The 72,089-nt window shown below is 43.2% G+C and overlaps 3 protein-coding genes across 4 annotated transcripts; all 3 read left to right on the forward strand.

The window, feature by feature from the left end:
• The first annotated feature begins 5,980 nt into the window (after positions 1–5,980).
• megf8 (multiple EGF-like-domains 8) lies at positions 5,981–36,171 on the forward strand. Of its 2 annotated transcripts, none has more exons than XM_083760439.1 (44): positions 5,981–6,391; positions 7,852–8,041; positions 8,343–8,506; positions 8,819–9,031; positions 9,417–9,597; positions 9,839–9,927; positions 10,276–10,489; positions 10,591–10,774; positions 11,544–11,689; positions 12,554–12,664; positions 13,155–13,306; positions 13,497–13,598; positions 13,944–14,091; positions 14,526–14,689; positions 15,264–15,467; positions 16,150–16,350; positions 16,633–16,878; positions 17,139–17,257; positions 17,679–17,810; positions 18,001–18,114; positions 18,734–18,817; positions 19,797–20,051; positions 20,491–20,675; positions 20,896–21,109; positions 21,394–21,634; positions 21,914–22,046; positions 22,176–22,426; positions 22,532–22,642; positions 23,117–23,235; positions 23,639–23,876; positions 24,046–24,217; positions 24,714–24,877; positions 25,050–25,185; positions 25,521–25,752; positions 27,286–27,412; positions 27,763–27,973; positions 28,090–28,304; positions 28,571–28,766; positions 28,844–29,012; positions 29,775–29,967; positions 30,330–30,500; positions 31,138–31,268; positions 32,248–32,380; positions 32,735–36,171. In XM_083760439.1, exons 1-44 carry the CDS (start codon positions 6,368–6,370, stop codon positions 34,238–34,240), a joined length of 8,685 nt encoding a protein of 2,894 aa, XP_083616565.1. In that variant the 5' UTR covers positions 5,981–6,367; the 3' UTR covers positions 34,241–36,171. The 2 variants fall into 2 exon arrangements, with proteins under 2 accessions (XP_083616565.1, XP_083616566.1); XM_083760440.1 differs by having other exon boundaries at positions 16,636–16,878.
• A 19,724-nt stretch (positions 36,172–55,895) lies between these two features.
• LOC310855846 (uncharacterized protein) lies at positions 55,896–62,214 on the forward strand. The gene is made up of 3 exons (XM_083761009.1): positions 55,896–56,004; positions 59,125–59,606; positions 60,143–62,214. The coding sequence occupies exons 2-3, from the start codon at positions 59,153–59,155 to the stop codon at positions 61,525–61,527; spliced, it is 1,839 nt and encodes a 612-aa protein (XP_083617135.1). The 5' UTR covers positions 55,896–56,004; positions 59,125–59,152; the 3' UTR covers positions 61,528–62,214.
• A 2,912-nt stretch (positions 62,215–65,126) lies between these two features.
• On the forward strand, positions 65,127–70,555 carry LOC310856369 (uncharacterized protein). The gene is made up of 4 exons (XM_083761750.1): positions 65,127–65,606; positions 65,692–65,916; positions 67,173–67,262; positions 68,676–70,555. The coding sequence occupies exons 1-4, from the start codon at positions 65,285–65,287 to the stop codon at positions 70,124–70,126; spliced, it is 2,088 nt and encodes a 695-aa protein (XP_083617876.1). The 5' UTR covers positions 65,127–65,284; the 3' UTR covers positions 70,127–70,555.
• The last annotated feature ends 1,534 nt before the right edge of the window (positions 70,556–72,089 follow it).

Below are 72,089 nucleotides of genomic sequence, written 5' to 3' on the forward strand. Positions count from 1 at the left end.
GTGGTAGAGGACATCTCCCCGAACGTGTGGGTATGTCCAGATAGTTGCCTCGCGGAGGCCTCTTTGTCCAGTGTCCATTCTGGGTCCGGAAACGGTACTTTTTTCAGCGTTGACCACAGTAGAAGGTCTGCTGCTGTGAATTTTACACCTCTCCCGCTTAGCGGAGAGTGGGGTGTGGTACAGGACATCTCCCCGAACGCGTGGGTATGTCCAGATAGTTGCCTCGCGGAGCCGTCTTTTGTCCAGTGTCCATTCTGGGTCCGGAAACGGTACTTTTTGTCAGCCTTGACCTCAGTAGAAGGTCTGCTACTGTGAATTTTACACCTCTCCCGCTTAGCGGAGAGTGGGGTGTGGTATAGGACATCTCCCCGAACGCGTGGGTATGTCCAGATAGTTGCCTTGCGGAGCCGTCTTTTGTCCAGTGTCCACTTTATAAAGTCCATGCACTCCAGTGAATAGCATTTATCCATTTAGATAACTTTATTATTATTATTATAAGGATTTAATTACTTATTCTTACACAGAAACATAATGTGTGTCTTATAGCATCATATAGCATCATTTAAATGCTTAATTTGTAGTTTTAATGTGCAAATTAAACTTTTTTTCAATACTCTAGAGGGTACTCTTATTTTGAAGAGATCGTCCACCGGAAGTCTTAAATTAGCTCACTAGATTAGCTCACTAGACGCTGCCCCCTGTTTGCAGGTGCAGTGGTAGCCCTGGGGCAGCGCCCCAGGTGATGACAGTCCTGTGTGCTGTTGCAGTGGTGGTGGCCGTTGGCACACTCGTCTTCCTCTGGACAGTGGAGGAAAGACCAGCTGCTCTTCCTCAGAGGACACACTCCATCGCTCACACCTGGAAATGAGAACAACAGCTTTTTCTATTCCTCAACCTGCACTTCAGTCAACTCAAAACTCAGGAGGACTCGTGGCTTATTTTACCCACCGTCAAGTCCTCCCTGTAGGCAGCGGCCGGCCTGTTGCCTCCACGGGAGGTGCACCAGCCATACTGGGGCCTGGCGATGCAGTGGGAGCACTGGGTGAGCTGGGAGCACTGCGGTGAGCAGGAGTAGCTGCCAGAGAGAAGGCGCCCACACTGGCCTGCCTCACAGCGCAGTGGCACGAAGGACGGACTCATACACTATAACACACAGGAGAGATTCCAAACATGTCATGTAATTGAACCTAATCTTACATCACTAAACCTTACCCCAAATGCTCTTACGATGGGTTAAATGCTGAGGACACCTGTCATCGTGTGTGGAAATACAGTGACCCATACCAAATAATTAGTATTATTAAATAGAAATGGAAATGAAGAGTTGTGTACAAATGAGAAAATAGCCAGTCACACCTGCTACAAAGCCATGCTTCACATGCTCCAGTGTTGTAGAGACACAAGTAGAACCCGATATGTTGAAAGTTATTTTTGTGACTACACTGTTGAAAATAAGTGGCTGCAACATTGGCTTGGCTTGCTATGACAGACAGTATAGAAAATCAAATTCAGGCCAATCCGTCCAGCTGAAACTAGCCAACAAAAAGCATGGCAACTAGTTTGGAGCACAGCTGGGCTAGAAGAAGAAAATGAAAGAGAAACACTCTGTTTAGACTCTCCGCAGCTCTGTGCACACTGAGGACACATTGGTGAGCTTTATCAGTGAGATGTAAATTAATTCTGTGTCTCCTCCTGTTAATGTTAGGAGCATTATGCTATGCTTACACTGGCAGGGACTTGATCATTGCACATAGTTATTTTGCCCACTGTCTCTCAGAACTCACTAGAAAATGAATGACTCCAGACACTTTGTCTAGTTATTGCTGCTGGTGTGTATGCACAGCTCATTCAAATAAAGATGTTCATTTGGCCAATGTTCACAGCCCCACTTATATGCCAATATAAGACCTCTAGCCCAGGACCATGCTACTGCAGGTATTCAGATTGTTCAAATGTCATACCTTTCAGCAGTATCTGAGGAGGCACACACACCCCTACACCAGATACAGCTGCCTGTGGTGGAGTTACAGGCCTCTGGCGTGGGCAGCAGGGAACAGGGATCGAGGGCACGGTCAGTGTGCGCAGGCGGCCCAGCGTGACGAGGTACTTAAACTCTAAACTGACACAGATAATTAATATGGCAAATCAATAATACCGGAGACAATGGATCTTTATTAAATAAGATGCCATTGTTCACCTGTAGACGTTTCCCAGGATTCCCTCTGAGAGAGAGAGTCCCCCGTACATCCAGAGGTTGCCCTGGGGCCCAGAGAGCAGAGAGTGTCCCATCCTACCTACTGTAGGCTGTGAGCTTGGTTCTGTGGGCCAGGAGACAAACACACAACTGGAATGTTACCCGTGTCAGTTTAGGAAGTTTAATACATAGTTGTGTTTAGTGACTGTGATTACATTGTGCTTGCTATGTATTTTAGATATACTGTAATATGTTGGAGAACACATTTTTTTAATTAAACTAATATTTAGGCCATTTTAATTTACTGGCGGTATCAGTTAATTGTTCTTATCATTACCTCAAATCAAGCCTTCCCCTCTGAAATAAATACTATAATTATTCGTAAGACACAATTGCCCCTGGAAATAATAATGTTGTATTGTATTATACTGTAGATGTGATAACATGTTTTGAAATAGTGTATCTACCGTACAGAAAGGCTTATAGGGAAAGAGAGCAAGGGAGATTAAGAATAGAAAACTAGACTAGAGAGGTGAATGCAATAGAGAGACGCTTCAATTAATTGTGTAGTTTGAGTGCACATCACCATATTAAGTCGCTTACCACTGTGAATTGTGTGTTCAATAGTGTTTCCCACACCAAGCTGGAGTCCATGGGAACAGAGCAATCGGAGCCACCCCAGCCATCGGCACACACACACTCCCAGCGACTGAGACGAGCAAAGATATCAATCAGCAATCAATTAGCTCTTCACAAGGAACTTGGCTACACATGTAGACTGAATATAACTCAGCAGTCACAGCGCTTACTGTATTACAAGATCCTCTTCCCTCTGCGAGTCCACATTCCTGGGGACAGACTGGCTGGTCACAGTGAGGCCCGCCGTGGCCCTGGGGACACTGGCAGAGGCCTCCTTGGCACTGGGCGTCTCCCTGGCACACCGGTGACCCGTCCTCACCGCCGTCGGCACTCTGGCCACAGCGCCGCACCCAGTAGGAAGCGTTGAAGCCCTGGGGTTTGTCTGAGGACACGTTGGCCGCAAAGTAGACTGAGATCACACCTGGTGGTAAAACAAAAGATTAGAAGTGTTTATTCTGTTCTGTGCTATTATTATTATTATGGTTATATCTAACCATTCGATTTTCCAATTAAAGCTATAAAATAAACAAATCTGTGCAATAAATACAAGGAGAAGGTTGCAGTTATTACCTGAGGTGGCCTCCACTGTGATTGGCATGGGTCCTGGCGGTCCCACAAAACGCCCCAATCAGATTGTGGTCTGAGTGCACCACTCCGTTGCCCAGGAAGCGAGGAAGGCCATCAAAAACATAGCTAGGTTTTGCTGGTCTATGCTGGTAGCTGGTATACTATTCATGAAGGTTGGTTTTGATGGTCACCAGCTTATGCTGGTATAGGTTTTGCTGGCCTGGTCTATGCTGGTTTGAGCTTGGGCTATATAAAAGTTAACCCTAACTCATTCACATTCATGGAAAGAGGAAACCATGCAAGGCATGCATCTTGCTCTTCAACACTTGTCTTCAACACTAACTCTGGGGAGCCCGGGATTGAACTGGGAAACTTGTAGTTCCTTTCTAGGTCGTCCTCAAACGAGCAGTCATCCCAGTTCTCCATACATCTGGCCAGCTCGTTGGTGCTTTGTGCTCCTGCAGCTTTCATGATTACATCCACATAATGTTAGTATGGGACGTCCTAGTGACCGATGCCCATATGTTGGTTCCCACAGCACCAGTTTGCTGGCTGGGAGCTCCTGGTGTCTTTGGCAGTGTTCTGTGAGTCTCATTCTCCTGGCTGCTATTTTGTCACTCACCCTGAATATTCCGGCATACAGATTCTCATTGGTTCCCATCCAGCTGTTCTACCGGCCACTCTACTTACCCCTGAACCACTGCCACTCCTGAGCCACTGTGGGATCACCAAAAGCAGTGGTTTTATCAGCCGTTTCATGGCAACCCAGCCTGTAGTTTTCAAGATATCTTGTGTGAGACCAAAGTGTTGGACAGAGTTTTGTCAGTGCTCTTACGCAATGGTCTAGGAAAAACAAGTCATGGGCCTGTTTCTAGATATTCATTCATTCATGACACACACCAGTAGCAGCATGTTTACAACATCATTGCATCATTTGCTATAAGAACTAGAAGCCTAATATTAAATGCTGTTTGAAATAGCCAATACTCACATACCTATACAATTAATTATTTTGCCTTGTCCTCCTCTTCCATTTTATATTCATGACAGCATTTATACTGTACCTCCATTTCAGAAAAGTTTTCCTTCTGACAATCATACATGGAAATTGCATCTTTAACCTCTGGTAATGGCCCGCAACATTTTTCAATGGCTGCAAGAGATGAAAATACATTTTAAGATCACACTTACGCAACAGCATCATTTAAAATATTATTAGAACTTTTACATTTGAATGTCCCATTTTCCATTCTTACAAGTTATTTCACTTAAACTGTTGTTCCCAACTCACAAACAAATGTGTTGGCCTTCTGTATAGTCATCATTTTGAGGTTTCTTTATTTCTGCATGAGGAATTTGAGGTAATGCACCACATTTATTCTTACCTAAAAACATACATTCAGTTGTCAAATCATGGTGAAAAAGCTCAATATTAACAAATATAGTTTGAAATCTGCTTCTGTAGAGAAATACTCCAGTTGCTCTGTTTTCTAATTATGGTCCCCATTAGCCATATCAGAAAGATGAACAGAAAGTACTATGTGTGATAGCCTAACTAAGACCCAAATATGGAGTCAACAAACAAATTGAGATGGAAGATTATATAAAAATAGAGTAAACTAAACTAGTAATACCATGAAAATAGAATTATGTAGATCTCGGGAAACACATAGGAATGGTGTGGTGTGGATGCATTGTGGATCTTAGACTAGGCCAGGCTGTGTAACATCAGTCATCTATGATGTCAGTAACATGTCTATGACTATGACTCCAAAATTAGACAAGGTTCCAAAGAGCACCTACAATGTTGATAATGGAAATGTGCACGTCATATAGCATCCAAAGTAGAAGTACGGTAATTCTCTACATTAGATGTACCTTCAAATAATACTGCTGTGTTTAAAGTGAAAAATGAAAAGATAATTTGACAAGATTTACGGCAACAGAAGTACAGGAGTGTTTCATATCGGATGTATGTTTTTGCACCAACATAAAATTTGTACGTACAAATTATATTGAAGTCAGAACAGAAGCATGCTTGTATCCAGATTATAGACACCAGCATATTTGGGATGTTGGTATTTAGCTGTCATCATTGAGGAATGCAGTAGTAAGGTTCCGTCAACATTAAGTGCCCGTTCACATGAGGAAATAATGGATGATGATAATAATAATAATAATAATGTGGCAAACACTTTCCCTTATGTAATACAGTTAAAGGTCCACGTCTAATTCAGCAAACATGATATGAGTGTATAGTGAATTGTGTCTGTAACCTCGCATCACCACACATAACTTGGTAACACTTAATTGCAGATAAGGTTCATGAAATAATTATTAACTAATGCTTAACTAATGTATTAGTTAAGCATTAGTTAAGCATTTTTCATGAACCTTATCTGCAAGTGTTACCCGCCATAACGGTATACTGTCTGTACCACTTGTGTGTGTAGTAAACGGTGTACTACACAGGTCAGGATTGCGACCAGATGTGGAAAACAAGGTCAGAGATGTCCGGTAGATGGCAGTGTAGAACCACAACAGTTAAAGGTCTGCCTTTTGTGTTGGCAACGACTGGACTGCATCACCAAAACAAGAGGCATCTATAATAATATCCCCGAGATGGACCGCAGGGGTTGTGGTGCTACTGTACTGACTTCATAGCGCATAATGCCGTGGCACACGATTGAATCGTTACATTATTAACAATTCATCAATAAGAAGACATATAAGTTATCACATTATGGCGTTTGCTGCTGCCTGCTTAACGTTGGTACTGCGCATCTGGATCTAGCCAAGCTGGCTAACGACGGTGGCTAACTGGCTAGCAATAACAGGCTGCTGTGTAGTCAGTGTTTGTGAACCCAGTTGACTCCCACCACCGTCGCCTAGCAGCATTAGCTGCTAACCAGCGAACGAATTGTTGGCTTCTGTGGTGAAGCTCTTCGTCGAAAATGTAAATCTGCAATGAGCCCGAAGAGACGGGGACTGGTGAGTAATGTGGCCGTTATTACCGTTAGCTATAGCCTCTCTCCAAGTCTCCCTGGTCTGTTGTGATATCCTGCGGCTATCTATCTTCTGCTAGGTGTTTTTAGCCCCCTCGCTTCACTGTAGCAGCGACGTGCAGAATTGCAATATCTTACAACCCCTATTTCTATGTATGTATGCAGTATGCGTATGTCGTTGTTTGCACAGTAGGCTACATGGACCGTGTAGTTGGCTAGAAAGCTACCCATGCAAGATAATCGATGTCCAAGTCGATATGCATTATGCATTGGCAGTGGATGAGGTTACTTGCAGTTGCTACTATTAACTAGGTGAATAAACGGTCAAGGGGGTTGTGGCATTTGTTTTCTGTTGATGCTAGTATGTTGCACTGCAGCACGTATCTCTGTAGCAACAGAATAGCTTGTTAATTGTTATCACCATCCTAGCTTTCATTAATGCAAGAAGAGACAGCAGCATTGCAGCTTGCAGGCATCCATTTTTCTTCCAACATTATTATACACATCATTTATTAGTAAATTAAATTGAACGTGCCTGCAGAAGCAAGCATGTATGTTTTGTTGTCCCAGGTGTACTTGCTATAATGGTATTAATGAGACTGAGGACTGTTAACCTGCAAATGTCAGAATGTTCCATTTAGTTCCATAAAGCTGGCATCAGCCTTCCTGGCAACCAGGCCTGTAGTGAAAACCCTGCTGTGTTCCCTGATGCGACCCTGCTGTTCGCATCACATATTCACATTGGCTCTTGGATCAGTATGAAACATGAAATTCACTGTCACGGGTCCAAAATAATGTTATCCCAGAATCAGATCCCACTCTACTGGTGCTGATAACATAACTAGACATAATCGGACCTGCCATACCCTCTGATGGCTTTGCACACACCAGGCCCCATTTTTCGACCTGTAAACAATTTTGGTTACAGTGTCTATATTATAATTTATTTGCTGCATGTTATTACTGCCTTGTAGTTGCTGAACAGAATGTTTGATTTGAATTCTCAGAACATTTATTATTCGGCTGCCGTCACGTCATAACAACTGCAAACTCATCTATAGTTTTTTTTTTTTTTTTGCGGCTTACGCCTTTTATTGGTTTTTTTGAAGGGACAGACAGTAGGCTGACAGGAAACGGGAGAGAGATGGGGGAAGACATGCAGTAAAGGCCGTGTCGGGCTCGGGAGTCGAACCCGCGGCACACTGCGACTGGATTACCAGTCGGGTGCCAAGACGGTTACGCCACCGCCTGGGCCAACTCATCTATAGTTGATAGTAATTGTTTAGGTTCTTGGTTTACTCGTGATCCTAGTTTACTGAGGCACTACACTGTCTCTCTGCATTTGGGATGTATGTGTTTACCTTGCTTAATATGCTTATTGTAAGTTGCTCTGGTTAAGAGCGCCTGCTAAATGCCTAACTTGTAGTTATTGCTTGCTTCCAAAAGGTGGTGGTGAGGATGGCCTCCCTCCTTCCTGTGTCCCTGCTGCCACTGGTGCTGCTGCTAGCCGGGGGCCCTGGATGCTGGGCAGGGGACTGTAAGGGCCACAGGCAGGTGCTGAGGGGACCCCCAGGCTACGTCACAGATGGGCCAGGGAACTACTCTGTCAATGGGAACTGCGAGTGGCTCATCAAAGGTAAATTAATAAGCAACCCATTTTATATAGAGTGATATATAGCAGTGGTTCTCAAAGTGGGATCCACTTTGAGAACCCCAGGGTGTTAGTATCTATATATATTTATAATATCAAAATCTGTTTAACCCTATTTTAAGCTTTGGCAATTCAAAAATAGCAGATTGATCTCATTTTAATCCACAAAGTATTCCTTTAATTCACTGGGAATACACTTCTATTTTATAGATCTATGTAATATAATTACTTTGTTTATAATATATTTAGTTAGTTTGAGACTCACACCTATTGTTTGTATTGCTAGCTCCAACCAACAATCACCGCATCGTCCTGAACTTCACCTTCATGGACACAGAGTGTACCTATGACTACCTATTTGTGTACGATGGAGACTCATACCAAAGCCCTCTTCTGGCCAGTCTGAGTGGCAACACTCTGCCGCAGACCATGGAAGCCAAGTCTGGCAAGGTGATAACAACCATTTAAATCTCTCGATTTTTGTCTTTTCCCTGTCTTCGAATGGTTTAGACTAGAGACTTTCTTTATGTCAGAAGGCATACAGCGTCATTGATGAAATGAGTTAACAGGCTTGCATTTTTATTCTTTGGACTTTGCCTTATTCTGTCAGCATTGGGCTATCTGAGCAATGAGCATAGCCTAGTTACTAATAGATTGTAGTTGTTTGATTATTTGAGTAAATTAAGAACATGTGTGAATAAAGTTTTTTGTCCTCATGAATGCATGTTGAATAACGCTATTCCCTTTCCTTCTCCTTATCAGATGCTGCTCCACCTCTTCAGTGATGCTAATTACAACCTCTTGGGCTTCAATGCCACCTACACCTTCTCTTTGTGTCCCGGAGCCTGTGGGGGCCATGGTCGTTGTGATTCAGCCACTTCCCAGTGCCAGTGCCACCAGAGCTGGGGAGGTGTGGACTGTACCAGCCCTCTCTGTTTCTCCCAGGCTTGCGCCCAGCACGGCCAGTGTGACAAGGTCAGAGGAGATAATTGTACAGAAATGTACATCAAGTACATAATGTGTTTAATGTTATTTTGTGATGCATAATGTAATAGGCTTATTTTGGTTGTAAATACAGACTTACTTGTGTTGTTTATGTTTATTAAAGTAATGCCTTTATGAAATGGACTCTTGGTAGAATTGCTTAAATGGACAAAAATACAGTTTTCGACATATTTCATTTCCAGTGGTTGCATGTGGACATAATCGACACCACAGATATACCTGAATGAGGCCTCTGTGAGCCTCTTAGGGCACAAGTTTTGTTTGAAACCCTGCATCTTCTGGTTCTGTCAAAATGCTTTTGAAAACGGGCTTGGGTTTTGCCACTCAGCTGTTACTCATGCTCTTTGTCTTTCAGAAAGGAGAGCGCTGTTTGTGTAGCTCAGGCTTCCTGGGCCAGAGCTGCCAACTTGGCCTCCGTGAGGACAGCGGAGGGGGGCAGTGGTGGAGCGTTAGTGAAGGTGACCCCTACATGCCCCCCAGGACAGGGTCTGCTGGAGTCTACCTGTCCTCTACTGGAGCAATGTATATGTTTGGAGGTGAGAAGCCTACAGTGCTTACTCGAGGAATCTATTTTTTATTGACTTTGTTTCGTTTATAATTTGGTGGTGAACAAGAGTCTTTTTACAGACTCCAATGTATTCGCATAACATAATTTGTTCAGCATAAGAATGTGGTGTATTATATTCAAGGTCAAGTTTTTTATTTTGATTTTTGTCCTTTTTGAATAAAACATGTATCCTGTTTTAATAATAATCTTGCTTATGCGATATGTTTCAGGCTTTGACCTGAACAGAGCTCTAGGCGACCTGGTCAAATACAACTTCACCTCCAACCAGTGGGAGAACAGGTCCTACGGTCACTCCCCTGTAAGTACAGTCGTATGCTGAAAATAAATACGCCTCTTCAACTATTGGTTGTATGTAGAATAGCAGGAACAGAAGTGATAATGATGAATGATAATGCCAAAACATCATAATTTAACATACTGTGCTAATTGTTTAGGAAACAGAGCACTAGTGTGACAGGCTCCTTTCACGCTGTTTTCACAAATTGCAGTTTGGGACTTGGCCTAACAAAACCTTTCAGTTGTGAGACTTGTTTTTAAACCCTGCAGTGCACTGCACTCTGAACACAATTGCACTCATTCATCATGATCACCATAATGTACTTCTCATTCTCCTCCTGGCTTTCTGCCCGCCCCTCCTCTGCTTCAGGCTGCTCGTCACTCCCACACGGCAGTGGAGTGGAAGGGTAATATGGTCATCTTCGGGGGCGAGCTAGCCGACGGCACTCTAGCCAGCGATGTCTGGATGTACCGCCCTGCCCAGGATGACTGGCAGCAGCTCGGCCTGTCAAATTCGCCTGGAGCTCCTAAGCTGGCTAATCACGCGGCAGCTGTGGTGGACTACCATCTCTATGTTTTTGGAGGTATTGTCACGTGTGTGTGTGTGACTGCGTGTGCGTGCACGTGCGTGCGTGAGAACACTTGGGAGAGTAAAACATTTACTTAGAATTTGTACATTTCGCAGGGCGCACTGAGGAGGACATGTTCTCGTCCTCTCTCTGCCGCTTCAATCTGTTGGGCTCGGGGCTGTGGGAGACGGTTCAGTTCACAGGGGGGAAGCCCCCCGCCACCGCCGGACACTCCATGGTGTTCCACAGCCCCTCCAGAACTCTGCTGGTCTACGGGGGCCACAGGCCCACCACTGCCAGGTACACATACACACAGGTGGTGCACAGGCGCGTAGTTAGTTAAAGTCTAGACAACAGGTTGCTGTTTGTGTGTGTGTGTGTGTGTGTGTGTGTGTGTGTGTGTGTATGTGTGAGAGAGTGTGAGTGTGACATGCGCTGTTGGAGTGTACCACTGTGTATGTATAGCTATGGATGAAAGTAATTACGAACGAGGGTATATCACAGTTTGCTTTCCATAATGAGTTGGCATATTGGTAATTTGTAGTTGAAAATAGTCAACGTTGTCGTTAGTCAATGTTCACATAAGATGAAAAAGTGCAATACAATTAGTAAGCTCCTCTAGTCACTGATACTTAAATATTTATCATTGTCATAGTTTATAACATAATTAACCCATTAAACCCGGGAAAGCACCTGTGTCATTATATTCGATTTCTGAGTTGGTTATTCAAAAATAGCAGATATACAAGCTAACAGCGCAACACGTTGTACCGTGCTGCGAGCTTGTACACCTGATATTTTTAATTTATAAGTAGAGTAAAGTAAAGTAAAACAAATCTTGATAGAGTTTGAAAGACTTTGAATAATCTTCAATTTGAACTACTGATTTAATTTGAACTACTGATTTAATTTTGAAGGAATTTGTTGAACTACTGATTTGATTTTGAAGGTATTTGTTGATTCAGCCTCTGATCTTAGTGGGTTAAAGTTGCCTTACCACTGCTTGACTGAGACTGCACAGGTACAGTGAAGTATGAAAACCCTCTGTTCTTCCTGTGCCCTATCCAAGGTTCAGCGTGAGGGTGAACAACACTGACGCGTTCCACGTCGACCAGCGCTTCTGGACGGCATTTCGTTCGCGTTTCCCGGCCACAGGTCCCAGAGAGAGGGCCTTCCACTCGGCCACCGTCATCGGCAACTACATGGTGGTCTACGGTGAGTGTGTGTGGTGTACAGAGTTTTCCATAAATATAACATACCGACCGATCTGCATGTACCTTCATATGTGTTCCCTGCTGGCTCGATGCTGCTGTTCATTATTATCACATTATGCATGCTTGTATTGCTTGTTTGCTTTTGTTTAGTTTTTTTGCCTAATAACATGGTCTTATTGTGCAAAGGGTATATATTTTTCCCCATATGAACTCTGCTATTTAGGGTTGAAATAGTGGGGTGGGAGCTATCTTTGGGAGAGCTTTTGTTTTGTCTTGTTTTGTTTTGTCCTTTCTGTGTGTATGGTTGTACTGTTGTATTGCTTTGTGAACTGTATTGTACAATGTATCTGTGTTGAGGACCCCCTCTAAAATGAGATGCGACATCTCAAGGGGCTTATCCTTTCAATAAAGGTATGTTATTAGAGACTCAGGGGTACTGTGCAGGCAGGCTGGCGTTTGGAGGACGGACAGATATCTAATATCTTGTGGTTGGATCCAGTGTGTCGACGACAGGACAGTATTTCCCTGTTTTGACTGCCGGGTGGGTGCTGCAGGGTTGCATGTACACAGCATCCACTAATTTCTGGTCGATAATTAAATGCATCGCATCGTTTTAGTGATTTTGGTAATTGACCGTTTAACCATTACTCGGCAATAAGATTTGTGGCCCATTAATACTGGCAATTAAATGCTTTTCTTTCTTTCGTTTGTTTTTACATTTTCTTCTGGGAAAGTTTTCTTTCACAAACCTGATGCATCGAGGCAGGTGTCACGTAATGAAGCTAGAAATGCAACATTTTAAACTTCACAGCACCCTGGGGCTTATTGTATTATCCTTTCTTTCCATGCAACCTGTACTTCTCAGGGGGGAATGTGCATATTCATTACCAAGAGGAGAAGTGCTACGATGAGGAAATCTTCTTTTACCACCTGGGATGTCACCAGTGGGTTTCTGCTGGGGACAGTCTGCTGAACAGTGAGTCCCAGTAGAGCCATGTTTCAATGTACTGTACACTCTCTCACACATGAACATGTACAATCACAAACGCTGCACATCTTATACAGTGGTTTGAACCACTTTCAACCTGGCATTGAGAATGTCATTATCATCTATTTCAGTTAATATTTATTGATAAAAAGACAACAAAACACAAACAAAAAAACAGACAATAAAAAAAGAAGAAAAAAGCAAGGGACAAAAAAAGGAAACACGACAAAAACAAGGCTGTATTTTTTTGTATTACAGGATACATTCATTGAAATCCTCATACATTATCGATAGGCTGAAAGAAGAGATCCCACTTTTCCCACTTTTTATAGAACTTATCCTCTATGAATGTTAGTTTTTCCAATGTCATTATCTTAAAAGAAAACTGCTATTTTCACTACTCATACGAAAAGTATCAATAATGGCTTAAATGGTCAACACTACATACAGTATAATCGTGTGTCTCACTTTCCCATAGGAGGGGAGGCCGTGAGAGGGCGTTACTCTCATGTCGCTGCGGTGATGGAGGGCCAGGTACTGCTGGTTGCCGGGGGTTACAGCGGCGTCGCCCGCGGAGACCTTGTGGCTTACAAAGTTCCGCTGTTCATCAGCAGTGATCCACGACGCAGGGTGAGTGCAGAGAGCACTAGGGAGTGAACGCACTGGGAGTTGGACTCATGAGGAGACTGGTGAACTGGTTGGCACTGTATAAGGAGTCATGGCAGAAGGGGGTGTGGTAGACTGGTAGTGATGACGAATAATTCAGATGTAGGTCGGTATTTGGTAGTGCACTTTGTGATGCTGTGCCTTGTGCATTCAGGATGCTGTATGTGCTGAGGCACCCGACGAGAGCATGTGTTTGAAGAATCCCGAATGCAGCTGGTGTGAAGGTCGCTGTCGGGAGTACCAGCCGTCCAACCCAGTAAGACCCCCCCCCCCCCCCTATTGCACCCCATCTTTAATTAATGTGGAATGAACTTCAATTTTGTCTGTGTTTCTTTTTCTTCTAATACTGATGTGCAAGCTGTAAATCAATGCATTGCGTTGACTATAGACAGAATCTCAGAACTCTCGTAAAATCGTTTGGCGCTGCTATTTCGCAATTAATCCCATATGATTGTGTATCCATATTTTCCAAATTATTAAGATAACCTCAACATTTGTACAATGCTTACAGTTATGATTACAGGTTATCATGATTTTAGCAGCATTAACATCTGTCATTAGAGTCTCTGTCATATGTAACCACCACTTGTGTGGTCCACAGTGCGGCAGCACCGGTTGCCTGGGTCTAGCACGCTTCCTGTCCGACTGCCAGTCCTGCCTGGTGTTCAGTGGCACCCCGCCCTCCCTGGCTCACGCTCCCGGAGACTTCGGCTGGTGTGTCCAGAACGAGTCTTGCCTACCGGTGTCAGGTGAGATGCAGAGAGGGAGGAAGGAGGGCTGAAAAGGAAAGAGGGAGGGGTTTATTGTGCTTTGACGGGAAAATAAATTGGGAGGTGAAATAGGATAGACTCCTTTTTTGGGGGGGCGCTCGTCAATAGATGAAGCGAGATGACCCGACTGCGCTCGATTGACCGGCAATGGGCATGTCCGACTGCAATCTGCAAGTTGCCTCTCCTGTTGAAAACGTGCTTGGGTACAGTCGGGTCACCTCTTTTCTCGCCCTTTTCTTTTTGAGAACGCACCACCCAAATAAGATGCATTGACGGCACTGGTTTCAGTCCATTGACCAGTAAATGCATTGTATGTCTTTGTTTTTCTTTTCAAACGAAATACATTATATAATCTCAAAAGAGGTCAAGTGTGTCTTCTGCTGTGTGCTGACCTCTCCCTCTCGGTCTCGCAGAGCGAAGTGCGTGCCGCGTGGACCAGATCTCTGGGGCGTACGGCTGGTGGGGGGAGCGTACCCGTTTCTTAACCTCCCTCCACTCCTGTCGCACCGAGAACTATGTCCCGGGACTGCACCTGCTCACCTTCCAGCACCCCCGCAACGACTCCCAGCCTGATAAGGTACGGAGTCCCGAATCCTAAATCCTGTTGTAACTACAGCACTAACCCCCCCTCCCCACACACTCATCCTCCTTCCTCTGCTGCTACTCAACCTTCCAAGTCGTCTGCTTTGACACTGTAACCCCTGAATTTAACCACATGAACCTTTAGCATCCCTCATCTGGGCATGTCATAGGTGAACATTCAGCAAAAATAGGTGAACATTCAGTGGAAATAACATATCTACAACATTCAGTGGAAATAACATATCTACAAGCTTAGTCGTTTGTTTGTTAATCGTAATCAAGGCAAAAGCTTGTTAAATGGCTATTTTTGTGTTTTGATATATGTCACAAATCACACTTTTTACTGTTTCTTTTCTGCCATGTGTATTTCAAGTGACTTCATTGCTCAGTTCTAATGCTGTTTTATTTCCATTCTCCCCTGCTGCTTTTTACCACATCCTCATAGAGAGGCTTACTTTGTCATAAGTAGTGCAGCAGCCGGTAGAGAGTAATGCTTCTGTTGATGGGTGTACACCTCCATCTATCTATCCTCCACCTCCCTCCATCCATTCTCACCCCACTTCCCCCAGGTATCCATCCTCCGAAGCACCAACATTATCCTGAGCCCCACCACGGAGATGGATGTCGCTCTGCAGTTCCGCGGCTTCATCCACCCTCTGTGGGGAGCTCCTCCGCCCGCTCCCCCTCCTATCGAGACCGTCGCCATGTGGGCTCGCATCCAGAGGCTCCACTTTGAGGCCCGCATGGCACCGGGGTCCAACTCCAACCAACTGGTAAGAGACGATTGTTTCGAAATTACACTTATTCGAAATCTGGAATTTATTTGAATGAATACAAGTTTATTTTAATCTTTATGGTATGACTAGTACATCTGCAGTGGTTGCAGGTGCTCTCCCTGAAGAAGATACTCGTTTACATACCCTGAAAAAGGCAGTATATCTGTCGGAAACTTTGTTTTTTCCTCTGTGTCCCCAATAAACAGCTATGAGTGTGCGCCTGCGGCTATTATATATATATATATATATATATATATATATAAATATTTCTTTTTTTACCATTGAGAAATGTAGACCTGGTGTCGGTACGACACCTAGTGGTTGAAGTGGTACTCAGTGAAGCTCCTGATGCCTTATTGGCAGAGTGGTATAAAGTTGGTCTCATATGGGGGGACCTGGACTCAAATCCCAGTAGAACGATCATGGAAGTTATGGATTACAGCTTTTACTCCTGTTTGGACAAATCGACAAAAGACTTAGAACCTGGCTTTTGATATGTTTTATTTATCAAATTTTTTTATTTTTATGAGATTGTTAATGGATGGCTGGAAATAATGACACATTACGGTAACAGAGATGCATTTCTATTTATTTTTTCACTTTGCTAATTCGTTTTTACATTGCTGTTTTCTGAAGTCCTTCTCCACTCTTCCTTCTGTCCCTGCGTTGTGGTGAGAAGGAGGTGGTCGGTCGCTGGGCAGCTCAGCAGGAGAAGGAGCTGAAGCTGCTGACCCGTCCAGACGGGACTCGTCTTTTCCCCAACCTCACCCGGGGGAACCGCTACCTGGTCCAGGCTGAGGGCTACCTCAACAACTCTGGCTCGGGACAGACCAGCGAGATGGCCCTCATCTGGAACAGGACGGCACTGCCGGGAGGAAGTGTGAGTGCCAAGTCCGAATGACATGGGGCAGTTGGACAGGAGGTTGTCTTAGTTTTCGCAGTGACATTAATATCAACCAATTTCAACCAGGCGTTCCTATTTTGGGCATGTCTTGGGCACAAAAAAACTGATTTCACCAGACATGCAACAGACATTATTTGAGTGATTAACACAGAATTAAATTGAGTGAATTGAAGTGTCCTTGTTAGGTGCCCATGCAATGTGTAGAATCTGATATTGTCCCGCTTCCCTAGTCACTTAGTCTGGTTAATTTCATTCTAGGAGATCTCCTTCCTGTTCTTGGAGCCGTACCGCTCGGGGTTCTGCTCGGGGTACACGTCCTGCCTGGCCTGCCTGTCGGACCAGTCTTGCGGCTGGTGTCCGTCCCTGGCCCGCTGCCTCCTGAGGGCCAACCAAGAAGAAGAGCCCTGCCCTGAGGAGCAAGGAGCCACCCAGCGCCATCTGCTGCTGGCTCCACAGCACTGCACGCTGTGCGAGGAATACAGGGACTGCTCAGCATGCACTCAGGTAACCAGGTTGCTATGGGAGATATATGATGGCTGGCTGTTTGTTTGTCTCTGTGCTGCTGACGTAGCCTTTGTGTGATGGGTTCCGTTGTAAAATGACATATCGGCCTAAATGTAAGACAAAATGAATGTTTATGTGATGAGTTAAACTTACAATGTTATGTTATTTAACATGTTATATTATCAGAACTCAAGGCATCAGAATGTTATGACTGAATGTCGACAGAATGAGTACAATGATTGAAAGAGTCTAACCTGCAGGACCCATACTGCGAGTGGCAAATCAACTTCAGCAAGAAAGGCGACTACCAGTGCAGCCGGCGGGGAAGGCTAGAGGGTTCCATCCGTGACCCAGGGGGGTGTCCAAAAGTCTGCAATCAGTGAGTAATATCTCTGAATCCTCTGACCCAGTTGGCTTCCACCCACCTACTTTTTGCCCTCAAACTCGCATAACAATGACATTTTGCCTCAAGTGAAAAGTTGGCAAGCAACCATGCTACCACAGAGAATCTCACCTCAGCAATCTGAGTTGACCTCTCGGTGGAATGTTACACACTTTCACTTAAAATGCTCACTCAATCATTACAGGTGCGAGCTACGAAAGCAAACAAACATTGAAAGTGGAAATTATACTTAGTGACTTGTATGTTTTCGCAATATTAACACATCATAACTAAATATAATTGCATACAGTGGTAAAATGATGAAAGCAAACAAACGGTGTATGGAAGTAACCATAAGTAACCAGTTGAAATCGAATAAATCTTCAAAGGAAGGAGATTAAATGACTGTCTATCCTAGGCGGAAGACGTGCGGGGAGTGTCTGTCTAACTCTAGCCAGTGTGCGTGGTGTGAGTCTGCCCAGGCCTGCTTCTACTTTGCTGCCTACCTCACTAAGTATCCGTATGGAGAATGCAGAGACTGGTATGACAGGTAAGCACTGCAATGAGGTCCATGTTTGAGTTTTCTTTCTAACTCTCCTTACCTTCATGGCAACAGTAAACACAAAATATTGTTATAGCTATGTCCTAATTGTGTAAATATTCTATTTTCATTCTATGTAAATATTAGTCAGTCGGTCAGTGGTGTATAATTCACATTTTGTATTCCATCTACGGCCCAGTGTCCACTCAGTGCCCCAGTGTAAGCAGTGCTCGGCTTTGAATACTTGCACAGACTGCCTGCGGACGTTCCAGTGTGGCTGGTGTGGTGACTTCAACAACCCTACGATTGGAAAGTAAGAAATGTGATTTAATGTGAATAAATGGGCAGACATTCTCAAAAATAGCTTAGTCTTATATGCTTAATTTACATGGTGTAGATCGGCGAAAATTGCCAATCTACAAACTCACAACGCGTCGCAGACTCTCATACTCGCATTGTGAGCTTGCATTGTCAGCTTGTAGATTGGCTATTTTGACCACAGGACAACGTCATAATGTTGTCTTCTGTACCAATGTGTGCTCTACTGTGCCATTAGTTTTATTGTTATTATTCAGCATTGTTGGCAGTTTGGCACCTATAAATGGTAAATGGTCCACGGTGCATTTATATAGCGCCTTTATCCAAGGCGCTTTACAGAGATTATGCATTACATTCACCCATTCTCACACACCGATGCCAGAGGAAACCATGCAAGGCACCAACCTGCACATCGGGAGCATTTGGGGTTCAGCGTCTTGCTCAAGGACACTTCGACACTAACTCTGGGGGGGCCCGGGGTTCGAACTGGGAACCTTGCGGTTGCCATCCGGTGATCTACCCCTGACTGCCGCCTATCTAATGATTGTACGGATGCTCTTGAGTGATTGCTGTGTTTTTGCCAGTCCTTACCTGTATTCCACCCATTTACACAGATGTCTGAGAGGAGATTGGGCAGGGATGGATGACTCCTCTGTCTACAACTGCAGTGTGGCTGTGGCTGAAGCCAGGGCTGCCAAGTAAGAAACCTGAACCCCTATTACATTGTGCACCAGCTTTCCTACTAGTGTCACAGTGTGTTGGCAATTAATGTCAGTTTACATTTTTCAGCAGTCAGTGGAATATAGCTTGCTATATATACTGTACATACTGAGCTCTATTATCAATATTATATATATATATTGATCATATTTAACTTTTTAAATATTGTGAATCATGATACACAATCTTGTCTTCTAAATTAACATTACTAAACCATTACTAAGTCAGATAATTGGACTTTCTGGTACCATGCAAAATTAGTCTAATATCAATGTGCTCAGCCTGCTTGGAACTTGGGTGTCTGTCCCGTGTACAAAAAGAAGTACCTCCAATTATCTAGTACGAGGTAGTAATGGAAAGGAAAAAGACGAGGGTAGAACCTTGACCATTCAATGGAAACACACAAAGTGTAGCTGTGATTGCCTGCTGAGTAGAAATAAGAACAATACTGTAGATATCTCATTTGCTCTTTTCATCGTGATATAATTGTCTTGAACGGTAACATCAAAGGGACATTGATGACCAGAATAGCAATCATTCAGAGTCAGTAATTACAGTTTCAGTAACCTCTTGAACCCCAGCACCTATTATTATTATTATTATTTATTTTTTAACTTCGTATTAAGATGGTTAAAGGTATATTCAGTGATTTCACTCAAAAAACCTTAGGTTTCGTTTTTGGCTGTGAGACCCAGCCTTTCGTCCAATCAGGATAGAGAGTCAAAAACGAAACCTAAGGTTTTTTGACCCCCAGGGGTTAACTGGGGACAGGGAGGAACTCCTTATATGGCCCGCACACTCTATAGTAGGGAGGATTATCACAACAAAACAAAAAAATAAGTGATATTTGAATTAAGTGAAATCACTGAATATACCTTTAATATCCAGGCGTAATCTAAACGGGTTATCATGTGCTTCCTGTGTGATCTCTCACATTTCCCATGTCTCATCCTTCAGCCCGGAGCCCCAGACGCTGGCCCCGCCACGGCCCATTGAAATGGACATGGACATCGAACTGGAACGGCTGGAGCTCCTGGACGAGGGCGAGTGGGACGCCGTCTGGTCCTATCCCTCCTGTCCCGACGTGGAGGAGTGCAGGCTGGGGCTCCACAATTGCCACCCCTTCGCCACATGCGTCAACACCCCCACGTCCTACGAGTGCCACTGTGAGAGGGGATACACGGGGGATGGCACTCTGCACTGCAACCAGACGTAAGGAGAAACCATTTCACTTAATTATGCTCTTCGATCGCATGAAGGCATCGATAATGTTTCTCCACCTATCACGGTCTCTGGCAACCAAAGACCCACCATCTCACATATATTAACATTGAGTTATCTCCCCCACCAGACTTTGTAAGTTCTTGTAAATTAATTAAGTTTAAGGAACCCATAAGGGTCCATTTGGATCCATTTACACTCTTGTGTTTAATGTGACATGACATTTTGAACTGGCATGATTTACACTTTTCACACTATTTTTATCACTGATTCATATCACTGTTCATGTGTATAATGGTGTTTATTTTGTCTACTGTAGTGCTTATTGTTCCATTGTATTCAATAAATGTATAAATTGTCATGTTTATCAACATTGATACTTGGCAAATAAAATGCATCTAAATTCTGACATTTTATTCTCTTCCCCCAGTTGTTATAATGAGTGTCGCAAGGGCCAGTGCAGCGGCAGCCCACGGTTCGAGTGTGAATGCTCCCTTGGCTGGACATCCGACCCTGCTACCCTGGTGCTAAGCGGGGTAGAGTGTGACGTTGACTGTGGCTGCAACTTCCACTCCACTTGCATCACTGCCCCAGGGATCTGCGACCAGTGTCAGGGTGAGACATAAAAGATTGCTGGGCTTTGCTCTTTCTGGTGTCTGTCCTGTGTGTGTGTGTATATATCAATTTCTTTGTTTGCTTTGTCTCTTGTTCATCCTATCTTTCTTTGCCTTGGGATTTCTGTTTACATCTTTCTTTCTTTCACATTTGTGCTGTCTTTTGCTTTCTTTTCTTCGCTCTCTTTCTTTTATTTTTCTTCTCTGGCCCCTGTTTTTAGACTGGACCACGGGCCCCCACTGTGAGCACTGTCGTCCAGGTGGTTTTGGTTCGGCTCTGGCTGGTGGTGGCGGCTGTGTGCCATGTGAGTGTAACGGCCATGGTGACCCACTTCAGGGCTACTGCCACAACCAGACGGGCCAGTGCTACTGCACACACAACACCCAGGGAACACACTGCGAGTCCTGCCTGCCTGGATACTACGGTGACCCCAGGTGAGAAAACACCTCACAGGCTCCTACATCAATTCTGTTGTCGATTGTCAGTGTGAATATATTATTTTTATTGTATTATTCTTAGTTTTGAAGCAACACGATAATAAAGGCTGTACAAATGAGAAGTCTTTATGTGTTTTCCAAGTTTTATCACTGTCTCATAATGCCCCGGGCCCTGTGCTTTATCGTAGTAAAAACCTCATGGCTGAGCAAGTCTGAGCATACATTTCTCTCCATCAATGCTGACTTTTGTTTTGCTTAAATAATAAGTCTCTCTCCCTCAGCAACAACGGCACATGCTTCCGCCAATGTCAAGGACGGTCCATACTGCTCTCCACCACCTCTACCTCCCCCCTGCCACTCTCCTCTTCTCTGGGATGGCGAGGAGGCATCGGGGGAAAGGGAGGCCTGTCTCACTGTTTGTGGGTTCTGTCTGTGACCGAGAACCTGGCTCCATGTCTCCCTGGCCAGCTGTGTCCGCCTGTGGCTCTCACGCTGCACCCAGACTCCCACACGCAATGTGCTGTGAGTACTGACTGGACCATGTGCGCATGCAATTTCACTCAATCATTAAATATTGATATCAACTTCTACAAAATGATTGCACATTATGGACGAGTAATTGACTCATTGAGCCATATCAACTAAGACCTCTTCTTTAAAACAAACTGCTACTGTATGTTGCTTTTGAATTGTTGACAGTAGAGCATTTCATGCACGCACGGCACGCACACAAATGCTTGTAGGACACAAGTAATATAATGCATGATAATCCCCATGACACGTTCCCCGTTTGTCTCTCAGAGCTCCTACATCTATGTTTTTGATGGCCTTCCTCGCTTCCTGGGCAACGGAGTGGTGCACTCAGACCACAATCTGATTGGGGCGTTTTGTGGGACCACCAGGACACAGCCAATCACAGTGGAGGCCACCTCGGGTAATAACTGCAACCTTCTCCTTGTATTTATTGCACAGATTTGTTCATTTCATAGTTTTAATTGGAAAGTCGAATGGTTGGATAACGCAGAACAGAATAAACACTTCTAATCTCTTGTTTTACCACCAGGTGTGATCTCGGTCTACTTTGAGGCCAACGTGTCCTCAGACAAACCCCAGGGCTTCAACGCTTCCTACTGGGTGCGGCGCTGTGGCCAGAGTGCCGACGGCGGTGAGGACGGGTCACCGGTGTGCCAGGGAGACGCCCAGTGCCAAGGAGGCCTCTGCCAGTGTCCCCAGGGCCACGGCGGGCCTCACTGTGACCAGCCAGTCTGTCCCCAGGAATGTGGACTCGCAGAGGGAAGAGGATCTTGTAATATAGTAAGCGCTGTGATGCTTTTTGAGACTGCTGAGTTATATTCAGTCTACCAATGTGTACTTGTGAAGAGCTAATTGATTGCTGATTGATATCTTTGCTCGTCTCAGTCGCTGGGAGTGTGTGTGTGCGCCGATGGCTGGGGTGGCTCCGATTGCTCTGTTCCCGTGGACTCCAGTAGCTTGGTGTGGGAAACACTATTGAACACACAATTCACAGTGGTAAGCGACTTAATATGGTGACGTGCACTCAAACCTTAGTCTCCCTTGCTCTCATTTCCTATTAGCCTTTCTGTACGGTAGGCACAAGACAGGGTCACATAGTAAATTAATCCCTTTATTTAAATTTTCCTTATAATGGCATAGCAGCTATATTGAAACATGTTGTCACATCTACAGTATCATACAATACAACATAATTATTTCCAGGGGCAATTGTGGGTTACCATGTAAATAAATAAATAATGATAGTATTTATTTCAGAGGGGAAATCTTTATTTGGGGTAATGATTAAAAACACATAACTGATACCACCAGTAAACTAAAATGGCCTCGGTGTTCTCCAACTTATTATATCATCTAAAATACATAGCAGCAAGCACAATGTAATCACAGTCACTAAACACAACTATGTATTAAACTTCCTAAAGTGACACGGGTAACATTCCAGCTGTGCGTTTGTCTCCTGGCCCACAGAACCAAGCTCACAGGTTCCTCCAGAGGATGGGACACTCTCTGCTCTCTGGGCCCCAGGGCAACCTCTGGATGTACGGGGGACTCTCTCTCTCAGAGGGAATCCTGGGAAACGTCTACAGGTGAACAATGGCATCTTATATCATAAAGATCCTCATATTAACCGCATCTGTGATTTTTTTTAACCATTATTTTCTACCGTGGCTATTCAAAAATAGCAAAAATACAAGCTCATAGTCCGTCACGTCGCGCTATGAACTTGCAGATATGCTATTTCTCTTTTCTTTTCTTTTTTCTATTTAAAAAACATTGTGGAACATTGAAAACAAAATATTTTCACATGGGGTTTGGTGGCTTTTGAACACTGATATAGCAACATGAGTTTTTCAGAAAACTGATTTAGAACACATTTCTAGAATCGGCCTCAGGTCTAACTGGGTTAAAGCTACAATTTGAGGCTGTAAAGTAAAGACTATGTATGTCCATCATTGAATGAGTGACATACATGCTTGCTGCCCCGTTCAGATATTCAGTGTCAGAGCACCGCTGGACCCAAATGTTGACGAGCTCAGCAGAAGAAGGCTCCACCCCCATCCCTCGCTACCACCACGCCTCTGTCCTGCTGACCAATCATGAGCCTCTCCCTGGTGGCAAGGGTGCCAGTCACACCTTTATGATGGTGGTGGGCGGGGTCACAGAGAAGGGTGTTGCCATGGACACCTGGAGTCTCAACCTCAGTAGTTTAGTCTGGAGAGAGTACAAGGTGAGATAGTGATACAGAATGGCGTTTCATTCTGGAATGAGATACACATATACATGTGTTATACTACATTATGTCTAAAATCGATATAGAGCATTTTGAAATGAAACGGTTTCTGGATCGTGGTAATAAATGCCCGTGGACTGACCGCGATCTCCTCTCCCACCCTTAGAGCTCATTGCTGCCCCCGGTGGCAGGCCACACTCTAACGGTGCGCCGAGACACCTCTGCGCTGCTGATCGGAGGTTACTCGCCTGAGAACGGCTTCAACCACCACCTGCTGGAGTTTAGTCTCCTGTCTGGGAACTGGACCATCGCCGCTCATACCGGGACGCCTCCCACAGGTCTGGAGGAGCTCTAATAGTCTGCTGTTTTTTAATATTGTTGAACTGAATTGCCCTATCCTGTGACTTTTATATGAACCAAATGGGCGTTGTGTTTTACAGCACTCTTGTGCAACTGCATGGCTCTTTGGCCCCTTTTCCACACAACATAACTTTGGTTCCTGAACAGGTGGCCATTTCTTCCTGAACCAACTTTTAGGGTTCTGATTCTGAACCAATTCATTTTCAGCAGAAACAGTCTGAACTGGTTCAATATTATTATTAGGCGGGGGAAAAAGAACCATACCGGTTCAACCCTGTTGGAAAAAGGGGCTTTGTGTGTTGAAAGCTGTAATATAGTGTTATATACTACTATATATAGTGTTTACATAGCTTATAATTAACTGGCATATAATCACTTCCACTGTACATGACAGCGTTTTGTATGATAAAGTCTCGTTCAGAGATTATGTTTCACTCTGACTGACCACTGAATTGTCTTTGCATCTTCCTTCAGGTCTGTATGGCCATTCAGCAGTGTATCATGAGCAGACTGATGCCATCTATGTGTTCGGAGGCTACCGCTTCCACGTGGAGACCGTGGAGCCTTCCGGAGAACTCTACAGCCTGTACTACCCCAACCTCACCTGGTCTCTGCTGGTCCCCTCACAGGGAAACAAGGTACTGTAGCGTAGGCACTAGTTTTTATTGTTATGTTTGTTGTGGACCCCAGGAAGAGTAGCTTAGCTGCTATTGATGAAAAATCTATCCTTTACATTTTAATGTGAGCATGTGTTGTATTTTATGAGACACAGAGAAGAGTCCTTAATGTGATATGTTCTTCCCCATACAGCCCCTGTCTCGTTTCTTCCATGCGGCAGACCTGATCAAAGACACCATGGTTATTGTTGGAGGGAGGACAGAAGCAGAGGACTATAGTAACTCTGTGTCTCTCTACCAGATCAACTGTAACACCTGGATACAGCCAGGTAATTTCACTTGACTTTGTTTACTTATTATTATAAATTATGAACAAAGTGAGTAAAACTCATCATTGTAAAATAGTAACTAATTTGGTCCAGATCAGATAAGAAAACGTATAGACTTATAAAAACATCTCCGTAAACTATTGGCTAAGTACTATTCCTTGGCCTTCATTATAGCCAGGGCAGGTCTTTTTTAAAGATTTCTAATACATGTTCTAAACATGCTATGGCCATCTTAATTATTTCATTCTCTGTGGCTGCTTTTTTAAATCAAACCACTCTTACTTCCAAACCACTGTATCTTCCACTGTATCTTCTTCCCTCTCTCCCTCTATCAGCTTCGGCGGTGGGCGAGCCAGTCAACCGCTCAGTGTCTCTGGCCATGACAAGCTGGGACGGCCGCCTCTTCCTGTCGGGAGGTTTCAACGGCGTCACGCTGGGCCGCCTGCTCACACTGACCGTGCCCTCTGATCCCTGTTCCCTGCTGCCCACGCCAGAGGCCTGTAACTCCACCACAGGCAGCTGTATCTGGTGTAGGGGTGTGTGTGCCTCCTCGGATACTGCCGAAAGGTATGACATTCGAACAATCTGAATACCTGCGTAGTAGCATTGCTAGTTAGAGGTCTTACATTATTCCACTCACAGTGGAGCTTTGGCCAAATGAACATCTTTGTTTGAATGATGTGCATACACACCAGCAGCAATAACTAGACAAAGTGTCTGGAGTCTTTTAGTTCTGATCAAGTCCCTGCCAGTGTAAGCATAGCATAATGCTCCTAACAAACAGGAGGAGACAGAGAAGTCATTTACATCTCACTGATAAAGCTCAACAATGCTTTCTGTCCTCAGTGTGCACGGAGTCTAAACAGAGCCTGTCTATCTTTCATTTTCTTCTTCTAGGAAACAAAGCAACTCACACAGCCCAGCTGTGCTCCAAACTAGTTGCCATGCTTTTAATTGGTGGCTCTTTTCAGCTGGATGGATTGGCCTGAATTTGATTTTCAATAGTCTAGTGTCTGTCAAGTTAAAGCTATAGAAAGCCAAGCCAATGTTGCAGCCACTAATTTTCAAAAGTGGAGGCACAAAAATAGCTTTCAACATTCATTATGTTGAAATGTCTAAGGAGCTGCTACAAAAATATGCCACTTTTGGGTTTTTTTGTGTAGTCTCTCAAGCCACACTATCTCTTCCACAGTTGTTGAATGCTACAGCTACATAATCTGTAATGTACACTGTACAAATATAGAACAGAAAGCTGTCATCTGCTCTTCAGACTGGACTTTCTTTTTATCCATTCTGCTGAACAGCGAGATAGATGGGCTTTGGCTAATTTGGTTTTCTGTGGGAATTATTTGCGCGACTGCACAGGCTAAACGGAAGTTTTCTACTCATTTAATTTCAGACGTGTAAAACCCTGAGGATAATGGTTTAACCCAGGGAATGTTTCTTCCCTAGACTAATTATGTATGTGGCAGTGCAATGCACCATATTTGTGTATGCGATCCTGTGCTAAAGTAAACTGAACGCTAAGTACAAGTCTTGACACTTGACACTGTTGGCTGGAAGCATTTAAAATTTGTGGGAGTCTAAACGTCTGTTGCAAGAAACTCATCATCATTTATTTAACTCACGACCATGATCACATGGTATGGAGCACAGATTCATAAAAGTATAGAATAAAAAGTATACATTACAATACACAATATACATATAGACATATCGAAAGGCTTTCACTATTTGAACAGTGGAAGAACATTTTTCAGAAAAGCACCCAATTTATAGATGTCATACTATTGAGTTCACTTTGCCACTTTTGCAAAAACTGGTCTTTCAACCTTTGTTCGACAGTTCGCTTCAACCAGTCACTAGTACGTAGCTGTTCATTTGTTGCTGGTCATCTTGTACTATTTGCCAGTTTTGCATAAGATTGGGATGTCTGTCCAGTTTCTTTTATTTGCAATTCATTTATCTGAATCCATGTGTACAGTATATAGTGAATCTATTTATTAACATCATACTGTTATGAAGTCAATTTCAGCTGGCCTTGATTAATAAAGATAAAATAGAATAAGACTATTCTAAAATCTCCTCCTTCTCTGGCAGAATGGGTTGTTCTACCGGTCTCTCTCCATGCTCCCCGACACCTCGACAACCAGACCAGTGTCGCAGATTGAAAACCTGCAGTGAATGTCTGGCCAGACACCCCAGGACCTTCTCCAGTCCAGCTCAGGTAGCACAGTCACACCGTGCCACTGGGACCAGAGTTCTCTATATATAGCCTTTTTTAACTTGTAACAAGTTACAGGGGAAGGCCAATGCTTTTAGATCAAATGTTAATTCTGACTTGCAAATTGGTTTGTCATATTTTGCACCGTTTGTGGTAGTCAGGCATTGGCTTGTACAGCTGTTTTCAAAATGAAAACGTTTTTATTTAAATGAATATTTAACCAATGAAAAGTTTAAACATGAGCATGTTACTAAATAACATTGTGTCCATACACAGCAATGAGGAGTAAAGACAGACGACTATAAACTGAAAACTAAAGTGTTGCGGTTGTTTTTTCTGTCTTGGCTCTCCAGCCTGCCTTGCAGTGCAAGTGGTGCACCAACTGTCCAGAGGGGGCCTGTATCAGCAGTTCAGTCAGCTGTACATCAGAGCACGACTGTCGCATCAACCAGAGAGAGATCTTCCTGTCCAGCAACTGTACTGAGACCAGCTGTGAAGCCTCCGACTGCCCCAAATGCACCGCCTCAGGCAAATGCATGTGGACTCGCCAGTTCAAACGTACAGGTACCCTATCAAATGTACCCTTTGTTACCATAACACAAATTTCCTGAACGACTATCAACGTTCTTATGGCCAGAGCTGCTTACAATGACTCCTCGACTGTACTTGCATACATCCAGGCGAGACCAGGCGCATCCTGAGTGTGAACCCCACCTACGACTGGACGTGTTTCAGCTACGCCTTGCTCAACGTTTCCCCAATGCAGGTGGAATCCTCCCCACCTCTGCCATGCCCTCCACCCTGCCACAGCCTCCACAACTGCACCCTCTGCCTGGGCTCCCGAGGCTCTGATGGGGGCTGGCAGCACTGTGTGTGGAGCATGGCTTTGCAGCAGGTATATAAATTTTCTAATTTGTACACAACTCTTCACTTCCTTTTCTATTTGATAATACTAATAATTTGGTATTTATCACTGTGTATTTCCACACACGATGAAAGATGTCCTCTGCAATTAACCAAGTGTCAAGAGCATTTGGGGTATTCAGTCGATGCCGTTGTAGGGCTTGATAATGAGTGCAACAGCAAAATAACCATATGTCAAAGTGATAATTGAAGGTTTAGTGATGTAAGATTACATGACATGTCTCCTGTGTGTTGTAGTGTATGAGTCCGTCCTTCGTGCCACTGCGCTGTGAGGCAGGCCAGTGTGGGCGCCTTCTCTCTGGCGGCGACTCCTGCTCACCGCAGTGCTCCCAGCTCACCCAGTGCTCCCACTGCATCGCCAGGCCCCAGTGCGGCTGGTGCGCCTCCCGTGGAGGCAACGGGGCCGGCCGCTGCCTGCAGGGAGGACTTGACGGTGCGTGAAATAAGCCACGAGTCCTCCTGAGTTTTGAGATTTGAAAGGGACACTGTAATTGACATTCTCATTTCCAGGTGTGAGCGATGGAGTGTGTCCTCTGAGGAACAGCAGCTGGTCTTTCCTCCACTGTCCAGAGGAAGACGAGTGTGCCAACGGCCACCACCACTGCAACAGCACACAGGACTGTCATGACCTGCCCCAGGGCTACCACTGCACCTGCAAACAGGGCTACATACTCAGCAGGTAAGCTCACGCCTTAATGTCACAATCGCTTTATTCACCAAATACAATGGAACCCCAGCTCTCTTGTCATTATAATCAGTGAACATTCCTTCTATAATAGGACTCGTCATTCTTACTCTTAATCCTGACATGCTAAATCTGGCCCATATTCACATGACTTTCTGCCGGTTCTATTCTTACTAGGCCTTTTTATAGTTGGAGACGGAAGATTGTCTGGTGGTGATGTCTGGAATTAATTGTTGAGAGAGAACGGGAACAAACCTATTGACTCACCCGTTGCTTTGTTTCTGCAATGCCATTTCTTTTCTAATTTATGAATTGTTTCCACCCAGTTCTAGCAACTACATTGCATTTCAATATCATCAGTAGGCATTTCAATATCATCAGCAGGCAGAGATCTCCGATCGTCTGGCTATGTGAGACTATAATTCGTAATTATTCATAGGAAATTATAATATTTATTTCAAATTATTGAGGGGCGCTAGCCCCTCCTACATCCAGCTTTTGGTTACCGTCCCCAAACTTCGCCTTAAACAAACAAATTCCCATTGATAATGAATGGAGAATTTCACGTCATAGTGTCTGAGAAGTGTCTATTTTGCGTCATGATGATGTACGATGATAAGATGCACGTTAGGGTCTGACATCACTCCTGTTAGGATTTATTTTGAAATGACGATCGACTTAACCCTGTGAAACAATGTTGACCCTAGATACCTTTGTGTTTGTCCTTTTTGTTTCCCCCCACTTCCCTCCGCTCAGTGTGCTGGGACAGTGTGAGCCGGTGTGCGCCCAGGGCTGTGTGAACGGCACGTGTGTCTCCCCGGGGGTGTGCCAGTGTCACTTTGGCTTCGTCGGGGAGAACTGTTCCTCTCAGTGCAGCTGCAACAAACACAGCAACTGTGCCGGGGTCAACAAACCAGACGTCTGCCTGGAGTGCCACAACAACACTATTGTGAGTAGACAGAGGGATCTATTGATTTCACACAGTGCAGTGCGTTTGTTGTGGACTCACGTATCAGTTCTATTTTCACTTATTGTATTGTCATTACTCATTATCAGTCAGTTGCCTATTGTGTTGTATTTGGATCAGGATGTCAGCCCTGTTTTTCTTCGTCTTTTCTGCCTTCCTTTTTAGTTTGTTTTGAAATTAAATGTCTTTGAGCCACATTGTTATTACTGGTACTTTGAATCTGGGTCTATCATTATAGGAAAACATGAACTTGGAACTAATATGGACACACAAAAACAGCTAGACAATATATTAACTAACTGGCCCCTAGTCTGACTGAATCTGTCCTTCTCTTTCTGTTCCAGGGTAAACACTGTGAGAAATGTAAGCCTCTATTTGTGGGCTCTGCCAAGGGCGGGGGCACATGTCGTCCCTGTCGGGAGTTTTGCAGGGGGAACAGTGGCATATGTCTGTCACGGGACGAGCACAAGAAAGCCGTGGATAACCTACACCTCTACCCCCTGGACCCCATAAGTGTGAGTGTCTTGCATCTTCGTGGTTACTAAAGTCTACCCTCTGTCTCTTGGACCACAGTTTGACATACAAGAACCTCCTGCTTCTAATACAGTGGTTCTCAAACATGTGTGGCTCAGATCTCCCCTGGAAATAACCTTTTCATCTACGGCACCCCTGAATTGTATTGTATTATGTTATGTTATGTATTATGTATTATATTACATTCAACAAAGATAGCAGATCTACAAGCTCACTATGCGTCACAGCTTGTAGAGCTGCCGTTTCCTAGTGAAAAGACTTGTTGGTGTACTATTAGCCTCGGTACCAGGCTTTCATTTTTGTTGGTGCAAAAATTGAAAGCCTGGAGGAACGCATTGGCCGCTCTGGTCTAAAAGTGGGAGTCAACCCTTCCTTGATGTGACGTAGCGCTGCACTAGGGGGAGAGGAGGGGCCGGGGGTGACGGACAGATCGATGAGATCCAATCAGGGCGTGCGCAAATCTGAGCCGCGACCCGCCCCTCTAGACCAGAAACCTAACACGTTAGCTCAGGCTAGTGTACTATAGGCTCAGGTGTACTATAATGCACAGCATGCAGAAAACCGACACTTGAGAATATTGATTGCTTATGGTTGTGCGTTTCTCTATATGTTTATAAGATCCAAAACTGGGTGTCAGAGGGTCCCACGGAAGAAAACGCTGTGTGTGTGAGTTGCCAGAACAACAGTGTGGGAGACAAGTGTGAGAGCTGCCTCAGCGGCTACTTCCTGCTGCAGGGGAAATGTGACAAGTGAGTGTTGTTTTCTGCTTGGGAAGAATGAGACATTAGATAGCTTTGTTATGGAAAAACAAAAAGAGGTGAATGGCTGCCGCCAGGACTCCTACTCCAATTCAGTACAGAAAGTCTCAACAGTAGCTTCATTAAAAGAAAAACTATTGTTGATAATCATTGTATAGCTGTAGCAAGTATTCCAAATCTGTATCCACATTAAAAAGTGGGTTTAAGCTTACCTTTTTACTTCAGGACAATATTGGATCACTTACAGTTTTATTAAGTTTCAGTGAAGTAAGAGAAAACTGTCTCTGAGGAAAATCTCTAGCTAGGATATCCACATTTATCCACTTTTATAAATAGAAGCGCTCTTGAGATATTGTGTACCCATCATTGTACACTATGGGAACGCAGGCTTGTCCTCTCTGTCTGAGAGGTGGGACAAGCACTGGTATCTGTCTATTTTCCAAAGCCATCTCAGGAATGGTCACCTCTTACATTTATACTTTATGTTGGATCAGAATCCAAGTCCCTATCAGTTCCATTTGCTAACTCAGAGCTAGGCAAAGCAGCTTTCTCTGTCAGTGCTCCATTTGATTGGAGCGAGCTCCAGAAGTCCCTAAAAATCTGATCACTGCCTTCCTTAGGTCAATTCAGGGAAATTATTTCTAGCACTTTTGTTCAACAATGTAACTGTTTTAATTAATTCTGTTATAGTTCTGAGTACTTTCTGTCTTCCGATTCATATATTTGCTATTGTTGTATTTAAATGTATATTGCTGATTTTGGGTTTTGTATTTCGACTACATTGAAAATGAGGACCTGCCCCTCAATTGTACTTAGTTGTAGTTTAAATAAAGGTTATGATGATGATGATGTATCGTTTTGACAGATATTATGCACAAATAACAAATATATGGTCATGTATTGTGCATTTCTGTCAATCAAATATGAAAGTGATTCCATTTAAATGTTTCTTTGGTCCCCCTGCCGCCAGGTGTCAGTGTAACGGCCATGCAGACACATGTAATGAACATGACGGTACTGGCTGTCCCTGTCAGAACAACACAGAGACCTCCTCCTGCCTTAGTAGCCCTCAGAGTGACAGGAAAGACTGCTACAGACAACAGGTAGGCACTTCCTGTCATCCACTTACATTACAACAAACATCAGTGCACTCTTTATGTCCTCATAATTACATTTAAATGTTATATAAAGGTATTGGCCATCGTCATTTTAACTGTATTCCTTAGTTATTATTCCTTATTCATATTTTATTGGTTCCTTGCATGAGGAAAAATAAAGGGAAGCTCCGCACACTCAGATCTGCGCACAATCAGTTTATTTTTGGCAAGCTTTCGGTCTACTGACCTTCTTCCTTGCATGAAAGTAGTCTTTCAAAACCTTAAATTGGGAGCATGTATTTCTTTCTTTACCAACTACAGTCATATAAATACTTTGCTCCATCTCATTTGCAAATCTAGTGCGCCAAGTGCAAAGACTCCTTCAACGGCACACCGGTTAACGGGCGCCAGTGCTACCGGCAGTTCAACGTGGACAACGAGTGCTGCTTCGACCCGACGTCCCAGACCAACTGCTTCCATGACCCGACCATCCGCAACCTGCCCAGAGGACGCACCGTCTTCTTCTCTGCCCAGCCCAAGTTCACCAACGTGGACATCCGTGTCACGATCGATGTGACTTTCGGGGAAGTGGAGGTGTACGTGTCCAACTCTCACGACACCTTCATCGTGGAGGTCGACCGCCAGTCGGGCGTTCACACCATCAAGATCGAAGACGAGTCCGCGGCCCGCGGAGCGGCGGGCGGGGTGGACAAGGAAACGCCTCCCTCCCCCATGAAGGTGTACGCCAACGCCTCAACCTCCAACCTCGGGAGTCCCATGCTCGCCAGCAACTCCATGCTGCTGCAGGCCAAGCCTCCGGGAGTGGAGAGGAAGGTGCGGGAGGAGCGAGCCGAGGGTCTCATCTCCTACATCACGGTGTGGAAACCCCAGACGGTGCTGATTGTCCGTGGTGTCATGGACCGTGTGGTCATCACCTTTCCCCATGAGGTCCACTCACTCAAGTCCAGTCGCTTCTACATCGCCTTGAGAGGAGTGGGCACCGACGAGGCACAGGGAGAGTCCCAGGGTCTACTGTTCCTGCGCCAGGACCAGGCCCACATCGACCTCTTTGTCTTCTTCTCTGTCTTTTTCTCCTGTTTCTTTCTCTTCCTCTCGGTCTGCGTCCTCCTCTGGAAGGTCAAGCAGTTCCTGGACTTCCGCCGGGAGCAGCGGCGTCACATCCAGGAGATGACCAAGATGGCTTCCAGGCCCTTCGCCAAGCTCACGGTCTACTTGGAGCCCGAGGAGCTGCAGCTCATCTACCTGCCCTCAACGGGCGGAGGGGTAGGGGGCAGCACTGTGTCACTCGCCCACGCCCGCACCGGCAAGCTGGGGGGCATGGTGGTGGGCCAGAGGGGCAGGGCGGGCCAGGTCTCCTACAAACATGACCCGGGCTCCGGCCCCAATGCCGGCCACCACCTCCACCACCTCACCCTGGGCGGAGGGGGCAACAGCGGGCAGCACCTTCCTCTGCACTACCTGAACACCCACCACTACGCCAGCACTGCCACCGGAGCCCCAGCCTCACACCACCACCACCCGTCCACACACAGCGGCTACCAGCACTTCTGCCGCTCCGACCCTTTCCTCTCTCAGCTCATGGGCTTCTCCTACTCCTCCTTCAAGGTGGGACCCATCACTCTTGAGCCCACAGATGACGGCATGGCCGGGGTAGCTACCGTCCTCATCCAGCTACCCGGAGGCATTCTGGCACCAAACCGGGCCTGTCTGGGCTCTGCGCTGGTCACCTTGCGGCAGAATCTGCAGGAATACTGCGGTCACGGGAACGGAGGAGGGCATCCAGGGGCAGGCGCCGGGCGTAAGGGCCTGCTGGGCCACCAACACCTCACCACTATGGCCATGTAGGGGGACAAAGGAGGGACATAAAGAGAATGACAAAAATAATCAGTGGTAAAGGAATCACAGAACAAGTTTGAGAGAAGCACTGGTGCACGTCACAGGAAAAAAAAAAGGCCAAAAGAATAAAGTAATTTAAGAGCCAGTTACGGTCAGCATCCTGAACATACCTGTACATACACTGTATAATTAATTGCTGAGTGTCCTTTATTGTATTATGTATTGCTATCGTTTCAACGCTTCACATGACCAAGCCAGCTAATCACTAGAATGCACTACAACGGCTATACGTATCAACATTGCAACCTGTCTGTGTTCACTAAGAGGTATAAGCGCACTCGACAGCCGGCCACACAGAAAGACTTTTGCTGGACTGTCAATATTTGTATTTCTTTTGCAATGACCAATGGAGGTGGTGAGGAAAAACCTGCTTACTTTGGAACCAACTTGTGCTTTATACCCCCCAGAAGTGACAATCAAAATTGCCATTGAGAACAAGATCGGTTCTGCCTCTTGTGCAACATTTGATTGTGTAGAAGAAAAGAAAATTCAAACTTGTTCGTCAGGTGGTTTTTATATTGTAGACATGAGTGATTCTAACTAACTTAATATATGGCAGGCTTCTAGGCTACGTGTCTAATGTTATGCTGGCTCAAAGGCCTGAGTATATTTTTGCATATTCCTCCACATGCTGTGTTATATGTTTGATGTTACATTTGTTTCTTCTGCCCATCTGCCTTCACTTCTTGCCTTGTCTGTGAGTCAACATGCTTACACTTAAAACTTGTGTTTTGTATTGTGCAGTGCAGCTTAGAGAGGGACTTAACACTTATTAGGCCTTTTTGTAACAATCGAAGGATTACTTCTTTGGTATGCATAATGTATACTTGTACAGTGGTGAAATACGCCAGAAATAGCAGATCTCCGAACTCACAGCATGTTGTGATGCGACACGTGTGCTTGTAGCTCGGCTATTTTCAGCATACAACACCGTTTTTGGACAAAGTGTAAATCATGCTTTACCAGTCTTCAGTTCCTGCTACTATTATGAGTTGACGACATGACTGGCTAACTGCTTTCCCGTGGAACCCATCATTGGAATGAAGGACTAATATGTAATTAAGGAGTATTTAATTACATTTTGATATGAAATGTATGTTGTGCAAATGTTGCTGGTCTGTTAAGTTTTTATTGTAGGCAACTCCCCTGCTTGGATGATTGTATCAGCCAATCAGAGCTGGAGTTTGATTAAAAGAAAAGTATATATTTTTAATCGGTCATGACATAGCAAAAGTAAATGGGACAAGGAAACAATATAGAAAATTATATTGTGACGAGAATCATAATGGAAAGGGACAGTTGAAGTGGAAGAGTCACATTCTCCTGGTGAGAGATGTATGAAAGAAAAATGACATTTCACAAGACTTATCAGTATTTCTTTGTTTTGTATCATTTTCAAGGCGACTGTTACTTTATCTGTTGCGTGTTATGTAGATAGTGTTTTCCTTTTCTTTTTGCACTGCATGGAGTTAATGGACTCCATTAATTCATGTGAAACACTAGGAGAGGGCTCCCCTCAGTAGATGGATGGCATGATGCAATGTCACAGAGAAACAGAGAGGTGCTACTGGATTCCTTATCATGACAAATGTTCTCCTGAACCGATATGTTCAGCCACAGCTTTGTTGTCAAGCGTTATGAAAGCTCAAATCGATACTGTAACTCTCTCACTATTTATACCAGTTCTCCACCATTAAGCATTAATACTGTTTTGTCCTGTATGATTGTCTTTTGTTTTGTTTTTGACACTATTATTTTTGTACATAATGTTCTGTTTGTCATTTGTTTTTGTTTTCAAAGAAGGGAACAGTGCTATACAGACAAGTGGTTGTGTATGCCTGAAGATTCTCTGTCCTGGTGATGAGTCGGCGACAATAAAGTCTGTGAAAGATTGTATATCTTGTGTTTTCAAATAATTGTTATTCTACTAAGGGTTGCGGAGCCTAGTAAAACAAAAAGAATATTGATTGACTTTATTAGATAGAAATGTAAACAGCACGAGGTACAGTCAGACATTTGGGCTAAAAGGATAAAACAAAGTCCTGGGGTTTCCATTGTGGTCCTATGTATTAATTTCAATTCATCAGATTGTTTTTTAAATTCAGGTTTGATTTTGGTTCCTAACGCCAATTCAAATGGATTCAGATCTGAGCCAAGTCTCCTGAAGAGGCGTGTCTGAAGCCTGTCCTGGACGGGGTATCTGAAACAAACCCATACTTTACCATCTATTGAAATAACATATGCCTACCTACAGTAACTTCTGTTTCAGTACCCCAGCATCCGTATTCTGGGGAAACATTGCACAAAAAATAGATATAACAGCAAAGATATTTAATGTAGAGCGAAAACAGAAAAGACAGTATAGAGCCCTGAGGGAGTCTGCTCAACAACATAAACTAGAAGAAGTGCTCCTCAGAAAATCACCAAGGCAGCTTTTGGAGGATCAAGTTCTACCAGCTAAACCGTTTGTTTGGTTTTGAAAATGTGGCAAATGTCAAGGATAAAATGCCAATACAGTTTGAAGGCATCTTTGATCAGTCCGATTTCTGGTCTGAAACTACCCATTGTAGAAGCACGGCTTTAGAATCTTCTGTCATCTCCTTTATCCCCTCATGGAGTAGATGCAGTGTTGTAGCGAATGCAACCCCCATTGCCCCAATATTACCAAAGTCAGGAATAGTGGTCAGAAAAACTTTACTGTAGTCATATTTCTAACATTGAGCTATTTTCACCGTTTTCTTATTTTTGTTTGATAATTTAAAAGCAAATTATCACAGACATTGACACGTAGGCTGCATTAATTAACAACACCCTGGATAACAGATATGGCATTTATTTCCATAAAACATTTTGTTAAAGCTATACTGAATCACAGAGAATTGTGGTCAAACATAGAGGCTGTCCGCAGATCCCATCAAATCACAAATGCTGTACACTTTTTCTCTTTGCTAAAAAGCAAAGAGATAAATAGCCTGAACAAGGAAGTCTTGTTAAATGTTAAATTCGATTTTAAATACGTTAATCATGTTTAATTTGACATAATATCAAAACATGAATTTGTCAGTTTGTAATGTAGACCTATAGGTATTTTCAACTGATAGCTGAACAATAAGAACTAATGGCAAGCACTGGTCTGCAGGGGGCAGTGTTGTTCTACTTTTCACAATGAGGGCTGCAGAGAGAGATTATATAAATAAATATGTAACTGCCGGGATACTAGTTCTTTGAACTTCAATCATTTCCTAAATTGAAGTTAATTTGTTATTTACTTTTCTTATTTTGTTCATCTTATTTTGAAGCTTCCTGTATTTCGGTTCACTTTTACTTTGAAACTTCCTGTTACCACACCACACTTAGCTGAGGCTGCTAGCTTCACACACTCCATTCTCACACTCACACACTGAGTCAGTGACAGAGGGAAAGAGACACACCCCAGCATTTGTTTGTTTGTGACTTTGTTACACTGCACAGCAAGGTATTTATATGCATCATGCACCTTTGTACTCAAAGTAAGGTTGCCTGTAACTTGCAGTTTTAGTGAACAGTTGACTGAATGACTGAAGTTGTTTATATTGTTCTGCAGCGCCTGTCACACTATGTTTCGTGTAGGCCTACCTGTGACTGTTTGATGATGTACCCTGAGGTTCAACTGGTTCATGCAGCCCTTTAGCGCCCTTGATAAGCAGACTAAAGCGGAGTGAGGTACATGATTGTTTGTTTGTTTTGGTTTGGGGTCTCATTTATGATTTGTTTGGGACTTAATTAATTGTATTTGTTTCTGGTATGTTTTGGTGTATGATATTTGGTTACTGTGCATTTTGACATTTTCCCTTTCTGCTATTTTATTGGTCATGTATTGAAGTGGACTGATTTATTTTATCACTGTATTATAATTGCTATGAAATAACCATTTTATTGTTAGTTGTAATATTGAAGTGATGAACTTAATGCACAGCTTTTATTGTTGAGTGAAAGCTATGAAATTGTTTGATGTGATCATAACAGTGCTTCTGTCCTTTTATAGTTTTCACGGTGTCGTAACAAAATAAACACCCGTTGAGACCACATCGATCTTTATCATCATTTCAACTATCGAGGGCCGCTACAAAATAAATGCATAAATATGTAGATTAAAATAAATAAATTAAGTGCAGGTCAGTACACAATCTGCCAAGAGGATAAAACCAGAAAAGACTTGTTAACATAAGGATCCTCCATTTTCAATTCATCAAAGGAGATTAGAGTTAGGCAGATATAAATGATGATGAACGGATGAACGTGAATTAGGGGGGAAACAATGGTCCTACCTATAGACGGCAGATAGTGATTTCTTATTTATTCTTTCCTGAAAACCTTAAAAATATTACTTAGGCAATTATGCTATGATCGAGTGGTCTCAAAGAGTTAGGCTGCATGTTGATTCCTGCTCAGGGGCGTGCACAGATAGACACTTTTTTTTTTCTTAATTTGTAGTGTGTGGACCATGCGGTGACATTGATCAAATCTTGATAAAAAACGCTTCTACTATATTATTTAGGCCCCCACACAATCTAAAGCTATGTTTCTATGTCAGTGGTTCTTCGATTAAACAAAAATAGCAGACCTACAAGCTCGTAGCGCGCCACTCGGTGGCGCGCTATGAGCTTGTAGATCTGCTTGGTGTTTGTAAAGATGATTTTAAAATGGCAATGGTAACAACCAAGGAGGTACTTAAAAAACTGAGTGCCCTCCAACCCCACAAGGCCACTGGCCATGACAATATTCCCTCCAAATTTCTCAGAGACTCAGCCTTTTCCATAGCTCCAGTCATCACCCACATAGTTAACCTCTCCATCAAACAGGGACAGGTCCCCCAAGATTTTAAACTGGCCAAAGTAACCCCCTTGTACAAAAAAGGGAGTAAATTAGAACCCGGCAACTACCGCCCTATTTCTATTCTAAGCTCCATCTCGAAAGTGATGGAAAAAATAGTCTATGAACAGGTTGAAAAGTATCTTGCCACTAATAAATTGCTGTACGAGTTCCAATCTGGTTTCAGAACATCCCACTCCACTGACACATGCCTCCTCTATTTGAGCGATCACATCAAACACGAGGTGGATGCTGGAAAATACTGCGGCATGGTCATGCTGGACCTCCAAAAGGCTTTTGACACCGTGAACCACTCCATACTGGTTAACAAGCTTAAAGCTATTGGTTTTGATAGCACATCAGTGAGCTGGATGCAATCCTACCTGGAGGGGAGAGAACAGATGGTGGAGGTGAACGGAACACTGTCCCCTCCCCTCCCAGTGAGCTGTGGTGTCCCACAAGGAAGCATACTAGGGCCTTTACTGTTCCTAATTTATGTTAACGACATGACTTCAGCTTGTGACTGCAACTTGTTCCTGTTCGCAGATGACTCAGCACTGCTGGTCTCGGACAGGAACAAACTGCAGGTTGAAAAGACCCTCAGCTCTGAACTCGGTAGAATCTGCACCTGGCTCGCTGATAACAAACTATCCTTACACCTGGGAAAAACTGAATCCATCCTCTTCGGATCAAATAGTAAACTCAGCAAGGCAGATGGCTTCTTGGTTAGAGTCCGGGTGACAATATTATCACACGAAAAGATCAAATTACCTACCTAGGTTCCATCCTGGAGGCTAATCTTTCCGGTGATAAAATGGCCACCAACGTAATCAAAAAAGTCAATCAAAGAACAAGATTCCTTTACAGGATCTCCTCACTGGTCAGCAAAAACACCTTGAAGACCTTAACAGGAGCCCTCGTACAAGGTTTCTTTGACTATGCATCCACCTCTTGGTACCACAGCACCTCAAAGGCCCTTAAAACAAGGCTCCAGACCTCCCAAAACAAACTGGTCAGGCTCCTACTTGGCCTCACCCCCCGAACCCACCTCACCCCTGCCCACTTTGACAGGCTGGGATGGCTTAGGGTCGTCGACAGAGTACAGCATCTTGCAATGGGTCTGGTCCACAAGATTCAATACACCACCAAGATACCCATGTACCTGTCTAAATACTTCCTTAATGTAAACGAAGTCCACACCCACAACACCAGAGGGAGTGCAACAAACCATGTACAACCCAGATTCGGCACAAACAAGGGACTAAATTCTTTTCGCTCCTATGCCACCAAAATGTGGAACGCCCTACCAACAGTCATTAAGACATGTGAATCCCTTGACTCCTTCAAAACCGCTCTCAAAGGGCACCTACGGATGGCTGCAATTCGAAACTGGCCTCTGTAAAATCTGAATCCCCCCCACCCCCCCACCCCATTTCCCTCACTGTATATTTTCCCAGTGCTTGTATATTTTCCCTTTTTTGCTTCCCATATGATGAATTCCTGTTCTGTTCTTTAGCTACATAGAAATGTCTATTTGTATGTCTCTAAATGGTTGTATGTCTTTAAATGTTTTGATGAATTGAACAATGTGGACCCTGTTGTAAACAAGTGTAATGCTTAATTGGGTCGTCCACTCACTCACTCTTTGTATTGAGTTTGTGCTTAAAATGTACTGTAAATTCTACAAACTGTTAATAAATATTTCAATCAATCAATCAATGCTATTTTTCAATAGCTAAAGCACCAAAATGGGTTCCCGCCCCAAAATGTGCTGCACAAGGTGCCCTTTTTTTCACTTGAGCACCTGCCCCTCTAAATGTCTGTGCACGCCACTGGGTTTGAGGATAGACATCAGAAACTCTCCACAATATGCAGATTTTACAACATTAGCGGCATGCATGCATCACACATGATATTGATAGGATGGATTGGGCATATATATCATAGCAGTGGCGTGCACAGACATTTAGAGGGGCAGGTGCTCAAGTGAAGCTTGTCGGTCTGCTATTTTCGAAGAATCACTGACATAGAAACATAGCTTTAGATTGTGGGGGCCTAAATAATATAGTAGCGTTTTTAACAAGAATTGATTAATGTCAACATGGTCCACACACTACAAATTAAGGAAACATTTAGAGCACATTGCCAAAAGGGCAGGGGGTGCTCTAGCATCCCCTAGTGTCTATCTGTGCACGCCACTGTATCATAGCCTGGCTAATAAGCCAGACCGAATCAGCCGTTGGCAAAAAATAAATGCCGATTTGAGTCTGGGTTATTAGCCAGGCTATACATATATCACAGACTGGACAGTAGGTATGATGATGGTAAATAGGCCTACAGGACAATTCCCAGTTCCATCTCCCATTTACACAGATTAATCAAACAGCTCTGAATATTATGCCAATTGTTACCAAGTGGGATTGTGGATCGGCTGTTTGTCAGTAATAAAACCTTAAAAATGACATACTGGACATGAGGCGGACTTGCAGGTGAAAGATAAAGTTTAATAAGTTCCAGGCCTGGACAACATGAGTGAATAATTAACTGAAGAAAAGAAAAACTCAAACAAACAAAACATAACCTGAACAGAGCGGTACTGGTGTCAACCTCTCCCCAAGGCAGCCCACTCTCTACTGAACCATTTCCCCTTTATATAGACTCCTGACTCCACCCCCTGGCTAAGCAGCCAGCGAATCACAAAGCATTTAGCAACACCCAAGATGCTCCCCCTAAAGCAATCAATCAGAGCTCTCTTCAGGCAACCAAGGCAGCTTCCCAATTACAGCATCTCTGCATAGATAAACACAAGCATAATTAGATTCACATGTCACAGCAGAAAGTGCACCTTCTGTGGGCCTGAGAATCAACCTGTTACAAATCTTCACCGTATCCCACATATCATTAGGGCCTATAGGGGCCCTATCTTCACCTTACCCCACATATCATTAGGGCCTATAGGGGCCCTATCTTCACCGTATCCCACATATCATTAGGGCATATAGGGGCCCTATCTTCACCTTACCCCACATATCATTAGGGCATATAGGGGCCCTATCTTCACCTTACCCCACATATCATTAGGGCATATAGGGGCCCTATCTTCACCTTACCCCACATATCATTAGGGCATATAGCGGCCCTATCTTCACCTTACCCCACATATCATTAGGGCCTATAGGGGCCCTATCTTCACCTTACCCCACATATCATTAGCGCATATAGGGGCCCTATCTTCACCTTACCCCACATATCATTATAGGGCCTATAGGGGCCCTATCTTACCCCACATATCATTAGGGCCTATAGGGGCCCTATCTTCACCGTATCCCACATATCATTAGGGCCTATAGGGGCCCTATCTTACCTTACCCCACATATCATTATAGGGCCTATAGGGGCCCTATCTTACCTTACCCCACATATCATTAGGGCCTATAGGGGCCCTATCTTCACCTTACCCCACATATCATTAGGGCCTATAGGGGCCCTATCTTACCTTACCCCACATATCATTATAGGGCCTATAGGGGCCCTATCTTACCTTACCCCACATATCATTAGGGCCTATAGGGGCCCTATCTTACCCCACATATCATTAGGGCATATAGGGGCCCTATCTTCACCTTACCCCACATATCATTAGGGCCTATAGGGGCCCTATCTTACCTTACCCCACATATCATTATAGGGCATATAGGGGCCCTATCTTACCTTACCCCACATATCATTAGGGCCTATAGGGGCCCTATCTTCACCGTATCCCACATATCATTAGGGCATATAGGGGCCCTATCTTACCTTACCCCACATATCATTAGGGCCTACATGGGTATAGGGGCCCTATCTTACCTTACCCCACATATCATTATAGGGCCTATAGGGGCCCTATCTTACCTTACCCCACATATCATTATAGGGCCTATAGGGGCCCTATCTTACCTTACCCCACATATCATTATAGGGCATATAGGGGCCCTATCTTCACCGTATCCCACATATCATTAGGGCCTATAGGGGCCCTATCTTCATCTTACCCCACATATCATTATAGGGCCTATAGGGGCCCTATCTTCACCTTACCCCACATATCATTATAGGGCCTATAGGGGCCCTATCTTCACCGTATCCCACATATCATTAGGGCCTATAGGGGCCCTATCTTACCTTACCCCACATATCCCTAAACTCTTTTGCCACCCACATTTTACAATAGTTCAAATAGCCAATCTACAAGCAACATGTCAATGTAGATCAGCAAGTTGAACAATTTACAAATCTTCGAACTTGTTTAAGTGAGTAAGCGTTTTAGTACATCTTTTGAATCCTCCTAATTTATTTACTTTCGCAACTACATCTTTGATGACCTCTTGAAGATAAGAAAAGGTGACCTTCATGTTGTCCAGCCATTCTGTGAGCTTCTGTGAGGATGGACTCGGCACTCGCGCATTCAGAATCGTTGAATTGTTGAGGATATTCTTCTCCGCCAGAATTATATCGTCGCATCTGTAGTAGTTAATGTCGGAGTTTTGTAGTATGCAGCCGTTTCTCTTGTGTTCATTAAGTCTGTCTTCTATTTTCCTGATGGTCCTGCCGATTTTTAATCTCCCGTCTGGGCAAGTGAAGCTATAGATAAAACCTGTTTTAACACTGTACCGATCGGAACACGGAAACTTAGGAAACTTAGGAAACTTAGGAAACTTAGGAAAGTAAGGTCTGGACCGACAAAAGAGAACCTGTTGTAAAAGAATAAGAGAAAATATAACAGCTAGATTCTTCACTGAAAACATGTCTCTGCCTCTACACGATCCCAACAATGTCCAGTGGAATGAAAGATGTCAGGAGGGAGGAGCGCAAAGCACCAGCAAGCCGGACCGATGTATGGAGAACCGGGATGACTGGAAGCAGCGATGGAGGGCTCGTCTGAGGACGACCTAGAGAGAGAGACAGAGACCGCACCTTGAATTTTAATTCACACATTATTAATCATGTTACCAAGATTGCCTTTTTTCACCTTAGAAATATTGCACGAATCAGAGCCTATTTGTCTTTAGACGATGCAAAAATGCTAATCCACGCCTTTGTTTTTTCTCGGCTTGATTACTGCAATGCACTTTTTTCTGGACTGCCTAAGAAAACAACTGACAGATTGAAACTTGTCCAAAATGCAGCAGCCCAGAGTTTTAACTAGAACTAAGATGAGAGAACATAATACTCACTCGCTTCACTGCACTGGCTTCCGGTTGTTTTTAGGATTGATTTTAAAATTATTTTACTTGTCTATAAAGCTCTCAATGGTCTCGCACCTTCCTACCTACATGACTGCCTGCCTAAATATGTCCTAAACTGCCCCCTAAGGTCTTCCACTGCTGGCCTGCTCGCTTTGCCTAAAAAAATGGCAACTAAAAAATACGGGGAAGCAGCTTTTTGCTTCTACGGGCCGTCGGCATGGAACAAGCTCCCACTGTACCTTCGTCAGGCAGCCTCTGTAGACATTTTTAAAGCACAGCTCAAGACCCACTTCTACAACATTGCTTTTAATTGATCTTTTATTTTTTGTTACTCATGTTCTCACTGTATTGCATTACTGCTTGTTTTTTAATGTCGTTGCCTTGCTTTTTATTTTTTATTCTCCATTGTTCTGTAAAGCACTTTGAGCTGCATTTCATGTCATGAAAGGTGCTATACAAATAAAGTTTTATTATTATTATTGATTGGGGGGAAAAAGTAAAATATACAGTGAGGGGGACCTTCTTAAACATTTTAGACAATCTATTTTGAAAAACATTTTAAATTGTTAAAATCTACATCGACACGTATAGTGAGTTTGTAGATCGCTTATATGCATACCTGTATTATTTGATAATCGCAATTGTTTTGTCATAATCGTTTCCATGTCGAAAGATGTTCATACATAACAAAAGCGGAAATAGCAGATCTACAAGCTTATAATGCATCACTTGATGACCATTGTAAGCTTGTAGATCTGCTATTTCCACTATTTGTAGTACCTTTTTTAATGTATAAAATGTATAAAAAATGCCAGTGATTTCTTGGTATATTTCAGTTATTTGTCATATCTTTGCACTGTGCACTTTTTCATTATGTAACGTTCCAATTTCCAATGCCAAAAACACAATTAGATTGCTGATAGCAATTATTTGTGTGACAATTAATCGCCAACTTAAATGTGTAATGGTGACAGCCCTAAACATACGGGGTGATAGCCTTATTAATCATTTTATGTACGCGGATGACCTTGCCATACTTTCCCCAAGTAGCAGTGGGTTCCAACAGCTACTCAATATTTGTACAAATGACGGTATTGACGTTGATATTCAGTATAATGCCAAGAAGAGCATGATACTCATATGTAGAACTAAAGAAGATCTGGAACTTAAGTTTCCTGCCTTTCATCTTTTTTTTTTTTTTTTTTTTTAATATTTTTTATCCCACAATTTTCCCGGCTGGCTAGGGGGAGGCAGTTTAGAGACTAGGATTACTGCATGTTTTTGTGAGGGTACCTACCCTAGGGGACACGGGGAGAACATGCAAACTCCACACAGAAAGGCCCGTTCGCCAACCCCCGCCTTCGGGTATGGGCACTGATGACGCCGCGCGGAGGAGGAAACACGCCGCCAGCACCCACAGTGCCCCGAGCGGGAATCGAACCCAGGACCTTCTAGCTGTGAGGCGACAGCACTACCAACTGTGACACCGTGCCCTGTACCTGCCTTTCATCTGTCTGGTCAAATTATGGGTGTGTCCAAAATGACAAAATATCTTGGGCATATCATAACAGATACCTTAGAGGATGACGAGGACATGTTTAGACAGAGGAGAATGCTATATGTACAAGCCAACGTGTTGGTCCGTAAATGTCATCATTGTACTACGGATGTTAAGGTAAACCTCTTTAGAGATTATTGCACCCCTCTCTACACAGCTCCACTGTGGGTGAAGTATAAGAAGGAGAGCTTACGCAAACTGCAAGTAGCCTATAATGACTGTCTTCAAATCCTGTTAAAAAACCCCAGGAGCACTAGAGCCAGTGGGCTTTTCTGTTCATTGAACCTGACATTCAAATTCATGAGCAGGCTGGATCGCTCACTGAATGGACTCATTGGACAGATGACAGACCCAGGCCGTAGTTCTGTAAGGTACACGTCTACCATCAGAGGACACTGGCATAAGTGCCTCGCCTATAGTAGTAACCTGTGGGGCTGGGTTAAATGTACTGTTTATTTTTAAATGTATTTGTATTCTCGTATATGTGATGTACTGTCTTACCTTGTGGGCCACGAGCCTGTAATAAAGTTTATATATACCTGAGTTCCACGTAGATAGTGTACCAGTGGTGATCAGAGGTGTCAGGAGATAGTGGTGTTGTGGTGATATGGTTCCAGATGTCAGGAGATAGTGGTGTTGTGGTGATGGTAATTATCAGTCTTGGGATTCTTTTTGGCTTTAAGCCCTGTATACAGGTCAGTACACAATCTGCCAAGAGGATAAAACCAGAAAAAGACTTGTTTACATTAAGGATCCTCCATTTTCAATTCATCAAAGGAGATTAGAGTTAGGCAGATATAAATGAACGGATGGACGTGAATTAGGGGGGGGGGGGGTGGTCTCATGATTGCCTACGTCCTACCTAGATGACGGCAGATAGTGATTTCTTATTTATTCTTTCCTGAAAACCTTAAAAATATCACTTAGGCAATTATGCTATAATCGAGTGTCCGGCTGGGGTTCAATCCCCAGCCGGGTCATACCAAAGACTGTAAAAATGGGACCCAGTGCCTCCCTGCTTGACACATCAAGGGTTGGATTGGGGGGTAAGTCCCTGAGACATACTAGCGTCATGTCCAGGGGGTGTACTTGTACAATGAAGCCTGAAGGCTTAAAACAACTGTAAACATCACCATGCACAACAATAACAACAACAACAACAACAGGCTACAACACAGACACACATACAGTAACATAACAATAAAGCAATTTTACATATTTGAGAAACCCTGCCTATGCAGTGGTTCCCAAGGTGGGGTCCAGGGACCCCTATAGGGGGTCCTTGAGGGAGTTCTAGGGGGGTCCCCCCCCAGCTACATGATATACCAAATGGACCCTTATGGGTCTGTAACTCTGTGTACAAATGGACCCTTATGGGTCTGTAACTCTGTGTACAAGTGTACAAATGGACCCTTATGGGTCTGTAACTCTGTGTACAAGTGTACAAATGGACCCTTATGGGTCTGTAACTCTGTGTACAAGTGTACAAATGGACCTTTTGCGTGTCCATTTGGGAAATATAGGGAAAATAGGGAAATAAAAATGCCATTAAATGGGGCTCCGTAGCCTAATGTCAAACTGGGGGTCCTTGAAATGAAATGGGTTGAGAATCACTGCCGTAAAAATCTTCTCTTATGAGGGGTCCCTGCAGGCATATCTATTCAAATGGGGGTCCACGGGGCTGATTAGTGTCAATTTGGGGGTCCTTGACATGAAAAGGGTTTGGGAGCCAGTCGTCTATATAGTGACTCTATAGATCCACACCAGCTGGAGACTCCTGAACCCGGAACTGTCCTTTCTAACAGGGCTGTTTTAGAGAAGCACTTATAGCAGCAGGATGTGGATTTTGGCGTTTATATGTCCACCCAACGCAGCCTCTGTAAACTACGGGCACAAATACGTGTTTCTCTAATAATGTCGTGGCCACGTGCACCACGTACACGTGTACAAATCACTTCACTTCACAAATCACTTCACTTTCAGAAATGCAAGCTATAGATATAGGCCTACTATTAACTGGATACGGTTATTTCTTTATGCTCTTAACCCTGGCACTCCATCTTTAAACATTTTGTGCCTTATGATAAAAGGCCTTTTGTGTGTGTGTTGTGTTGTACAGTCTGACTACCACAGTGAGAGTTAACAGCCCTGTCACAGACAGGAAATCTTGCTCTCCGCTGCTGGTGACAAAGCATATAAACAGAAGAGACATAACTCTGTTATCAGAGACAGAAGACGTATACGGTCTCTCTGCAGAGCTCTAGATAAGAGCAAGACTTGTGTTAGTTAGTTAGACAAATCGCCATATTCATTATGACGTCTATAAAGACAGACTTCTCGCATCATTCGCATGTATAATTTGTGAAGTGAATTTGACAATGAATGGTGAATTTTACTTCATAGTGTCTGAGCCATAATAGAGTCTATTTGCTCAGACCAGGGGGGCAGTCAGACAGATATTTTCAGGAAATCGGGATTTCCTGAAAGTTCATATAATGGCCTGTTGTGGCCCAAAAAAAACCCATAGCCCCATAGAAGTCCATGTATTTGGGCCCAACTTCACCTAGACTGTATTACTGTATTAATCACTGTATGATTAAACATGCTCATGAATACTTTCTGCTTCCAGTCACTAGTTTAAAGTCTAATTTCTAATGTCATAATATTCTTTTTGGAAAAATTATGGTCCCATTTATAAAATAAATTACCATAAAGTTGCATGTTCTGAAGGGTGTGGCTACTGTTACAGTCTATGATCGGGATTCCCCTCCCACTCGAGTCAAAATAAAAACCAACTAAGAAGAAGGGGGGGCAGTCCCGCCTCGTTGTCTGGGCCAGCCAATGGCCAGCTGGGCCCAAACGGATCTAGAAAGATGGCGACTTACAATTCAAGGACTGACAAGCTTCATTTTACGTTCATGTTAGACCCGGGGAACGCTTTGTCCATATTTTTTACAGTCTATGGCTCAGACACTATGAAGTAAAATTCTATACTCATTAGACATAGTGGGCTATCTATAAAATAATTTTTCTGTGTGAAAAATGGGTTTAAAAGTGTTTCAACTGATCAATCAAATGAGATATTGGAATATAAGCGATATTATTATAGTTAACTAAAAGCGAAAACTGAAATTTATAGTAAAAAATAAAAACATAAATTAAATTGTTAACTGAACTAAATGAAAACTAGAATAAAAAATAAAATACATGATAACTAACTGTATAGTGTGTTACAAAACTAACTGAAATGATCGATAAAATGCCCTTAGTTTTCGTTCTTGTCAATGTCAATGCCTCTTGGTATGAAATCTTAATTAATTAATTTATTTTACAAACAAATCACTTACTGTACATACTGTAGCACCTTAACTATTTACTTAAATCATGTCAAATTACTTTTATATACAGTGTATACATAATGCAATTCAACATGATAAAAGCAAGAACAGTAGTAAGTACAAAACAAATCATAAAGGAAAACTATTTTACTTCATTGATACTTACAGACAGTCACCTTGTCGTCTCACTTCTCCTGCTACGAATGGCATAGAGAACCAACCTCTTCCCCTGGCTTTTATCTGTCTGGGAAGAACCTGTTAAACAAGGGAATACCAGCACTCACGGAACTGTCCTTAATTTAATTTATTGTTTCGATTTTCCCAGAGTATAGTTTTTCAGTTCCTTGTTCCTTGTTCCTTGTATATATATATATATTTTTTTTTTACCTTCCTTGTCTGGTTAGATTTGGTAATGTGTAAAAAGGCTGAGTCACACTTGTTGTCTGCGTACACCTGACAAAAGATATGAAATATTCAGACTGTACATGACCAAGACATCTCCCTTCAGAAAGGGTATGGGTATTTATTTGTGCCATTTGTGCCATTTATCCAACTGGCTTATGCCAGTACAGGGTTTCAGCCTCCTGAAGGCCTTAGGACCCAGGATGCTGCCATACCCTGCTGCGTAGAGCAAGGACTGTCTAAAGAGGACGGGACGCGAAGACCGTAAGGGCGCCGCCATGTTGACTCACATGGTGCTCCATGGAAGGACAGAAACATGCGCAGTTTAGAGACCAAAGGAAGCTGAACGTGGAAGTGTTGGCTGCATAAAGCCCATTGCGCATGTTTCTGTCCTTCCATGGAGCACCATGTGAGCAACATGGCGGCGCCCTTACGGTCTTCGCGTCCCGTCCTCTTTAGACAGTCCTTGGCGTAGAGCAGGGTATATGCTCTAGCTGTGGGTCTCTGCTGGTCTAAAGCAGCAGCATCAAATATTTGCAAGAAAAACAAAATAGGTCAAAATTGGCATATTGTTTTACAGTCCAATAAATCGTCTTCTTATTGGCCTTCATTGAGTTGCGTGATTGACAGCTGACATGACAAGCCTCTGTTACGGGTCTCAAGGCTGCTGAGCAGTGTTGTCTTCGTTGACTAAAACTAAGACGAAAAATGTTCGTCGACTACCTTTTTCCAATGGTGAAAACTAAATGGAAACTAAATTAAAACTAAGCTACGATGACTAAAACTAAGACTAAATATAGTGACAATTTCGTCGACAAATAAAAACTAGACTAAAAATGCTATAGGAAGGGACTAGTGGACACGAGATCCAGTAGAAGTCATTTTACACTTTGGTTGCATCTACAAGCGATCTGCAAGCTTACAACGTGTTGCAGTGCGACGCGTTGTGAGCTTGTAGATCGGCTATTTTCAGCAAGTGTAAAATCAGTCATTACAACAGCATCAAGGCCGGCCAAAATACATTTTAGTCGACTAAATCATCTGTAGATTTAGTCGACTAAAATCTTATGACATTTAGTCGACTAAAACTACACTAACACTAAGACATTCCTGGTGACTAAAATGTGACTAAAACTAAAGGAAAACTATTCAAAAGACTATATGACTAAAACTAAAATCAAAAATTGCTGCCAAAAACAACACTGCTGCCGAGTACCTCATTAATGAAACTGAACCTGAATAAACAGGGATAAAGACGGAGAAATTAGTGTTGCTTTTCTTTCCACAATGTAACTGAGGGGAACCGGAAGCTGCGCTCCTTATATTGGGACCCCAGAGAACCTGGGCTAGAACAAACGTTCCGTCCTCACTGCATGTTACACTTTGCTATAGTGCAATTAATTCACAGTATTAATTAAACCTTCATAAAACGAAATTATTAAATAATTAAACAGACTCTTAAAACACATTAAGTTGGGTCACACTCTCCTGGTGCTGCATGCCACACCTTTGTTGAGCGATTGGGACATATCATCCAATGGATTAAAATAACTAAAGGAAAGAGACAAATATATATATATACGTTTTGTGGGTTTGAAATTATTGCTTTTTGGGGCAGAGACAGACCGGCACGGCTTGGACCCATAAAGATATAAGACACAAAGTTAAGAAACAAAATGGCTAGTTCAATCACATTGGAAGTGGCTTTTGGTTAGACATAAGGTTGGTGAGGGCCGGGGTGCGTTAAGGGTTAGGTTAGGTTTAGGTGTGCTGTCCCGTGGGAGGTTAGGTTAGGGTGAGGGTTTGAGATGGTTAACATCGGTATAGACAACTTGACTGCGTGTGCGTGCACGTTTGTCTTGATTTGTGAGTTCTCTTGGCACAGTACCATGGGTGTGTACACATAACAAAACCATGACGCTTCTATGCAACGATTGGTATGAAAAACGTCATTGAAGCTGAGAAAGGCCATGCCAGTGCATGTCGGCTATGGGGATTAATGTGGTTGACACGCACTGTGGGAGGAGAAGATGAGTTCAGATATGTACCAGTGCCACTGTCTGCAATTTTGTTTAAAGCTGCATTACAGCTCAAGCAGTAATGCTTGTTGAGTGTTATTATGATTTAGTTGTTATTGTAATTTGACACTTTTGAAACACTTTCTCTCAACTGACAAAAAATATAACTTATTCCTTGTCCAGTTCTGCCCTCTTTAACCCTTATCCCTAATCCTATTTGCCATTTTTTTTACTATTTAAAAAAAAACCTTTTAGAATAGCTTATCTGCAAGCTCACAACCTGTAGATGTAGATCGGCTAGTTGAACTATTTTCAAAATAGTAAAAAAGGGCAAATAAGTTTAGGGAAAAGGGATAATGGATAAGGGTGGCACAAGATGGAGCCCAGAGTGTCTATTTTACGTCATGTTGATGTACGATGATATGCTATAGCTATTGAAAAATAGCAGATCTACAAGCTCATCTACGAGCTTGTATAGGTCTGCTATTTTTGAAAAATCGAAGAACGACGGACATAGAAACATAGCTTTTTCAGAAAACTGTCAGGATGTAGAAGACATCTTTTGAATCTGATCTCAGGTCAAAATGGTGTAACATACGAATCGACCCAGACCATTACTGTCATTCATACAGTAAATGTATAACGCATATAAACCCAGGAAAATGGCATACATTAAGCATGTTGTTCTTAACTCCCTCTGAACTGCAGTAACCCTCCCCAACCCTATAACCTTCTGTCACTGCACATTGTTATCTTCCTCGTTGCCCGGCTCCTCCTCGCTTGTGAAACAATCACACGCACGCACGCACGCACGCACACGCACACACACACACACACACACACACACACACACACACGTGCTGTAAGGTAACAATTTATAAAGCGACGCAGAAATTATAGTGCAGGTGATGAAGGAAACACATATTGGGCTTATTAAAGGTTAATTCTCATCTAAAATAAAAAACAAGAAGTTTAATAGTTGAACTGAACATAGTAATCAAACACAAGAGAAGACAAGACAATTGAGAGTAAGGGCGCGTTTGTTCATAATTATATACTGAATTACCACCACTTTCTCCAGTCCGGAAATGGCAGTTGACTATATGAGAGTTCTGCATTTTAGGTTTCGAAACTATAGCTGCCGCAGAGGATGTGGCCAATGAGACTTCTGTCTAACCCTCAGAACATAGATATGGACACTTTTGCTTGCCTCAGTTTTCCTTGCCTTGTGACAAAGTTATTGAAGAAATACTTCAAAATTGGAAACCATTGTGTTATGTATAAATTAGAAGGTCAAAAACCTTTCTGATTCACCCTTGAATTATGTGAAATGGCCTGCATGGTTCCCCACTTTTACCCCGAAATGCCTCTAACCTCCTTATAGAAGGCCTTTTTTTTCCCCCCTGAAATCCCACCAGTCACCATCACAAAAGCTGCTTGTTTGGTTCTTTGTAATGATAGCACCCTCAGGACCGTGACTGTGCATCTTCACAACAGATGCTCTCAGTCGTAACTCGTAAGTGGATAATGGACAGTGTTTAGTCCTGTCCTTCTGCTGCCCTGTGAACAGGCCTGGACTGCCCTGTGAACAGGGCTGGACTGCCCTGTTCACAGGCCTGGGCTGCCCTGTGAACAGGGCTGGACTTCCCTGTGAACAGGCCTGGACTTCCCTGTGAACAGGCCTGGACTGCCCTGTGAACAGGGCTGGACTTCCCTGTGAACAGGGCTGGACTGCCCTGTGAACAGGGCTGGACTGCCCTGTGAACAGGGCTGGACTGCCCTGTGAACAGGCCTGGACTGCCCTGTGAACAGGCCTGGACTGCCCTGTGAACAGGGCTGGACTGCCCTGTGAACAGGCCTGGACTGCCCTGTGAACAGGGCTGGACTGAGACAAAAAGCCTGGACATTCTCGCGGAATTTGGCCCAGACTGGCCCGCATGCACCACAACCAGCGTGCCGATACTCTAAACTGACTTTACGGGTCGAGGCCCATACAAATATTTGAAATGCAAGCCCTTTACAGCACCACATTTAACAGTACAACATAAAGAATACACAACCAACAGACAATCATTTAACATTGGGCCCAGACCGGCCCACCAGAGTGTCGGCCCACCGGGCCAGTCCACCCCTGCTTGTTAAGAATCACACCGGTGGAAAACTACAGCATACTCACATGTTTTACTTAAGTAAAAGTATAGCAATACTGCAATGTAGAAATTACTCTGTTACAAGTAAAAGTCAGTAAAGGTATGGCCTACAAAAGTATTTGTATCAAAAAGTAGAAAGTACTTGTGTAAATAATTATGCTGAATGTTCCGTTTCAAATGTATAAATTGTCTAAACATCCAAAATAGCAGATCTACAAGCTCACAAATTCACAATGCGTCACGTCGCTGCAGATATAGAGATGTGACTTATAGTTATATATCATTGGAATGCCTTCTCTAAATGGTGCATTTATATAGCGCCTTTATCCAAGGCGCTTTACAGAGATTGTGCATTACATTCACCCATTCACACACACATTCACACACCGATGGCAGCGGAAACCATGCAAGGCACCAACTAGCACATCGGGAGCAATTAGGGGTTCAGAGTCTTGCTCAAGGACACTTCGACAGTAACTCTGGGGGAGCCTGGGTTCGAACTGGCAACCTTACGGTTACCATCCAGGCACTCTATACCCCTGAGCCACCGCCGCCCCCTCTGAGGGCAGCTTCATGTGAATCATGTCCTCTTCAGAACGCTTTCCAAAATCAGGTTTGATTGATTGATTGATTGATTGATTGATTGATTGGAAACATTTCATGGAAAGTATACTACAGGGCTTAAGGTTCTCAGTCCTGGGGACGGATTTCAGTCCTGAGGATTTCATAGGGGTTATTTAATGAGATCAGTGCAGATTTGCAAAAAGTAATTTTCAGTCTTGGGATTCTTTTTGGCTTTAAGCCCTGAGTGCTACAGTGTAACTAGGATACAGTGGTGTAAAATAAGTAAATATATTTAAAGTACTGCACTTACGTAGTACTTTAACTTTACTTTAGTAGACCTATTTCCATTTTTTTTATATTAAACTTCTATTTCTACTAAACTTCAAATATTGTACTTTTTACTCCACTAAAATTATTTGACAGCTTTTCTTTAGTTACTAGTTATTTGCAGCTTTAGATTAATAGAAACTCAAAATTATTTCCCAAAGAACACATCTACCAATGTGTTGCATTGTGATCCATTGTTATTTTAAAATATCTGAGGTATGATAGGGCTGTGTGATCAATTATTATAGTCCATTAACAATATGCTATGTATAGTGTATATTATTCTGAAAAGGGCATTCTGCATGATGGCTAATTTCACTTTTGCTATTTTAAGTAAAGTTTATTTTGATGCTAATACCTTTTGTATTTTTATATTGTGGAATTGCTACTTTGACTTAAAAATATCTGAGTAGGCTACTTCTTCCAACACTTCTAGGATAGTAGCCTATGTCACCAAACCTTAGCATCAAAACAACTAACTGCAGCGACCAGCCTGTGGTTGTGGAGAGACTTCCCAGCATTCCTCAGAGCCTATATGCGTTATGATAATTGAGTTATGAGTTTTTGGTACCATGATAGGGAGCAACCCCTCCTCCCTTCTGTGCTCTGTGGAGTTGTTGGTTTGGTGGTGTTTGGAATTACAAATAAAAGAGTGTCCCAAAAGAAAGTAGTTGACTGCTACTTGTGGTCTGAAATCCACTGATCATTACATTAGTGCAAGAAGTGACTGTGTGATGGCCAAGCTGGAAGAGATCTAGGAAACACTCCAGCTTCTCCAGGAGAAGAATACTCTAAGGAGAAGACTGGAAAGGTTGAAAATGGGCTGGTGGTGGTGCTTGCTGGGTAGAGGTGCCAGATTACACCAGAGAAGACCGACACAGCACTGGAAGAAAGCCATCAAGAGGACATCATATCAGAACCACTGGCTGATATGATGGTGGTATTCTTCACTGACCTCTCATCCACTGTGTGTGTGTGTGTGTGTGTGTGTGTGTGTGTGTGTGTGTGTGTGTGTGTGTGTGTGTGTGTGTGTGTGTGAGAGAGAGAGAGAGAGAGAGAAGGAGAGGTGCAGATATAGGCCATGTTTCCCTAAAATATATACAGTACATTTTTATTTGTAAATGACAAAAATGCAAAACAGCGACCTCTGGAGTCGCAAGATTCGATAGGTGTAGCGCCAGTATTATTATTGTCGAAACAACCTAATTAGTTAGCTAGCTTCCAGCTACAACCAAATAGCCACTTTAGCGCAGTAATCGCTTCAAATACATACAAAGGTAGGTCTTTTCCTCACGATCACTCACAAGCTGGCCTAGTTTGAATGAGCGACAATGACAACTGTTAGCAAGAAATAAAATCCACCATGATGATACAACACAACAGCACAGTGCTAGCCATAGCTAGCTCACTGCACTGTAGTAGCCTACTACGAATTTACGTTACTACCTAGTTAATTATAAAGGAAATTATGAATACTCGCCCATATTATCTTTGCACGTTGGTATGCTACGTATAGTTTTCGTAGTTAATATTATCCTTGTTATTAGTAGGTGTGTGTATAGCTAACATTATTTAATTAAAGGACGATTTCCAGATACAATCACAATACCAATTGAATGCGGGTCACTCCACATAACAGCCTGTTTGTATAATTTGCTTTAATGTCATTGTGGTCATGTTTAATATGTAATTATTATAGATCTAACTGTTATGTGCATCTCAGACAGATCTGGCGTAGAAAATGAACCAATCCCACTTTTGGGGGCACTTACTGTGCCACGTAGTAGATGCGGGACCGTACCCATGGTTCCCTCATTCTAAAACAGACCCTATGTTCCCTCCAGTGGGGGCTGGTGGTGATTTGGGGTGGGGGGGCTGTAAGGCATCAATTATACTATAATGTAATTTGCTACCCATAGTTCACCCTGCAGCAACAGCATCACATTGCAGATATACCAAGTTACAGCAATGGCACTACATGGGTACTCTAGTCTATCTACTTTGTTATAGCAAATGCTCCACAACAACACAGTGAACTCCAGTGAACGTTGTTCGTATGTCCGTATATATTTTTTATTTAATTTTCACAATTTTAAATATATAGTGTTAGGATGACATGCTCATTAATACGTGTGTATGTTGCAGGAGATTTGTGGTATTGTATGCGATATCGGTACCACATCTGTCATGGTATGTGTGAGTCAAGTCAACTGTATGACCACATTGGAAAAGAACATGGCATGACATAATTGTTAGAGGGCAGAACTGGACAAGTAAATAGTTAGAAAGTGTTTAAAAGTGTCAAATTACAATTACAACTAAATCATATTATAATAACACTCAACAAGCATAATTCATGGAAACCCTTGATCCTCAGACCTCCTCAGCTCTGATCAACGTTGGGCACCACAATCAAACTACTATTATGACACTGCATTCCTTTAAATCCTGACATGGCCTTCATTAATCACAACTGTAGCCTACTTACTGTATAAGACCAATTTATTGAAATCCCAAACATGGAACATGGACCATGCATTATGCCACATATAATGCCTGTCTCAGGACGGCCACCTGCCAGTATACAGTGGATAACTTCCCATATAACTATATAGCTAACTACTTTAACACCCCAATTTTGGGCATGTCATTATAGGCTAAGAAAAAAGGACAATTGCTGATCTACAAGGTCACAACATGCCGTAATGTGTTGTGAGCTTGTTGTGAGCTTGTACGTTTTGATAGTTGACTTATTTAAAATGTGTAGCGCAGTGGAATAGAGTAGACACTATGACACGTCAAGAGTCAATTAGTAGTGTAGTACTGTAGGCTATACATTTGTGTTCTGGTAATATCATTGATCACTTGTTTTGCATGTCCGTGGCAAAAATAATATATTAATGGAAATGACACAGTACGTGCCCTCTTGCCCGAGGGTATAAATGCACGTATACTCGCCATGCGAAAACTTTATATGCTCCAAGGGCTAACTGAGCTGACAGTCCTGGTCCACCTAAATGCTCCAGGGTATGCCCTATGCCCTAGGCACCAGGGTCAACTCACATAAGTTACCCCAACCTAAAAGTCTATGTACGTGACCTGCCTCGTCTAGAGGCGACACCCAGGACTACGTGAGGCATAGCAAGCTCTGCCACGTCCAGGTTATAGAATCTTGCAAAAAGTTGATGGAGATGAGTGATGACCAACTTGCAACCGTACACACATGACACATCCTGTATCGAAACACCCTTGAATAGTGCCCAGGATGCTGCCATACCCTGCTCTACGCACCCGATAAAATGCTCAGAGACATTAAGATGAATTGCAGCCATGCCTGCTTCCTTGATTTAGATGCGTGGTGACAACGATATGGTTCAAGAGTTATAAGCCAAAACGTAAAGTGGGCTGTTATAGCGCCACCAAGTTAATTCATTTTAGTAATTATTATGAACCTATTATTATGACGAGACGAGACAAGCTGCCAGCCAATTTCATTGGGAAAAAATGCTGTCTGTATTACACTTATTATACTTATTACACTATTACATTTATTACACTTGCACTTATCGGATTGAGGGAACATAGGGCTGAGGGAACATAGGGTCTGTTTTGGAATGGGGGAACATAGGGCTGAGGGAACATAGGGATGACCCCGTAGACTAGGGATGCTGGGACACAGAAGTGTGTGTGCAGGAATATGTAATGCCCCCTTCTTGTCAGATTTGTAATGCCCAGAGAGGTTATACGGTATACCCCATGAAAAATATGAATGGTTCCAAGAATGTAAGAACTTTATTTTCTTTAAGTCAAATGTTTATTGATATAAACACTATACAGAAACATGTACATCACATGCATACATGGAACCACACTCATAAACAATGATAATAAAGAATATATACACACACAAATAATAATAAAACAAAATAATTAAGTCAAAAACAAAAAGGAGAAAATGATAACCAATATAATAATCCTCAAATCAATTGGAATATAAAAGCTATCTAACACCTTCTGAAGGAGGCTAAATGTAATAGTCTTTTCATATATTTGATTTAAGTCATTAGTCATTACGGTCTCATTCCATTTATACCTGTCTGTACTGTATTTGACCGACTACGTCAAACGCGAGGTAGACATGGGAAAATAGTACTGTGGCATAATTGTACTTGCAAAAGGTATTAAACACTTTAAAGCATTCTGTCCTGGTGAATAATAAGCTGAGGGTAATTGGGTTTGATAGCAGCACATCTGCAAACTGAGTGAAATCCTACCTGGAGGGAAGAGAACAGGTGGTTTATGTGAATCTAAGCCTGTCATTGTTCCTCCCTGTGAAATGTGTCCCACAGGGAAGCATTATGTATCCCACTCATCTATTCATTAACTCTACTTCACAGCATACGAACAGGAGGAAATGTTGACAACATGAAGATCAAACCCGCGGAAAAGAAGGCTTCACTCAACAGAACCAAGAGAGCTGAAGAATGTGAACCGGTCATAAGTCACTCTCATGCAGAAGAAGAGGACTTCACCAATGAAGCTCATGCCAATGGACTGGAATGTCTCAATATTCAAATCAAGGAGGAACCAGATGTTCCCCAACAAATTGGAGAGGTGTCCGAGTCCGACTACTTGGACGCTGACAGTGACTCTGGAACTGTTGAGTGCAAATCCGAATCTAGCCACGCTGACAGTGGACAAGGAAACATAAACATTAAGGATGAGCTTGATTCTGCGCCAGCGTCAGAGTATGACTTTGACAATGCAGATGTTAAAGATGAGCTGGAGATGGATGTTAAGGATGAGAGCGATGACGAGGAAGGTCAAGAGGAGGAGGCCAGCTGGAGGGATGCTACTGAACAGGGAGGAGAGGAGAAAGGTAATGTGTCACCTAACTGCGGGGGGTAAAAGAGGTACAAGTTAATACAAAATAAGTAAATAACACATCAAGGATAAATAAAAAACACACAAAGTCAGAGACTTATTTCCATTGTGGTCCTTGGTCTTGTAAAACATACAGGTATAATTACATTACATATACACCGTATAATATATATATATATATTTTATATAATTATAATCTTTCTAGGATTTTCAAAAACAAAACAATCTGGTCACTGTAAGAAGATCTTAAGAGTGTGTAAGTTACATTGTAACTCAGAATTTCAGACCCCGTAAGGGTCCGTTTGGTCTTCCTACAGTAACAAAGCCACCGAGTGGCGCGCTACGAGCTTGTAGGCCTGCTATTTTTGAAAGATCTAAGAACGACTGACATAGAAACATAGCTTTTTCAGAAAACTGTCAGGATGTAGAATCTGATCTCAGGTCAGAATGGGAGTAAAGTCTGGAAGTCCTTTGACAATTCTAATGCTCTCTCTGATGTTTCTTTGTTTCTTTGTCTCTGTCTTTTTGAAGACTCATCAGAAGAGTTCTTTCCTTGTCCACACTGCACTGTCTCCTTCACCAGCTGGGATTTCCTGGAGAAGCATGTCAAATGGGTCCACCAGAAGCAGTATCGAGCCATGCTGGACAAATGCTACTCAAGTCCCAAACCGGGCACCGGCGCCGTACACCCCTGTAGCGTCTGCAGCTCCACCTTCAGCTCTCCGGCACTGCTTCGGGACCATGTACGTGAAGCCCACCCCTCTCCACCTGCCCGGAGGCTCCATCCATGTCCCGTCTGCCCCCGCAGTTTCCAGTACCTGAAGAACGTGAAGAATCACTGCCAGCGTTGGCACCTTATGTCTGTGACCACCAGGGGTGGGCACCTCAGCTGCGCCAGCTGTGGGAAGACTTTTGAGGCAACATGGGGCCAAGGGCCTCACTTGTGTCACGAGCCCGAGGACACAAAACCTCAGGACACGCCTATTTGTATGGACACCACCGTGGAGTGTTTGATATGCGGCAAGAAGGTCAGCACCCCTCAAAGCTTGGAGCAGCACATGCGTATCCACACGGGGGACAAGCCGTATGCCTGCCAGGATTGTGGCAAGAGGTTTGTGGATCGCAGCAGTTGTAGGATTCATATGAAAATACACAAGGGAGAAAAGCATTTCAAATGTGAGGTATGCAACAAGGCATTTTTACGTTCATGCCACCTGAAGAGCCACATGACAACTCACTCCGGTAAGAAGGAGTACTCCTGCCCTGAATGCGGCAAACAGTTTGGGCTCAAGTCCAGCCTGAACCTCCACATTGGGAGCCACTCTAGTGAGAAGCCGTTTCATTGTGCTGTGTGCGGTAAAGACTTCAAGATGTGGAGGAACCTGAGGGTTCACAAAAAAATCCACTCAACCGAGAAAGCCCACCAGTGCGGAGACTGTGGGCTGCAAATCGGAGACCCCGGGGCTCTGAAAACCCACCTACGGACTCACACAGGCGAGAGGCCATACCATTGTACTGTGTGTGATAGCAAGTTCATTCGCCTCTCACACCTGAAAAACCACCAGCGCACTCATACCGGCGAGAAACCCTACAAATGCACTGAATGTAGCAAGAGCTTCACTCAGTCTGGAGACCTGGCGAAGCACAAACGGATTCACTCTGGCGAGAAGCCGTTCGAATGCCCAGATTGCCACCGGCGTTACATTTCTTCCGGGGACCTCGGAAAACACATGAGGAGTCACACAAACCTGCGCCCGTATACCTGTGAGGAATGTGGAAAGAGCTTTCGTTTGTCCGGACATTTAAAGACCCATATGTTAACTCACACGGGAGAGAAGCCATACTCCTGTCCCATATGCCTTCGCAGGTTTGCTCGTTCCCACCACCTCTCTGGTCACATGGCCAGATGTCGCTGAATTATTGCTGGAGTATAGAGTCAGGCCTGAGTTCTACATGATGTATGTAGGAGCTCATGTACATTAGTCAATGACTTTCCCATGTTTTACTGACTGACATGAGTTGGCGAAAGTTGTGCTCACTGCTTAGCGCTGGAAATAATGTTTCACATGACAACAAAGACTTTCTTAAGCTGTAATACTCTACGGAATTAATGGAAATAATAATTGAATTACGTCTTATTTATGCATGGCCATTTGTGTCACCCATTATCCCATGGCCTTTACAGTATTTGTATTCAGGGCAGTGGTGAGGGCCTCATGACATGAGGCAGAATATGATTGAGACTTGAGGAGATGGTACACTGTAGGTAAATGCCAAATATATTTGGTGGGCTGACGGCGGCCCAGAGTAGATCCTCACATTTCAACACTATATCGTATGTTGTTTTCTATATGTAACCTTGTATAACATAATTATTTGATTAATGCATGGAACTGAATGCACTGTGTGCTGTTGTGTGAAATTATTCCACTTGTTAAAGTCATCACTATAGATGCAAAATGTTTTGAATTTGTGCATTATAATTAACAGCAATTCTACATTACCTGTTCTAACAGTTGGCTGCCTGACTGATGAATGATAAGAAATGGTGTTAACAGGGATTGCCGTTTCAATTTCACTGCAGATTCATCTTAAATGTCCAATTTGTCTCATGAAGAAAGTGAAATAGTACTTAAGGCAGGCATGTATTCAGTGTTTTATTTGTCCCCATTGCTCCCCAAGTAAATAAATAAAAATGTATGAAGGATATATTTTGATTGATATTGATGAATTTGTTCTACTATTTTGTATTATAATAAGATAATGTAGGTAATGTCTACAGTTTAGGGATGAGATTACATGCCTTACTACTCATTGAACATTTAAAATCCATCAAGTTGGATTTGTTTAGTTATACAGAAAATAATTGTCTGATAGTATAGCCAATTGCACCCCAAAAGAGTGGACAGATGGGGACTTGTTTTTCAACTTAACTACACAACACCAGTGGTTCTCAAACTTTTTCCATGTAAAGGATAGGACACACTATGGTCATGAAGTGTGGTTCATGACCAAAAGAATAAGGTTGCGAATACAAGCGGGTGAAGCGGCCAAAATTAGTTTTCTCCGACGGGTGGCTGGCATCTCCCTGAGATAGGGTGAGAAGTTCAGTCACGCGAGAGAGACTCGGGAGTAGAGTCACTGCTTTCTTCACCTGGAAAGGAGCCAGGCATCCTAACCAGATGCCTGCATCTGGTTAGGATGCCTCTCGAGCGTCTCCCTAGGGAGGTCCTCGATGAACGTCCCATTGGGAGGAGACCCCGGGGCAGACCAAGGCGCAGTTGGAGGGATTACATCGACTCACTGGCCTTGGAATGCCTCGGGACCCCCCAGGAGGAAGAAGGGAAGAGGAGAGGAGAGGGAAGTCTGGAGCTCTCTGGTAGAGCTGTTCTCCACCAGAGAAACCCCCCCCCCCCCCCCCCTCCTTCATGAATCATATTCGATTCATCTGAACATTTAATGAGTAATGACATACAAATATATGCAAAAACTAACATCATATAAAACAGTTAGAAATCAAAATAAATATGTAGGGTAAAGTTTTGAAATCCTAGAAGTGGTGCTTCTAGGTCTAGGATCAACGGGAAACTTGAAAAGAGAGGACCGATCCGAGCACTCTAAAAATGATGGAGATCAGATGATGGTGTAAAATCAAGGTACTTTATTACAAACGGGTTAAAATACCAACATGTTTCGAACAATTAGTTTTTACGCCCTCCTCTCCATCATTGTATAGGCTATAGGCTATTAATTGTCTCAATGTTTTAATGAATTGAGAGGATTACACACTCACAGGAGCCCAATGGAAACAAGCCGCTCCCTAAGGCTTTCTTGGGTTGCATCATTTAGTATGAAACTACCTGCTCTGCTTTTTTTTTTGCAAACTGTTAATCAATCAAAGCTGATCCGGTCTAGGTCTAGAGCAGATACGGAAACGCTGCGTGCATTTGCAAATGACCGGATATACAGTGGGCGGGCTTTCAAACCTCACAGGCGCGAGGTTTGTCCGCACGGTAAGCAACACTACTTTGACTTTATTCATGAAAGGTATGCATGATGAAATAATGGTTGGTAGTTGGTACTAAATAAGACACTGCACACAGGTCGACACAAAAACTATCCGGGCAGGCAGGCTGACACTGTTCAGGTAAAGTTATCACTGCAGTGCACAGGGTGCACATTCACTGAATAGCGGAAAGCTAAGCTATGTAGCCTGTTTGTATGCAAATTGCTGAACGTAAATACAACATGGACTGATTATTATAGCAATGCCAACGTTAAACTCCTACCACATAAGCACGATAACATGTCGACTCAATTCAATTCAAATTAGCTTTATTTGCATGAGAAAACATACGTTTACATTGCCAAAGCAAGTGTCCCAATATAATAAAAAAATGTTGAACACACACACGCATTGTATCATGCTGTTGGAATTTTTAACCTGCCAGTGCCTTCTACACTCTTCTACATCTGATGCCTGTTATGAAATAAAATGTGAATAGCCTATGGGTCCCATATTTTATAGAAGGCATCAGTTGTGGTGCGTGGCAGGCAGGTTATATATTCCAACGACATGCACTGCATGATTATTTTGTGCCAATCTTTCTTTGTGGGTGGTTTCTCATTAATCCAAAACAACAAAATATTTTTCCTCACAGCATAAGTTCAACGATTAAACAGACGTCTATGGAACTAGTTAACAATCTTATTATCAGGAAGTTCCACAATCAGACACATAGGGTGAGTGTTGGCAAACTTTAACCCACTAATGATTTCTTGTCTTGTCTGCAGAACCATGAGAATGGAGAATCAGACACCCCAAAGAAGACACCTGCAGTCAGTGCAAACATAAAGGACTGTTCCTACGGAAGGGAGATATATTTAATCTGGTTAAAAACACAAGCTGATGACAGAGGTCAGGAGGAGATATATCCTAAAACAACTCGGGAGTAGTTAATGACATCCCACAACAAGATGGTCAACTCTACAAAGAGAGGACCTGGCCCTCCTACAAAGACTGTTCTACATAGTGAGGTGGAACCAAGCAATAACCAGGAGGATGGGAATGGGCTGGTCATACAATCTACTAAGAGAGGACCAGGGCGCCCTAAAAAAACTATTTTCCAACTTAAGGCGGTTGAATTGAGCGACAATCAGGATGCCGGGGATAGGTTGACGATCACGTCTACAAAGAGAGGACCGGGCCGCCCTAAAAAGACTATTGTACAACTTAAGGGAGTTGAATTGAGCGACAATCAGGATGATGGGAATGGTCTGGTGATTAAATCTCCAAAAAGAGGACCTGGGCGCCCTAAAAAGACTGTTCTACATGAGGGGGTTGAACTGGGCGATAATGGGAATGGGGTGACGGTCACATCTACAAAGAGAGGACCGGGCCGCCCTAAAAAGACTATTGTACAACTTAAGGGAGTTGAATTGAGCGACAATCAGGATGATGGGAATGGTCTGGTGATTAAATCTCCAAAAAGAGGACCTGGCCGTCCTAAAAAGACTATAGCACAACATGGGGTTGAACTGAGCAATAATCAGGAGGATGGGAATGGGCCAACGATCAAATCTACAAAGAAAGGACCCGGCAGACCTAAAAAGTATATTGTACAACAAAGTGTGGTTGAACTGAGTATTAATCAGGATAATGATTATGGGACGATGATCAAATCTACAAAGAGAGGACCTGGGCGCCCTAAAAAGACTGCTCTGCAACCCAGTGGGGTTATGCTGAGCAATAATCAGGAGAATGAGATGAATTTCAAGCAAGTCAAAGAGGAGCCAATAGACCATGAGTTATGTGAATTATTTCCTGTAATACAGAATGAGATGAATTTCAAGCAAGTCAAAGAGGAGGCAATAGACCATGAGTTAGGTGAATTATTTCCTGTAATACAGAATAGTAAATTGGAATTTAAGAGAGAAAGTGAGAAAGGTTTAAATGAGGACCACAGGGAAGAGGAGGCATCAACTAATGATGAAAGTAAGACACCACACATACAATTTTAATTCCCTCTTTTATGACTCTTTTACATTCCCTCTTTAATTGTCTGATCTCCCCTCTCTAGCTGTGCCTGTGCAAATTACTCCAGGTTCCCACCTGTGTCCGTACTGCGCCGTCTCCTTCAAAGACCTCGCCTTCCTACAGCAGCATGTCAAGTACCATCACCGTGAGGAGCACAATGACACAGTCAGACGAAAGTCTTCAAGGCATGCCACGACATTTAAGAGAGAAAGTGAGCCATGTTTAAATGAAGACTATGAAGAAGAGGAGGCACCAATGAACAATGAACGTAAGACACCTCACTATTACCGGTAATTGTTTTTTTAAGTGAAATTGTTGAGGAAGGTCTTTTAGTCATCTCCACTAAGTGGTTTATTTGATTGTTGTCACTGATATGATGACACATGACATGACACTGATTTATTTTGGGGCTTTTATGCCTTTATTGATAGGACCGTAGACTGACAGGAAATGGGGAGAGAGATGGGGAGTGGCAGGCAGCAAAGGTCGTCGGGATCGGGATTCGAACCCGCAACACGCTGACAGGCTGGAATTGTAGCCTAGGGTGCCTGGACCACCACACCACCGGCCCGGGTCATGACATGACACTATAGATAGTTTATTTGAAGCAAAGTATAACTAAATCCATCCATCTGTCCATCTTCAACCGCTTATCCGTAGTCGGCTCCAGCAGAGAGCTCCAGACTTCTCTCTCCAGAGCAACATTAGTAACTTCATTCTGGGGGATCCCAAGGCGATCCAAGCCCAGTTTGGAGATACAATCTGTCCATCCGATCCTTTGTCTGCCCGGGGGCCTCCTTCCAGTGGGACGTACATCAGGAGGCATCCTTACTAGATGCCCGTACCACCTAAGCTGGCTCCTTTCCAAGCAAAAAAGCAGAACTGAACTTCTCACCCTAACTCTAATCTATCTGCCAGCCAAACTAATTTTGTCCGCTTGTATCCATGAAATGCTAAATAAATGTCCATTAGTGAAATTCACTAGGTTATGAATGTTTCTACTGAGTGAGTTCACTCAAAACAGAAATTGACGTAGTAGTTTTAGGATTAAGTAGGCTAGGCCCTAGCCTCTAGGGGATTGAAGAAGAGGTTGACATTATGTTTCAAACTAGGGTGGGCCCAATCAACCTTTTCATTATATATATCTTTGAGGTGCGCTAGCCCCTCCTATGCCCAGCTTTGTGTGTCTGTGTGTTCCACGGAAATGACTTGATTGGCTGAGCACGGTATGTGATGTGTGAGGATGTATGATGAATTTGATAAGAGCGCCCCTCACCTCACACGAGTGATTTTTCCATTTCATATTTAGTATTCGTTCAAGTACTGATTTTACTTTAAAGGTGTTTGTAAGTTATAGAGGTGCTTCGATCAATCGGCCACCGATCGGTTATCGGACGATAAATGACTTGTATAATATCGTTTTGCATCTTTGTGACAGGCCTAAACATTCTCCCTTTTCTCCCCACATACACAGGAACAGTTTTGACATATATAATTTAGGAAATATTACATTCTTCTCCTTAGGCACAAGATCGGCATCGGTATCGGCCGGTCGTGAGAAAAAACAGTCAGTGATCAGGATCGGTCCCCAAACACCTGATCAGAGCATCTCTAGTAAGTTATTTTATACACACACACACACACACACACACACACACACACACACACACACACACACACACACACACACACACACACACACACACACACACACACACACACACACACACACACACACACATACATACATCAAGCAAACATGGACCTATAGTTTTATCTTTTGTCTCCCATTTGAGGGGCCCTCCTATATTCAGCTATTAGTGTAGATTTTCGTCTTACACAAACTTGTATTAAATTCCCATTGACAATGAATGGAGAATTGACGTCATATGTGGACGAGCAAATCGGTTTAGTTTATACTGTATTTTTGTCCAACACAAAGTGTGTCTTAGCAAATAGACATGTTAAGTCATGATGATGTACGATGATATGAGCATTGAGCGCCCCTCACTTCACACAGGTGTGATTGTTTTATTTTTATTTCACTTATTACTGGCTTTTACATTCCATCATTGATTGTCTGCTCTTTGACAATGAATGGAGAATGTTACGTCAGTGTCTGAGCAAATTGCCTTAAAACACATTTAGTGCCGGAAGTGCATCAAAATAGAAGCTCCGGGGTGCCAGAGTTGTCTGATCGCTTTTACTCTGAAAGCCATGAACCGGAAACACTTTCCTAAAAAAGTTGACTTTACAAAGTGACCTCACATCCCTGATCATCTTTTTTTACGCTCCAAAAAGCGTTTTTTTTAAAGATATTTTTTTGCGGCTTACGCCTTTTATTGATTTTTGAAGGGACAGACAGTAGGCTGACAGGAAACGGGAGAGAGATGGGGGATGACATGCAGTAAAGGCCGTGTCGGGCTCGGGAGTCGAACCCGCGGCACACTGCGACTGGATTACCAGTCAGGTGCCCAGACCGTTACGCCACGGCCTGGGCCAAAAGCGTTCATATTTTGCGGGAGCGACGGATGAGGAGCAGAAATGAAGCGCCAGCATATCGATCCATTCATCACCACGGAGAGCGCCCTGGATTAGGAGATACGAGTCATTCTTTCCCCCGCGCTAACATGGGAGTCAATGACAAGCTAATAGTTGCACAGAGCGTTAGTGTACGGAAAGCGAAAAGCGAAATGCCAAAAAATAAAATAGGAAAAATTCTCAATATTCTTATCTCGCCCCGTGTCACTAGGACGTCGCTAGGACGGCCACAGACGTCGTAGGCACAATTTTTTCTGAATCCTTATGACGGCTTCATGCGTCGTATGAACTGAAACGGTTAATGTCTATTTTTGTCCTACACAAAGTGTGTCTGAGCAAATAGACGTATTAAGTCATGATGATGTATGATGATATGAGCATTGAGCGCCCCTCACTTCACACAGGTGTGATTGTTTTTTTTTTAATTTCACGTATTATTACTGGCTTTTACATTCCATCATTGATTGTCTGCTCTTCCCCCTCTAGCTGTGCCTGTGCGAATGACATCGGATTCATACCCGTGTCCATACTGCACCTTTGGCTTCTCAGACCCCACCTTCCTACGGCATCATATAAAGTACCAACACCCTGATGAGTACATTGACGCAGTCAGACAACTGTCTTCAAAGCTCCAGTTCAAAAAGAAAGCCAGGTACAATTGTCTTAAGTGTGATCGTACCTTCCTCACTCCAGGGCAGCTAAGTCTTCATAAAAACAAGGCACATCTTACCGCTCCTCCTAAGAAAAAACACACGTGTCCAGTCTGTGCTCGCAGTTTTGATTACCTGAGGAACCTGAGGAATCACTGCCGGAGCTGGCATGACATGGCTGTCCACACGCACAGGGGACATCTCCGTTGCTCCAACTGCAGGAGGAGTTTCAAGAAGTCCTGGGGCCAGGGCCCTCACCATTGTGTAGGTAGGAAAACCAAAATAATATTCGCTCATCCTGATTATACAAAACCACTATCCCTTGTTGTAGGCGTGAATTGTAAAGTGTGTGGCAAAATGACGCCAAACCCCAGCAATCTTAAGAAACACATGCTCCTGCACACCAACGAGAAGCCTTATGACTGCAAAGAGTGCGGCAAGGCCTTCAGAGATACCGGTTCGCTCCGTAAGCACATGTTTGTACACACGGGGATAAAAGATCATGAATGTGAAGTGTGCAAGAAAAGGTTTTCGCAGGCGACACTTCTACGTATTCACATGGTCGTGCACACGGGTGAGAAGGCATTTTCCTGTGCCGAATGTGGAAAGTCCTTCGGCTACAGGAGTGATCTAACCAAACACAGACGGAAGATACATTTCCCACGGTCAGAGGAATCATTTAAATGTTCAGAGTGTGAAAAGGTCTGCAGTAGCAAAGTTAATTTGAAAAGTCACATGCGGATCCATTTTAAGACTCTTCAGTGCGGAGATTGTGGACTAAAAGTAGTCAGTTTGGCGGTTCTGAAGGTCCACATGCGCAAACACACAGGAGAACGGCCCTACCAATGTAAGGACTGTGGCAAGAACTTCAAACGCAAATGCCACTTGTTGAACCACCATCGGACCCACACGGGTGAGAAGCCCTTTAAATGCGACCAGTGCGAGTCAGGCTTCTCTCAGTCAGGAGACCTTGCCAAACATAAAAGAAGACAACACACAGGGGAAAAGCCCTATGTGTGTACCATTTGTAATAAAGGGTTCGCTGTCAAAGCGTCACTGGTCCTACACGCCGCATTTCACTCGGATGAACGTCCGTATGAATGCGATGAGTGCGGCCAAGCTTTTCGCTGGAAAAACGGGCTGAAGTCGCACAAGAAGCAGGTCCATATGTGTAAGAGGCCGTTTCAGTGCCTTTATTGTGACCGTTGGTTTAAACGCCCCGATCATCTGAAGACTCATCATGGCAGATGTGTTAAAAGGAAAATGTCAGAAAACCTGAGTGAATGAAGGGAGTCGCTGTTTTCATACCTAAGTTTTTCTATTCTGTCCCAACTGATGTAAGGGAGTCCATTCCACAGTTTTGGAGCCAGAAGGGAGAGTCTTTGAGCATTGATCTGGTTGTCGTAGGAATGGGTGGGATTGTTGACCTCTCTGTTAGGCGCCGGTGCCATACAAAAGGGGTGTTATGCATTTAGAAAAAATGTATGTACTATTATTCCAAATTGACACTAATATGTGTGAATTTAATTGAGTCTCATTTGTTTGACTGCTAAACAAATGGCATGAAGACAAAGCCAACCACTCACTGTTATTTTATTTCGTTTAATTTACCGCTGCTATAGAGAAGACGGCCCCTCCAAGTTGTACTAAAGCTAACAAGCATGCAGCCACAAGGACTGAATTTCTCGTAATAACTTCATGAACACTACTAGTCAAATGTCTTTTTTTTTCATGAAACATGCTGCCATTTTAATTGTATCACTGAATGCAGTGGTATTAGAGATGGATTAGCTTTTTATTTATATTTTTCTATGCTGATATTTGTCCTTTATGAACATGTTTGTGTACTTTCCACTACACAGATGGGGATGATCAGACTCTGAGGGAATACAACAAAAATGCCATTATTTTTTTATAGTGCTCTTGACTATCGTCTCAAAATCCATTGGCCTGCTGTGGCCCAAACTTTGAATATTAAACCAAGCCACAGGACTTTAATTTTTGTTTTTGGAATGCCAATATTTCTTGTTTTAAACAGACCTCAGTATTGTAGAATATTGTTTAAATAGCAGTTTAAAATGTGGAAGAGCTGAGACTTTATTGTATTTGGTCACTTTGTTGGAAAGACGGTGAAGACACAAGTATAAATTACCATAATATACCGTATAAACCTCAGTCAGCATCATGGAGACCATGATGTAATGTAAAGTTTGTGTGGTTTACAGTTTCACTCTGAAGAATTGTAATTGTGTAAGTTGTGTGTACTCAACAAAACTTAAGTTTTAATGATAAGGCATGATTTAAAATGTACAGCAAGGTGATTTGGTTGAACCTTTTTCTATAGGTCTTTTTTATTATACTTAAGTTGCTATACATATTTTGATTCTCTCCATTTTAAACTAAAATGGAGTGAATCAAAATATGTCTTAGTATTATTAGTAGGCCTATAATCAGTATGGGAAAGTAAGCATGTTTATTGATTTTAATAGATAACGTTAAAAAGAATGTTAAACCATGGCTATCTCTCCATTGAAAACCTTGTTACTTTCCTTGATGTACCCGTTTCCTCCACCTCATTTGTACCTATGCAATAACAAACTGCATATTGAAATGCATCAGACTATTGAGGAGTTTTAATTAAAATAAATGACGTAACACAATCTGTACTACCAGATGCCTGTCTGACTTCATGGCACCATAGCCTAAGGCATCAGCTTTTACCTGTACCTGTAGTGTCCCTGCCTTAGTGATACCCATGTGGATAAATGTCTTCACACTTTCAGATTGCCTTCTAAAACAAACAAGTTCTCACCACTTGTGTTATATTACTTTGTGCTTCCACACCACAAGGGCATATTTTCCCCTGATAACGCCGTAAGGTGTAGTCTTAAGAAACTCCTGCTCACATTCATTTACACCCTAGGTATGCATCACAGGACAACAGGCCTGTCTGGGTCAATTCAGAGGGAATTGGCCTATTATTTGTATGTCCGTGATTACGAGGACACCGCAGTAACCGCAACTCGGGCACAGATAACAAAGATGTATTTAGGGCCAAATAATATTGAGTGTACCTTTTGTTTAAAGTGGGAATCAATACTTCTTAAAGCGTGTCCATTTTTCATTTAGCCGCGTCATGTCTGTTGCAAAGGAGGGGCAGAGAGATGAATGGGGTGGATCTTCTAATTCCCCCCCCCCTCTGTTGCAGTTATCATAATTGTTGAACAACCACGTTTTTAAAGATCGGGGC

The sequence above is a fragment of the Protomyctophum parallelum genome (assembly GCF_964188405.1).
Source record: "Protomyctophum parallelum genome assembly, chromosome: 3".
Classification (NCBI taxonomy): Eukaryota; Metazoa; Chordata; class Actinopteri; order Myctophiformes; family Myctophidae; genus Protomyctophum; species Protomyctophum parallelum.

What these genes read in the sequence shown, in the direction of transcription:
- megf8 (XM_083760439.1), top strand. Translation starts at nt 6,368, where the DNA reads ATGAGCCCGAAGAGACGGGGACTG. An exon ending in ACGACTCCCAGCCTGATAAG is followed by an intron (nt 14,690 to 15,263) that starts GTACGGAGTCCC and finishes CACTTCCCCCAG; the next exon opens with GTATCCATCCTCCGAAGCAC. An exon ending in CCTTCTCCAGTCCAGCTCAG is followed by an intron (nt 27,413 to 27,762) that starts GTAGCACAGTCA and finishes TTGGCTCTCCAG; the next exon opens with CCTGCCTTGCAGTGCAAGTG.
- LOC310855846 (XM_083761009.1), top strand. Translation starts at nt 59,153, where the DNA reads ATGAAGATCAAACCCGCGGAAAAGAAGGCTTCACTCAACAGAACCAAG. An exon ending in ACAGGGAGGAGAGGAGAAAG is followed by an intron (nt 59,607 to 60,142) that starts GTAATGTGTCAC and finishes GTCTTTTTGAAG; the next exon opens with ACTCATCAGAAGAGTTCTTT.
- LOC310856369 (XM_083761750.1), top strand. Translation starts at nt 65,285, where the DNA reads ATGATCAAATCTACAAAGAGAGGACCTGGGCGCCCTAAAAAGACTGCT. An exon ending in GGCACCAATGAACAATGAAC is followed by an intron (nt 65,917 to 67,172) that starts GTAAGACACCTC and finishes TCTTCTCCTTAG; the next exon opens with GCACAAGATCGGCATCGGTA. An exon ending in ACCTGATCAGAGCATCTCTA is followed by an intron (nt 67,263 to 68,675) that starts GTAAGTTATTTT and finishes TTCCCCCTCTAG; the next exon opens with CTGTGCCTGTGCGAATGACA.